Here is a 72089-nt window from a genome sequence, read left to right as displayed (position 1 = left end):
TTTGCATGAATTGATTCGTTGGTTGAACAATCTATCACAATTTTCCTGAGAATTAAGTACGTACGAAATTCAAAATTAATGTATTTTTTTTACATAGTATATAAATAGCATTATAAAAAATATATATATATATATCAAGAAATTCTACATTCCTTTGTAATTCTCTGAGATAAAAAGCATCACAACCAAATACGAATCGTACATGTCTGTCTTGTAGATTAAGATACATGTTACCACTGAAATCTCTTATTTGTATGTTAACATTATATCTGTTTCAAAAATAAAATGTTATATGCAATACAGAAAAATATGTTGAAATTAAAGATACATGAAATTAATTACTTAACAACAGTGTCGACCACGTCATTACAATGCATACACACTGTTTTTGAAAAATGACCTTCACATAGTTGTCCACAATTTTTGCATAGCCCATAAAACATGTACGTTTCATTTTCTAAACCAAATGTCTTCCCCTTTGTTATCTTGCGAGTTTAAAATTTAGCTGGCGTTAAAATGTTTGTAGGCGGGCATGTTCCATAGTGATATTAGGTTAAAGGCTAAGATGGATACCATAAAAAAGTTAAAGGAGGTAATAAGTTATTGGGGAAAACGCAAGAAAGATCTCCTAATTGGAGTGAGCACGCAAGAAAGTTGAATGAGAATACTATGTTTTGGAGAACTTTTAATTGGAGTGGAATTCTTAAATTAGAGAACTCTTAAATTGGAGAACTCTTAATTGGAGTAAAAAGTGGGGGAAATGTTGAGAAAATGTGAGCATGATTATAGGATTTTTAAGAGCGGTTATAGGATTAGTTAAGAAATAAAACATTTCTTAAATTAGAGAACTCTTAACTGGAGTGGGAAACATGGGGGAAATGTGGAGCATTGCAAGTTACGGCAACGTGCCAGTGGCATCTAGTTCTAATTTTTTTTGGGTCAAAATCTAGTCCTAATTGGTTCTACTGTTTCTTGATCATGTTGTATGCTTCCGAATTCTACTTAGCGTTTAATAATTGATAATGGCTTATTCTATTGTTTCATGGTATTGGACAGGCAAAAACCACACCAGAAGTATGGTAAATTTACTATAAACTCCTAATATTATCTACCCTAATTTTTGTATACTTTTTAAAAAATTTAAACTTTTGTCAACAATAGGATGGTCACGCAAATTTAAAAAAAAAAGGACTGGTCACACGTCTCATTCTTTGCCCTAAAAAACTCAATTCAACAAATTTCTTAGAATAATGGTGAAAAAATCATAACAATGGAGGAACCTGGGTTTGTTTCTTTTTTTTTTTAGGATCTGAAACAACCATGTTCATTTTGAAAATATAAATAAATTGGCCATCTTACGTTCATTAAGAGAGAGACAATTTTTTGGTCACTGCACATGGATGTCCAGCCATCCTAAAGGGAAAAAAATCAATGGTTCTGTTCTTGCGATTTTTTTTAGGGTTTAATATAGTAAGCCCCTTAACTTTACATTTAGTTGCACTTTACCCCCTCAACTTTACAATTAGTTGCACATTTGTGAAGTAGATAGTGGGAAAGTTTTAAATTTTAAATTTGACTGGTGATAGAGTTGGTTATAACGTTACATTTAGTTACACTTTACCCCCTCAACTTTACATTTAGTTGCACATTTGTGATTTTTTTGAAACATGATTGTAATTTGCAAAGCTCATTTGTAGGGGTGGTTATAGGATTAGTTTAGTGATAAATATTTCTTAATTATTAAACTGTAAAATTGTATTAAAATAACATACAAATGAGCATTTGTCTTTAATTAAGGAGTAAAAAGAATTTAAAGTATAAATAACAAACTATAAACGATTTATGATGTAGATAGTGGGAAAGTTTTAAATTTTAAATTTGTCTGGTGATAGGGTTGGCTATAACCCACTACTTTTTATATATTAAAATAAATTCAAAAATCCAGAAAAAAGAATGAAAAGTTTGGAAGCCATTGAAAGGGTCACTCCTAAAAATCCATTCTGCAATACATATAGATATAGATTTAAAATTTAAATTTGTCTGATAAAATTAAAAAAAATAGTACAAACATCACAATTAAACTACTATTTTTAAAATATTGGATTCTCCGAACATGATTAAATAATTGAGATGAATGAAGTATATATATATATATATAAATATATAAATAATTAAAAATATAAAAAAAATAATTAAAAAACATATTCATAACGCAAGTTAAATAATATTTCAAATAATTTTATATTCAAACACAGCCATCTATTAATTATGATTGCTTTTATAAAGATAAGGAAAATAAAAAAGTAGGCCCGTGCATTCGTAAATCTTATCAAAGCAACTTTGGAGTAAACTGCCAAAGGTACAGGCAGCAGCACTACGTGATGTTCACATTTGTATTATATGATTTGAAGGAAGACAGCAACATGGCAGGAAGGGATTGGCAGGTTTGTCACGCCTTTCCAACGACTAGTCTTAGGCATCTGTTTAGGAAAGCTGACGAAAGAAGACTTTTATATTAAACATTTATAAATTTGTTGAAAATGATTGCAAGGACTTCTCTAGAAAGTCTGCTTAATATAGATAGATATATATATATATATATATATATATATATATATACAGCAACATGGCAGGAAAGGATGGGCAGGTTTGTCCAACCTTTCCAACGACTAGTCTTAGGCATCTGTTTAGGAAGGCTGACGAAAGAAGACTTTTATATTAAACATTTCTAAATTTGTTGAAAATGATTGCAAGGACGTCTCTAGAAAGACTGCTTAATCTATATACATATATAATAAAAGCGGGAGTTGGCAAATGAATAGTGCCATTTTGGTCAAGCAGCTATGCCGTTATTTTTGTGACTTTGAGGGGCGTTTTGATCTTTTGGAATTGGATGGCAATGGCTCTGCTGGAAATTGATCTTTGGTCAAGCGGTTATTCGATAATTATGGACAACTTTGTTGGCTTTTGTATTTGTCCTTCATGTGTGTGTTTGGTTTCTCCAAGTGAACCGCACAAAGCTCCTACTTTTCCTCCCAAGTCACACCTGTTCCCACTTGAAACTCCTAAACGGAGTTGCTTCGGTCTTTTATCTTCTCCAACTGAATTAAGCATACAGGGATTCTTTCTTTTAATCTTTTCTTTATTTTCTTTATTAGAAAATTTTTAGTGCCCTTATTTTTATTATTATAGTTTTCATTCTATTTATATGTGCGTGCTAAGCCATTTTTAGTGCCCTTATTTTTATTATTATAGTTTTCATTCTATTTATATGTGTGTGCTAATTTATGAGCTTATTTTCTCTTTATAAAAGATAATATCTAACAATATAAAAGGGAAGAATTGGGTTATGAATAGTGCCTTTTGGTCAAGCGATTATGCTGCAATTATTGTTGGATGTGGAGGCTATTTTTGTCAATTGGCTATTTTGGCTATTTCCCGTTGGTGGTTTACTTTGTGAGGCAGTAAATAAAAGTTCTGTGTGTGCCTCTTTTTCTATGCAATTTATTACTCGTTGCATTGGGTGGAGTAGTTGTCTACCATGTTGACAAGAAGCTTCTAATTGCATGATTCCCAAAAATTGAATCGAAAAAAAATAGAAGTCCAACATTGTCATCACAGGTAACGAAAATTGGCTAACGTGTCAAGATTTGGAATTAAAAATGGTTTTTAATCCTTCTACTATTTAAGACACACAATTATAAAAAAAAAATATTAGTCTATATATCCATATTAAATGTATGTAATTATTACAAATTTTTTGATGTCCTTATCTTTATTGTTATTTTTCCATTCTATAAACATAAAATTATTTCCGCCCTGTATGTGAGTTAGATTGTTAACTTACTTCCTTTTTAAAAGAATTAATTTCTTATTTTACTAACATATTCGTATTTAATATATATAATTATTATAAATTTTTTAACACATTCATTTTTCCCAATGACTCTAAACTGAAAAGCAATATGGTGTGCTATTTTTTTATTATTTTAGTCAAACATGTAACATTAATTAGATTGTTTCTTACATTAAAAAACTAAAGGACTCTAAATTTCAAAAAAATATAATATAATTATATATATAATACAAAAGGGAGAGTTGCCCTATGAATTGTATTTTTGGTCAAGTGGTTATTCTGCAATTATCTAACAATATATAAAAGGGAGAGTTGCCCTATGAGTAGTGTTTTTTTGTCAAGTGGTTATCCTGCAATTGTTATTGGATGTCGGGGCTGTTTTCATCAAATTGCCTGTTCTGTTTGTTTAAAGCAGGTATAGTTTTGGTGCATTTACGGGACATATTGATCGAATTGGTAATTGGTGGTGTAAAAAGTGAAACTTTTGAAAGTTGGTTTTTTTGTGGTCAATTATTTGATTTTAAAGTGTCCTGTAAATGCAAAATTACTTAGGAAAGAATTGATAAATTATTGCTAGCTTTAGTGACTTTAAAAATGGCCTTTATTACTGTAACATGAAATAAAATTGTTAAATGTTCTGTAAATGCACAATTATTGAGGAAACAATTAATAAATTATTCTTGGCTTGACATGAAATAAAATTGTTAAGTGTTTTGTAAATGCACAATTATTGAGGAAACAATTAATAAACCATTGCTGGCTTTAGTAACTTTAAAAAATGGGTTTTATTACTGTGACATGTGGTGATTAATTTTAATAATGCCAAGTTCTATGGTTTAAGTGCTTAATTGACTTGCTAGGTCCCCTCTTTTTTGTGTCAACAATAATCAATACTTTTTTAGGAATGATTCACTTTATAATTTTCTAATTATCTTAATTCAAATGCAAAATAACCTTATACAATTTTTTAATTTACGCTTATGCATTCTATATAAGCGCCCTCATGCATTCTATATATTATTGTTCTCATGTATTCTATATATTTCATAATTGTCAACCTTTAATAAAAACGATAATTCTCTAATGATCTGCATGAATTAGATAATAACATAGATATATACTAATAAACCCACACAATAAAAAATAGTTAACACGGGAAATATTAGTCCACCTGCGCAACGCGCAGGCCGTCTCACTAGTTTAATGTAATGATTATCTTTCATCAACGATTGCAAGTATTTTTCTACAAATTCTACTTAATTTAATGTAATGATTATCTTTCATACCGACAAAACAAAGAAAGATCCATGTGCTGAAATCTATTACAGGACCCATAACGTCAACACGTCAACGGTTACGAAGAGCCCAATCCTTTGTTTAATTGAATGTGTAATGATTAATTAATTCAATTTAGTTCTAGATATGTAATGATTATCTTTCATATTGATGAAAAAATGATTTGGAGAAAATTCTATTGCGAGACCCACAACTACGACGCGCAAACGATTATGAAGCGCCCAATCCTTTGTTTAATTTAAGGTAATGTAATATATATATATATATATAGTAATTATTATTAGGATTCAAACGCGGAATAAACAACTATTGAGATATCATATCGACAACAATTTAATTAGGAACAAGCCACAAGCATGAAAGATAAACGACACACAATATTTAACGTGGTTCGACTCCACCATTAAATCTACGTCCACGGAGAGAAATCAGTTCTTTATTATGAGAGGCAAATCCTATACAAAAATACATCTTGAACCCAAATCCAAACCTTGTATACCATCTCTCATCTCCCAAGAATCCTCTCTCACCCTATATATAAGGCTACATGTCACCTCTTATATGCCCTTGTGTGTCTCTTGTGTAGTATGTCAACCCATCTATTTATAGGAAACATTATTTGGCCAAAAATCCAAATAACAATAGGAAACCAATTCTAATTCTTAGACTTATACAGAATAGGAAATAACTTCTAATTTTAAACAAAATAGAATGTTCCTTGGCTACTACTTCAAGTAACTAAAATCAATTAAGAAACTAGTTACTTTCACATAAAACAAGAATCCTACCTAAAAAAATTAAGCCAATTTCCTAACAAATCTCCACCTTGGCGAAAATTTCTTTTAGCAACTATTTGCCTTCAACTACCAAATAATATGGTACCAAACTACACACTCGAATCAATACAGTCCTGATACCAAATTGATTCAATTGGCAAATGAACATGTGTAATTGCCCCGAGTCTAACCTCCTGTTGACTCGCGAGAAGGTGCCTCAATTCACCATCTCCCTTTGCAGGATTTTTTCTCACCACCACTTGCAATCCTGGATTCCCTTTTGTGAGACCCTAACCATTGAGGTAACCAAGTGGTAAAATCAACATATTTCTTCATATCCTCAAAACTGTCTCACCACGTATGGTTTCCAAAACTCCACCTAAAACGAAAAACTCGTAACTTTCAGAGTCTTCTGGCGCATGAAAATTTTATTTCCTTATTTCTTTGGGACACGTGCCATACTACCTCAAAAACATAACCAAAATCTAAAAACCACCGGGATGAAGTATTGACCATTGGAGATGTGAAAAAGTCTCCAACAATTCATGTCTGAAATCAACATTGGACTCCACCTTTTCCTTGACCCTTGAATCACCTGCCTAGATTCACCGTCAAATATCTTCATACTTTTCGACTTCCTATCCTTCACTATCAATGCTTTTTGCTAAGCCATTAAAACAAGGATACCACTCATTAAATTATTCAATTAGTAACAGCTACCAATCCACTTGATCTCAATAGTTAACTAGGATCCAACCACGAATTTTGCTCATTGACTAGTCTCGCAATCTGAAACTCTCATACCACTTGTTAGGATCCAAGCGCAGAATACACAACTATTGAAATATCAAGTCGACAACAATTTAATGAGGAACAAGCCACAAGCATGAAAGATAAATGACACACAATATTTAACGTGGTTCGGCTCCACCATTGAGCATATATCCACAGACAGAAATTCGTTCTTTATTATGAGAGAAAAATCCTATACAAGAATACATTTTGAATCCAAATCCAACCCTCGTATACCATCTCTCATCTCCCAAGAATCTTCTCTCACCCCATGTATAAGGCTACATGTCGCCTTTTATATGCCCTTGTGCGTCTCTTGTGTAGCATGCGGACCCATCTATTTATAGAGAATATTATTTGACCAAAAACTCAAATAACAATAGAAAACTAATTCCAATTCCTAGACTTATACAAAATAAGAAATAATTTCTAATTCTAAACAAAATAGAATATTCCTTGGCTATTACTTCAAGTAACTAAAACCAATTAGAAAACTAATTACTTTCACACAAAACAAGAATCCTACCTAAAAGAAATTAAACCAATTTCCTAACAATTATTTTAATTAGAATTATTTCTCACTCTTACGTTACATGCCTAATTGAAAAAAATTAATGAGTTATGGGTCATTTGAGTTTTATACAGATTAAATTCTAATTGGATTATATTATATATTTAAAAATTATCTCTAATTTTAAAATAACTTTAAAAAATAACTAATTCTATCTTAAAGATATTGTTTTAAAAACAACCAACCTTATCTTAATGATTTTACTTTCTATCAAATTATTACATTTAGAGCTATAGTAAAACCTCAAATGACAATTATTGAAATTTTACATATCTCAAATTATTTTCTAAATCACAATTATTGAAATCTTATATATCCCAAATTACTTCCTCTTACAACCGTACTGTTGATTAGTATTCAAATTGTTCCTCATTTATTCCCATAATTTTGAATTAACTTACTGTAAAAAAAAATTATCTATTACACCGATAGATTTACCAATATTATTGAAAACTAAATATTTATTGATCGAGAAAAATGAACTGCGAGATTTTTCTACTTAATTAAATATGAATATATAGTTCTAGATTTATGGTCATTATAACAATTTATATTGTCTAAAAGAATATTGGTTAAAAAAAGAATATCTACCAAATTTTTGATATGGTGCACATGATTTAATATATAATATCCTATTATAGTGAAAATATGTAAACACAATTTTAAAAATTAGTAAACAATTGAAAATTTAGAATACATTAATGTTTTTAAGTTAATATAGATGAACATATAAGATTGTTGTTAAATTTTGTATTTATATTATTTATATTTATATAAATTTGCAATAAATAAAAAAAATCATGCTAAGATACGGGCAAAATTCTAATGATCAATTTAATTTAATTTAGTTTTAGAAACTCTATTTAATTTAATGTAATGATTATTCTTCGTACCGATAAAAAATGATATTGGGGAAGAATCTATTGCGAGATCCACAACCACGACACGCAAACGGTTGTGAAGAGCCCAATCCTTTGTTTAATTTAATGTAACGTAATGATTAATTTAATTGAATTTAGTTCTAGAAAATCTTTAATTTAATATATTATCTTTCGTACCGACGGAAAAAAAGATTAGTCACGCTTATCCGTTCTTTTGCCGAGGGGATGAAACTTGAAAGTAGACGGAATCGAGGCCAGTGAATGTCCAATTTGACAAAAAGAAAGAAAGAATGTCTGTTATAGAATGAAGACTGATTTGATACAGGATTTGAGTTATTTATGATGTGAATAGTATGTTAAGAAAAATAAAAAAAATTAAAGAGTTCAAGAGAAAAAACAAGTAGGAAAAGAATTATTCTTATGAAATTTCAATTTTCTATTACTTTGATACAAGAAGATTTACCCTTATTTACAAGGGAATTCAAAGTACATCAAAAACATTTTCAAGACGGCAATAACATCTTCCTGTAAGTCGTCATAATTTTATTGATAGTCGTATCAATTTTATCAAAAGTCGTGATAATTTATCGAAAGTCATGTCATCTCTGTCACCTCAAAAGTTATGATATTCTGAAAAATGTGAAAAACTTATCACTATTTAGAAGTTGAGATAAAAGTGATATACATCCATAATTTTTAATTATTTCGTAGCAACGTCCAATTTGACAACTACATCTAACTAAAGGAGTAAAGCACCCATACCTGACTAAATTTTTGGACGTTTGTTGGGAAAAAAAAAAAAGAAAAATGACTAAATTTTTTGCATATCCCATAGAATTTTGACCACCAGTCAAAACAAACCATTTGATTGAACGCGAACCAACTATTCGTTGGATGATAGAGCAGAAATTTAACTCTAGACCGGATGGAATCATGTGACCATTTTGTCCGGAAGAGATGATTTTGGATGAATATAAAATTTGACTAAACAAATTGAAAATTTTAATAAGTCATCTATGTCTATATCTATGTTTATATGTATTGTAGAGAGGGTTTTTAGGATGGTTAAATTAGAATGTTTGTAACTCCTCATTCCTTTTTTTATATATAGAATTTTGAATTTTTTAAATTGTTATGTATATTTTCATTTTTTTGAATTAAAAAATAAGAAGTGGCCCACTTAATCACTTATATAGGAATTTGATTTGAAATATATTAATGTGAAGGTAAATAAAAAAGAAAAATCACCAACCCTACTAAAAGTAAAAAAGTAAATAATAATATTTTACCCTTCAACTTATTAATTCTAATTGAAAGGGAAAATTATATAGAAAATAAAAAAATAATATTCATTGGTCATGGACTTAAAATATCAAAAATGGTACCATTTGTGAATCCTAAATTATGAAATCACTGAATAAAAAACAAAATATTACTAGCCTAAAAAAACAAATTATGGATTTAAAGGGTTTGGGAGAATGGTGAAGGGAAAATAATAGGAAATTGGGTGGCAATGATAGAAAACTAGAGGCTAACTATAGGCGAGAGAAAGACAATAACAAAGAGTTAAAGAGTGATGGGAAAAATTTGGACGGAGAGAGGAGAGACAAGAAAAATCTAGAAGAAATGATGGGATTGTGGGCGTATGACAAGAAAGATGGCACTGTAATAAAAGGTCTGAAAATCATAGAAGACAATAGATAGTCAGTTAGCAAGTAAAAGAGAATGGAAATGGTGATAGTCTTTAATAATTTTGAAAATTTTAAAAACACATTTTATAAAGATAATTTTAAATCTATATTAAAGTTTATGAAAAACATTATTCTATAAGCACTCGACAATTTTAGGATTACATGATGGGAGAAATAATTTTCTAAAATTGAGGAAAATGGATTAGTTATACTTTATATTTTTAATGTTAAAAATTTTGATATACAAGTATAATATGATATATTGATAAATAAGTTTACAATTACTCTATCATGTAAATCATTAAAATTACATTATTTTATTCAAATTGTTATCATATATTGATAAAACAATAGGTTAACAAAATTTGGTTTCAACTTATTTAAGATATTAAAATTAAGAAAGTCCATTTTATATTTACGAAATAAACTTGTTTTAAACATGTTACGCATATACTTCTTTGAAATTTTTCCCCTTTTGCATATACTTTATCCTATACTATAATATCTAAGTATTGTTTTGAATTGAAATATAAATCAATGCATTTCATGGATAAGAATGCTAGTGAATAGTGTATTAAAATGTAGGAAAAGTGGTGCCTTCTCAAATGGCTAAATGAAGAATTTAATCAAGCGTTTCTCAACATTTGAAAGATTAATGATTTCACACCCTCAAGATAAGGAATTAGGGCTATTGTAAAATAAGGGGCTGCATGCAGTACATGCGGCCCTTAGTTTCCAAAATTTTTCTAAAAGATAACATTTCTAAAAAAGTTCAAAAATAATAATAATAATAATAAAGAAAGGTGTTTAGTAGCTGCAATAAAGAAAGATGTTTAGTAGCTGCATGTAAGCGGTGCCAATTTTTGTTGATTTTGCCAAAATCGACACCCCTAAATGAAGAAAAAATCCACCACCTCCCTTATTTTTCCGATTTTCTTTTAAAATATTTTTAACAATATTTTGAGAAATATTATCCTATACGAATATTGGGGATGCAGAGAGTATTTAGAATATTATCCAATTAGAATTACTATATCTCTAATTTATTTGCAAGTACTCGCTTCATGAAAAATTTTATGTTAGACATGACCAACTACTTGGTACGTAGGACAAATTAATAAAAGCTTCATTTGGACATACAAAGTTCCAACTCACATTTCAAATTTCACAGTCAGGTGTATATGGTAAAATAAAAAACCAATCAAGCAAATACAAAGCTTAACATTTTCCCCTATTTAAAAAGATACATAGGAAGCTAGATAATTATTTATAAATTCAAGGAAAGAATACGAGCAACAATTCATCATCAAGGTGGAGAACCATACGAACTTCAATCCACATGATTGATCACGAAGGAGTAGCCACGTTACCTTGAGGAAGGCAATACATTTCTACAATGATTGCAACTACAATAACCAAAAATTTTCGAAAACTTTTCTTAGACCTTGCACCCCCTAGATGTTTTTAAATTGTATTTTTGCACCTAAACAGTTTTGGCTTAATTTATCGAATGTTCTCTTCACCGTTTTGCCTTCTTATGCAGATGGAACCATAGAACTTTTATACTATGGAGTAAAAAAGAACAAAGAGTAAATGGCATTATTCTGTATCCAAACATACAAAATTGTGTTCAATTGTTCCGAAACTCACGATTCCCGTGAAAATTGCTTCTCTGACTTTAGCATTGCAAAGAACAAGTGGATGAACCAAGGGTATTTTTAGATGAATAAAAGTTAGTATTGTACGTCAGGATAACCAAATATACTGTAAGGACCCGAATTTTTACTTATTTTAATCTTATTCTAATGGCTTAATTAATTATTTATTCACCCGTTTTCTCCGAATAATTTATTCCAATCTTTTTAGATCCAATTACATGGAACTATGGCTTACATGTATTTTTAAAATGACTTGTTACAAAAATTTAATTTTTGGGAGCTCGTTTAGTGAAAATAGTGAATGCGCGTGTGGAGGGAGTAATCGATTCGAGGGTACAGTGAGCTTGGATATTGAAGACTTATACATTAGTTTTAAAATAGGTATTTTTATGTTTAAGTACTCAAGTATTAGTTAGTTATACCACCGTTATAAGAATTTTTTAGAAATTTCGCCGTATCACGCTCAAATCGAAAGTTCGCGTATATCGAACCGGAGCAGTTAATTGGAGATTTAAGAAATTATTTTAGACTATTAAGAGTGAATAATTATAATGTTTAAGAAAGTGCATTGGAGGTTTAGTGCACAAGTGAAACAAATTCGAGTGGATTCAGGCACGAAACGCGCGCGAACACACACTATTCTTAGTTGACTTTTGAAGTAAATTTGGGCCACAAACACTTAAGCTTCTCAAGGAAGCTTCACCATCAGCAAAACACTCCCTCTCTCTTTACTCTTGCTGGCCGAAACACCATAGGAGGAAGAGGACCAAAGCTCTTCATCATCTTGCTTCATCTCTTGCTCATTTTACTTCAAATTCCTACCACACCTTGCAAATAACTTGGAGATCATCTTGGGCTAAGAGAAGAGCTTTTTTCTCACGGCTTTCTTGAGTTTCTTGTGGCCGAAAATTTCTGGTTTAAGATCATCTAGGAGGTAATGATCATCTAACCCTTAAATCTTAGCTTTAGGAAGTTAAATTGCACTTGGAAGCTTATAGCTTTATGTAGGTACCTCTATATTGTTGGAAATCTTGTGAGTGGACTCTATGAAATCTTACAATGGACTTGATGAACTGATATGAAGATGTTGGGTGTTGTTTATGTTGATTTAGTGATTAAACTAGTGATTATAAGTTGAAAAGTGGAAAGAAAACTCAAAGGAAGTGAAATGGAAGAAGGGCCGGTTCTGCCCTATCTTTGCCGTGCCCTTTGGTGCGATATTTTGTGGTTAAATTGACTTAGTTTTGATTTAGATATGTTGTATAGGTTGTGTGGAAATTTTTCACCAAAAATGACTTGATTTGGTTGGGCAAAAGTTGAATTTTCGAAATGGTTTCAAATCTGGAAAACATGTCCCAAGCTGCTCTGGCAGCGAATTTCAAATGACTATAACTTTTTGCTCCGACGTCAAAATCGAGTGCTGTTTGTGGCATTAGAAACTAGACACTTCCAGGTTTTCAAGGGTATAAAATATATCCCCTGATTCCATGTGAGTGAACCGTACCAGCCTTTCAAAATCACCTGCCCTGTTTCTCTATTGTGTTAGAGTCTGTTAAGTGCTGCGAATTATTGCTTGAATATGAGCTAGTTATGGATAGAATTTTAAAATGATTCCTTCTGTTAAATTGTAGCCTTATGAATGTAGTTTCCTATGCCACCAACCATGCTTAATTTCAAGTTGAATTGAGTGAGTTGTGGCCGAAATATGAAACTGTCTCAGTGATGGAAAACCTTCTTTTTGGCTAGTTGAATGTCTTAATTTGAATTGGAACTTATTATTTCGAAATTCTTGGTGTTAACTACCTACCAAATGTATTTTGGATGTTTCTTACACCTTGTCTTCATAAATGAACCAGATTTAAGTCGATTCCATTGGGCCAAAAGTTAGAAAAGGAAAACTGAAGTACAAGGCAGATTTGCCTTGGAAATTCTTGAAACTTTAGTGGCTTTGTTAAAGGATCTTTCGTGCGAATTTTTGCATGAAATTTGACAAAGGGATAGAACTTATATGGTAGTGTAATCATACCAAATTTGGTGCCATTCTGAGTCCATTTCGATGCCCAACCAAAGTCTCAAAGTCAATGAGGAAATTTCAGTAACTTTGAGCTGCTATATCTTGGTGCTCAAAACTCCGATTCTTGTTCCGATTATTGTGTTTTAAACTTTGATTATAACTCTAATTGAGTTTCAAATTTTAGAGGCTAGTTCACATTTCGTGAATTTTTGCCGAATTTTTACAATTGGCTAAAAACCAACCTCGAAACTGTCTTGGTATTCCAAAACAGCAAATTAAAGCCGAGATTTGAATGTCTTCCATTTGGAATAATGAAAAAGTGCCTTCCAGGAACTTTTAATCGTTTGGAAGTAGTTTCCAACAGTGTGAAGTTTTCCAATTTTGGGCTTACAAAAAGTGAGATACGATTTTTCAAAGATTGCGTGTCAAATCTGAAATTTCCAAACTTAAAGGAAATTGAGTTTTTAGAACTCTCCATTTTTCTTCGACACCACTTGACCGTTTTACACTTGATTTCAAAGATGAAAATCAGGTTTTCTTGTATTACTAAAACCCCTCTTTTGAGTGTCGATTTACGAGTAATTAAAGCTCATTTTCATGATATCTTCTTAGATTGTACACTAGTACAATCTTCTTCGATAATTAGGGGTTTTAAGCGATAGTGTGTAATAGTTTATTATTAATTACTCAGGCACTCAAGAGGGCCTTCAAGAGGATCCCATGGTGGACGCCTGAACCCTCGAGTGGACATTGCTCACTTGTTTTTTTTTTTGATTGGTGAGTGTCAAGTGTATGTGAACATATTACGTGCTTAATTGTTATTAGTGATTGAATATTTTGAAAATGTTGAGTCGAGTGTATACTTTACCGTATTCGTTCTCATTTAAGTGAAGTGTACTTGAATTACGTGACATGAAATACTTGAAATGAATATTTATGTGAAGTGTACTTGAATTACTTGAAGGGAATTGCTTGAAGTGACTTGTTAAATGAATTAAGTGAAGTGTTTCATTTTTAGTGATTAATTATGCTATGGCTGCATAAGTCGATTGAAGCGATGTCTCATCGACCACTGAGCGATAGTAAGTACCACACCGATTCGGGTGGGAGGTACCTCTCGTGTCGTTTCAGAACCATAAACTATTCTAAGTCGATTGGAGCGATGTCTCATCGTACCACACCGATTCGGGTGAAAGGTACCTCTCGTGTCATCTCGGAACCATAAACCATTCTAAGTCGATTGGAACGATGTCTCATCGACCACTGAGCGATAGTAAGTACCACACCGATTCGGGTGAAAGGTACCTCTCGTGTCGTCTCAGAAACATAAATGGAATAAGTGAAGTGTTACGAATTTAATTACCTATCCGGGTGACGAAGTGTCGTCCCGAGGAGGTATTGGATTGAATTTTGACAAAACAAGTGGAAATGAGCTCCTAAGAGCTCTTGTATCCTACTCAAGTGTGTTTTATTATAAATTGTGAATTACTTGAATGTTATAGTTTTTATTATTATGTAAGTGCTATTGTTATTGAACTACGTGTTTTGCATGTTTTCTTGGTCTCACGAGCGTTCGCTCACCTCCGTCAGATTTGTTTTCCTTAACAGGAGTTGGAATGGAAAGAAATGTGAAGAAGCCGACTCGATGGACTTTTGATTGGAGTGTTTGAAAGTAATTGTTAGACAACTTTTAGAGATTGTATTTTTAAAAAATGATGTACTTTTGAGAATTGCATTGTGAAACTTGAAAGTTTATTTAAGGAAGTTACTTTGCTTCCTTTGACTGTTATTTCTTGGTTGTTTATCTTAAGTTTGAATTGAAATTGTATCGAATTCTGGCGAGAGTTGGGCAGGCGTTCCGCGGACACCCTTGGATTCGCCCTTGGGAGAAGTGGGGGCGTCACAGTTGGTATCAGAGGTTAGACTTCAGATCTTTGTAGAGTGTCCTTAGTTTAAAAGTTTAGGATGTCGGACTGTGGGATTTGATTGTGTATTGCGTGTAATGTGATCTTGGTGCTTGAGGTTGTAGCACCATTTTGCTCACAAAATGCTATAAGACTTTACTCTTTAAATTAGGCTGGAGGTGAGTCAAGATTAGGAAATTTAAATAGTCATTTGGTGAGTTTAAGGGTTAGGAACCTTACTTCCTCCATTATTTTGCTTACCGAATTTTCCGAAAGAAAAGTTGAACTATTTGAACAATTTTGGGCTCCACTTTGAACTTGAAAATGAGACATCTTTTGCATTCCATTTGGTTTGACTTATTACCATAACTTGTATAAGAACTTTCACCTTGAATCTAGTGAGGAGACTAAGAATTTAGAAAATAACTTAGGCTTTTGGATGAAATTTGGAGTTTATAATCATTTGAATGATGTGGCTTGGTATCCGGAATTCTTCTAGTTTTGTCCCTAACTAGACTTATGATTTTCTTTTGATCCTGCTTAATATAGTAGGGGTGGTGCTCGCTGTATGATTTTTTGTATTTTGCCTATATACACTCTTATATTTGTGACACTTAGTTGCTTATGACCTGTATTTGATATTATTAACCCGTTGTATGCGCATCGACATATGACATGACATTGACATTGACATTGACATATGACACTTTAATTAAAAGTGTTATTGTAATGTGTACATGTTTTTCAATTCACGCGCTTATACTTTTCACTTTTATTATGCGTTTAGAATCTTGTTAAATGGATCAGCGAGAACGTGGATGGGGGCGTGGGCGTGGATTTCGACAACCCCACACTTTCGAGAGAGGTGAGGGATCCTCGAGTGGACCAAACCAAAATCCTAGAAACGAAGAGAGTGACCAAGTGGTTACCGCCATTAACCGCATGATCGATATTCTCGAGCGCTTAATTGAGCGCCAGAGACCTGAACCAATCAACTAACCTAGGAACCAAGAGACGGGTACGGATAAAGCCCTAGAACGATTCTTGAACTTCGCTCCACCTAAGTTTAATGGAGGTCCTGATCCCGAGGTAGCGAAAAATTGGTTTGAAAGGATGGTTGACATTTTTGCTGCTCTAAATTATACCGAGGAAAGGCACGTGAATTTTGCTGATTTTCAATTTGAGGGGGTAGCACGCTTGTGGTGGAATGTCGTTAGTGCAAAATGGGAAAGAGAACAAATCCCTTGGACTTGGATAAAATTTAAGAGGGAGTTTAATGTTAAGTTTCTCCCGCCAATTATACAAGAAAAGAGGGAGGATAACTTTATTAAATTGAAACAAGGATTATTAAGTGTGGCCGAATATGAGGAGCGGTTCACCAAACTTTTCAAATTTGCCCCTAAACTTGTAGTCACCGAATAGAAAAGGATAAGGAACTTTATTCAAGGGTTAAATGTAGAAATCCAAGAATCTCTAACAGCATCCCAGATTACCACTTTTACAGATGCCTTGGATAAGGCACAGAGGGTAGAAAATGTTAAGTCTCAATTTAAGGTATTTCATGCTAGAAAGAGGGATAACTCAAGTGATACCTCTAAACAGTCCGAGATGTCTACCCAACCCCTTAAAATAGGAAATTGGGCTGGAGGAGTGAAAATGCCTGAAAAATTCGAAGAAACTCTATCAAACAAAACCCCACCAAAAGGAAATCTGAGTAGACGAGATCAACAAAAAGGAAAATTTCAAACTGGTCAAGCTGTGACTCCTCACGTAACTTATGGATACTGTGGTCAGATTAACCACACTAAGGCCGTGTGCTGGAAAAAGCAAGGAAAATATTTGAACTGTGGTAGTACCGAGCATAAGTTTTCGAATTACTTTAGAGATTATAAGGGAAAAGGAAATTCTCAACAACCTACTAAATCCACTGCAAATCAGTCGAGTGCCAGAAGGAGTGATTAATGCTGATGATTGTAAGAGGAATTCAATTAGTGGAAACTCTACGCATAGGGGTGAATCTGACTCCACTCGACAAATAGGGATCGTAGTCTTACCCTAGCATAGACTGGCACTTTTAGAGGTTGTAATTTTTTATATAGGGGATGACATCTTTTTGTTGTATATTGCGACTTAGCACATTTCAATCTTGTTGTTTTCCCTTTTCTTTTGAAACGATTTGATGAATTTAGTATAATTTAGTGTAACTATTATGATCTTTTATGGCATATGAAAATTTACCTTGCATTTAATTGATTTTACAATTTATATGTATATGAGTTCGAAGCTTCACTTAACAAACACAGAAAATTTCAGGTTTAACCCTAATATAGTTTCTGAAAGGGCCAAGATTTCTTGTTCAAATCAAGGGAAAACTACATGTATGATAGGTCCATGTTTCAAGTATAATATGGAGCAAGAACATGTTGATTATAACCTCTCTGTCTGATCTTACTTCAACCTTTCCTCCTCTTCTACAAATGTGAGATGAGCTCATTTAGAGATAAAGTCTCCTTTTGACAAATGCAACTTACCTTAAACTGATTAAATTGTGTATGAAGAGATATTAAAATCAAATACATTAGTAACTCTTCAGAGAGTATCAATTTAAGTGCATTTAATTTTGAAATAAGATCAGACACTCCATAATGTATTCTCTGATATTACCTTTACCACTATATTTTATTGAAATTAGACGTGTCAAGCGCGTACTAATTTCAGTTTTTTCATTCTTGACAAACCTTTTTTCAATGTCCTGAAGGAACTCTTTAGCAGTTACTGTCGTTTCTGACATTGTTTTTCTGAATGCTTTTGGAACGGTTTTTTTGATGATTATCAAACACAAGCGATTTGATCTCACCCACCTTTTCTTATCCCTCTTTTCATCAGAAGTACTCTGATCTGTAAGAGGTAGGAGAGAATCATTCCTTAACACAAGGTCGAGATCCATTATTTCAACTATTGTTAAGAGATTTTCTTTCCATAACTTGAAATTTGTGTCATTCAGCATAGAAATATTATTGATGTTGGTAGTAATATTCGTAAAATCATTTGCAACTGAACAGAAAACATAAAATATTTTTAAAAAACTCACATAAATCAAAATAATGATAAATTCAAATAATGGTAACCCTATCTCAAGATACCGATGTTTCATTAATATTTTATCTTTGGACAAAATATTAATTTTTAATTGATATCTTGGTGCAGTAATAAATACTGATAATAATAACATGTCAAACAATAAATTTTCTTTTGGACCAATTTATAATTCACATGTAAGAAATTCAAATATTCATAACGTATTTATTACCACAAGTGCACATGTAATTTTATTAAATATTGATCTTCTTTTGGACAGATCAATATTCATAAATAAAATTATAAGTACCTAACTAGTTATATTTTAGAACAAATTAATTTTCACAATAAAGGTCACTTTAGCGGCATATTGTTTCAATTAATTTATTCTAAAATATATATAATCATACCAATATTCAAATTTAAAATTACATAAATGAAACAAAAATTTTGACCAAAGTCAACTTTGGTCAACTCTGATCAAAACGTGGTCAAACATGATCAAACCAATCAAATTGGACCAAAAGTCCATATCCATAATTGAACCAAATTTATCATTTAAGTCCTAAATTTTCTTGAAGTCCATAAATGCTTTTTAAGACTTTATATTTAGTGGGCCTAATGTATGGACTTTATAGGGTTTAAATGTCTTATTAACTTTATTAGGATTCACTTAAATTAAAGAAACTCTAATTTCCTTAATCAGAACAAAAAACTTGTTGGTCGTGCAAACAAAACCAAAATTATTCATAGTTCTATATAAAAAAAACTCAAAATTTATGAATTTTCAAATCCAAATTATTTCCCAATAATCAACCATATTTTACACTAATACCACTTGTTATGATGGATGTTTATATTTAACTTTTGGTGAAAACCATCACCTATCAAATCCAAAATCTATATGGCGAATATTAAGAAATAAATTATCAGAAAAATTGCGGAAGTGTACCTTGATTCATATTGATAAACTGGTGCTTGAATTCCTAAAGATTTTGGGGTGGTCTTCTAGGTCAACACGTATTTACCAATCTTTGAGAGAGCCCTTTAATTTCTGATCTCTAGTATCTTTCCTGGCGATGGAATATCAGGAAAGAGCTATTTTGTCGGTACTAGAAAATATGGCAATAAGAATACTTGTGACCTGTGAACTATAACCCTGTTTATAAGTAACATTCTTGCTACCTTTTGAATTTCTATTTCAGCTCATTATAGAAATAAAAAATACCCTTAAGTCTCTACACATTAAATGCCCATATCTTGCTAGATACATTAAACCCAAATTATAGTTAATCACTTTAACTGGACTTAACCTTATTTGACAATTGTATTACATAATTATTTACATATAAATCCAACATTAGATTAAAGATTCAACATGCAAGACACACTGATAAAAGGGAGAATGGCCAGGGACCTTTAAGAGTATTATTAACTCTTCAAAAGGGGTATAGCTATTGGGCATTCTGTACCTTTTGGATGTACATTTGTAGGGACAAACTGATTTGGTAACATCCCCTGTAGCAAATCATACCCAAAGTGAAGTAAGATCTATCATGTCCAATAATGGAGCAGATAATTGAGAAATGGGCTTCTAAGAAAATTAGGGCTCATTGCATTACGTCACCTCTTGCATAGATAAAAAAATGCATGACTGGGAAAGCGCTCAAGGGTACAAGGTTTCCAGAGATTTTCGTCAGATCCTTCAACATTTTTGTATGTGCATTCCTAAGAATCATTGCATTACCTAATTAAAGTAAATTCCTCTAAATTAAAATCGCATTTTCATACTCTCAGCAGCAAATAGTTAAACGTGGATCAAATAGTATGGCATCCAAATCTGAAGAGGAACTATTTATGAGACGATGGATTCATTCCAGTCAACCTACTCTTTTAATAATAAAAAATTTATCAGTAATTTAAACCCTAGATAAAATTGAAAAATGGAAACCCATTAAAAATAATAAGAAAGCCACAAAATGAAGGAGGAAAAAGGAAAACAAAGAAGACCGTAACTTTAGGATCATTACCGATGATAATCATTGAGACAGCAAGAGTGTCGATGTGACATCACACTTGCACTGCCTATTGTTGTAGCGGGAATCATAACAGCACCCCGAAGCCATCGAAAACAAAGTTGCCGCCCTGTTTGAAGGCAATTTGAAAATTAAGCAAGATCATCAATTTAAGTGAGCGGTGTTGAGGAGATGGCCACAGGCTACAGCAGCCGTGGAGGATTTTCTTTTGTTTTTTCTTTGGATAATTTGAGAAACCTCCCCTAAATTTTCTGATAATTTCACTAGCCTTCCCTGAAATTTGTAAAATTACACAAACCTTTCTTAATTTTAAGGTTTTGATAACAAAATTAGTTCATTTAAAAAAAGTAACATTAAAAAAGTATTTTAAGGGGAGAGATGAAACTTTTATTCTATAAATACTCCTTATGTATGTATATAAGTTGCATTAGTAAAATAATAAAAATAATTAAAAGTTAGAAACAATCAATACACATATTTTACTACTAAAAAAGTTCACATTTAATAAATTAGACAACACAAATAAGCAACAAAACTATACTAATGATCACAAATAAAAGGAGGACTTTGGTAGAAAAGAAAAATACATGACAAAAGAAGGTTGTTTATGGTAATATTTTCTTTGAAACTCTTAAAGTTGTGACAATTGCAAAGTAATTTCACATAAATAAAGGAGAAAGGAGGGAAAAGTAAAGTAAATTTTGAAAATTTTTCTATTTAAAATCACAAGAATCATGGTAAATATCATTTAAAAAAAGATAACTAGTGTATTATAATTAAGAAATTAAGGGAGCCAAATCCTTATCCTTTATGGTGATCAAACTAGGAAAATGCACATGCAATTGCACATGTATAGTGTGTAATTGGGAATTTCGCCAATTTGGTCCCTAAACATTTTCACTTAAATCAATTTCTTCCTTCATTAAAAATTTTAACCAATTTAGTCCCTGAACTAGTTTTTTACTTTCAATGTAGGACTTTTTACTACATTTTACTCAATTCGCGTGGACCAAAGGGGTATAATTGTCACACTGGTTTAATCTCCTCCAATTATCCACCGAAAAGGATTAGACATCATTACAAAAAGGGGCGAGCATCTGGTTTGAAGACAGTAGGGCTCATCTTTAGTTGCCTAATTGTATCTGCAAAGGAGCACATGTAAGATGCATGAAGGGAAAAAGTATTTCAATGGAGCATCAAGTTCGTGCAGCTTCCAACACTCAAATCATAAGGATGAGGAAAGTGGAAATTTATCAGGGGTGAAGAGAGAGAAGGTAGGTCAGTACAATGGATCTGAGATCGTGTTTTGTGATTGTAATGAACCACGTCGAATAGCTACTTCGTGGACATTGTCAAATCCAGGAAGAAGATTCCATGGCTGCAAGAATTATGGGGTATTTTTTCTATTTTGTTAATATATTTCAGGGGAAATTAATTTTTTAAATTTGGCAATATAATCAGATATGGGTATTTAGTAGTAATTTGTGCTTTAGATTAACTTGCAATAATAGGTAATCTAATTGGGGTATTGATATTGATTATAGTCACCGAAGGCTTGCAAGTACTTTTTGTGGTATGATCCACCAATGCCGGAGATGACAAAAATACAATGGCAAAACTTTTGAAGGAACTAAGAAAAGCTGAACAAGAGAACCAGTTCATGAAGATTGACCTTGCAAGGTAGAAAGAAGAGAAGAAGATGATGAAGGTTGAAATTCGAAAGTTAAGAGATAAGAGCAAGTTGCTAGTTTTTGTTGCTGTTTGTTGTGGTTGCTTGTTAATTGTTGTGCTTGTTGGCAACGAGAAAAAATGACATGCTAAAAAAGACTTGGGGCTCCAAATGTTGGTTTAGATGAATTAGGGAAACGTATGTACTTGCTGTTAGCCTTTTGTTCACGAAGTTGTAAGGTGGATATGGTTGGCCTTAATTTTGTCTGACTATGATTTGGTTGTAAGGCTGTGTAAGCATTTGATGAAGCATTTGTCTAAGTAATATATGCAATGGATAGGCAAATTTTGTATATGGACATGTTGATAGGCCTTCCTGAATGAGATTAAAAATTAGATTTAGCCCATCGTAATCTGTTTTGTTGGAAGCTGTCTTCTATTGATGAAACGCAGAATTAGCAAATTTTGTTGGAACCTATAGTTGATCCGCAGTTTTATTTGCTTTCTCAAGTGTCCTTATCTGATGTAGGCTAGTGAGGGAATTGCAGAACCTCATTCCAAATCTGTTTGTTCCCACTCTAGATAAGGCTGATCAAACTAAATGGCTAGGTGGTTCTTGCAGAACATCTCATATCGGCAGTGGAGGTGCTTTAGTTGGCCAGCTGAGTTTGTGCTTTGTAATGCTACAAGGAATCTAGGAACACCTACTTTTTGAATATACTTCTGGGTTTGTATGGAGCAGAGTCCAAGCTATGTGCTCTATTTTTAGGGCATTGAGCTTAGCTGGATTTGCCAGTACTGGAAAACCAATTCCTTTGTTGATTGATTCAGAAGATTGGTTCTGGCTATAACTGTATATCAGGCTTGGAAAGCCAGATATGAAGTCATTTACAATCATCTCTCTGCAACTGCTAAAGTAATCCTTGCTGCTATTGTGGGTGCTGTCAGGCTTATTGATATATTCTTGGAAGGAAATTCCACTCACTAAAGCTAATTGGGATATCATCATGGAATAGTGTTTCGCTCATAATTGTTTTGATAGGTGTATCATGTTGCTGATTATGTTTTCATTGTTCATAATACGGAATATATAGATATGTTTAGTGAGCTATTGATGTAACTGAGTTGACTGCTCCATGTATAAGCTTTACAACCTGATTAATAAAACTTGCAAAATTAATAAAAACTACTATTTTGCTCCCATTCTCAAAAATTTTTTGCAGTGATCTCTCAGGATCTTCAATTCTCCTTGTACACCGAAAGCAGAGGAAGACACAAGCGTGTCAGCCAAACAAGAATTTCTAGGTTATCCCTTCAATTAATTACTTGAGCAAAATGCATCAAAATTATCATTACTCTAAGAAATTTTACATCAAATGGGTTGAAAAGTCTTAAGATCTTTGAGAATTCAAGTACAAAATCCATGGAGTATGGAGTCTTTAAAAGTTTAGATTTCTGTTAATCATGTGCCAGGTATGTACACAACATTTTGAAAAAGCTTAGATAGAGTTAGTTATACCAAACAAGGAAGGCAGACGAAAGGAAAGCTACATAAACACGAGAGAGTCATGACTCCATCTCTCGTACCTGTGCTACTAAACTCTGAAATGTCTATACCATCCAGAGTTAGGTAAGGATAGACATGCTAATTCTGCAATTTTAATCTCATTCTGGATGGTAAGGATAGCCATTCAGGTAGCTAATGGTGTCTTAAAAAATTCGGCAAGATTTCACCTTAAAATTTGACACTCTCTAAACACAACCAACCCATGTAACACCTGATGATTATGCAACCAACAAAAGATATTAGGAATTTCATATAACCAGTGAATGCCAATTGTCCAAAAGAGATCAATGCAGAAGCTCATGTCTAGGCAATGAGATACATGGCAAGGTAACATCGGCAGACTTTTACAAAACAAAACAATCACAGGAATATTTTCTAGGCTCTTTCCCCCACAAGATCAGTACGCTATAATTACAATTGTAAAATCTATATTAGGGAGACTTCATGCCCTAAACATGTGTAACAAAAAATTAAGCAGTCAGGGGGGGTTCACATCTGTTAATCATCCCTCCAGTATTGCTATGTCAGCTTCATCATCATCTTCATCTAACACCCTATGTGCCTGCATAAATCACATATATGCATTAGGGAATAAAGTAGACAATGAATTTCCAATTTTGCTTAACAATTATACACACAAACGGACCGTTTGTTTTCTCCTGGCCCCTTTCCATTTTGAAGGAGAAAATGGACCATAAACTGACATAGCAGCCCGTCTTTTTCTCCAAGATCGAGCCTGAAAGGAATCACAAGTTTGCCTATTATGTCCAGTTTTCTTGCAAACTGAACACTTCATCACCTTTTCCGGCAAATCAGTAGAAATAGCTTGGGGAGTCGAAAGCTGGAACTCTATCACTTCAGCATCTTCAGTACCAGCTTCTGTAATTCCACCTGGGACTAGAAAAGTTTACAATTAATTGAGCAAAAGAACATACAACCATTAAAAGAACTGTAGTCAGAAAAATTTAGAAAAACATAGAAACACAGCAAACCATTATTTGATGAAGATACAGTAGCAGTTTTTTGTTGGTCTCTTCCACTTTCCCCATCATTGAAAGCCTGATATACATCTGTTAAAGAAAAAAGTATCAATTTATGTTAGTTTTGAATTAATCATAAAAAAAAATAAATTCAGCAAGCAATCTTCAGTATCAGCTATGGTAGTTGATCCATGGTCTTCATTCACTTCAGGCCTCTCAGTTGTCTTACTTAGTTGTGGACAAGTCCTCTTGTTATGGCTTTTCTCCTTGCAGAAGCTGCATTTTTTGGAGTTAGACGATGGTGGCCTACCACAGGATGAACCGGGCAGCTCATTTACAGGAATGATCAATGGGCATTTTCTAACAGTATGACCTTCTAAATGGCAGTTTGAACACTTTATTTTCACAAGTCCTCTTCTAGGCAGTTTTGTTACACCTACGGAATTGGCCCTTGGCTCATCAAGCTCTCTTCTCCGTGCTTTTCTTGGCCTACCAGGGAGCTTTAACTTCGTTGGAGGTAGCACTGGCTCTTTTTTGGATTGGACCCAAGCATTCGGACCACTCATTGGAGCTATGGCTGGTTCATATGCTTTCAAGTAATTCTCTCTTGAGTAATACTGATGAACCATCGATTCCGGAGTTACACCAGTCAAGGAAATACAACATATGGCATGGCAACAAGGCCAGCCAGTCAGGTCCCATCTTCGGCACGTGCATGTTTGTTTTTTGAGATCAACCACATACTTTCCGCCATACGCATGTGTCACTTCAAACTGGTCCTCCTTGGACCATCTTGCAATGTTTGAAGCAGCTTCTGTTTTTGCCTTCTCAAGTTTTTTCTGAATTTTGAGACATATCTTGTCATTTCTCTTCTTCATACATTCTCTCTTGGTTCTCAGCCTTTCCATTAGATAAATTCTGAGTATCTCAAGCATTCCCAAAATTGGTTTTTCCCTAGCCTCCATAATGACTGAATTAAAACTCTCGCACAAATTGATGAGCAGAATATCGCACTTTGGTGTGATCTGAAAGTGCGATCTTGACCAATGACAAGGTGATGTGTTTTCAATTAGCCATTTCCATGCTTTTTCATCATATTCCTTCAAACTCTCCATCTGATTTTCAAACCATGTCATGTAGGACACCCGAGCACAAGTCCAAAATCTCTCCTTCAATGCCAAGCCCGGGTGCAACTTCTTGAAGTTGTTGTGGAGGTGCCTGACACAGTGTCTATGCTCAATTTCTGGAAGCACTTCATGAATTGCAGTCCCTAAACCCTGTTATAAGATTACATATAAAATTAATTATTAAATTTCAGTAGGAATGAAAATTAATTAATTCAGCAAGAGAGTACCTTTTGTCTATCACTAATAAGTGTCCACTTTCTTTGGTCATAAATTTCCAAGTCGTACTTCAAAAATTCGACGAACCACTTCCAAGACATCTTGTTTTCAGCCTCTACTACTGTATAAGTAATGGGATACAGGCAATCATTTGGATCAATCCCAACAGCTGTCAATAGCACTCCGGGGTGTGGACCTCGTAAATGGCAGCCATCCACTCCAATGACGGGCCTACATGCAGACTTATATCCTATTTTTAGTGCCCCAAAGCAGACATACAGCCTTTGGAATCTCTCTCTCCCAATGTCTTCATCTAACTCTATCTCCATGTACACAGTGGAACCCGGATTACATTTTAGCAGCTCGTCACAATAATCCCAAAGCCTTTGATGCTATTCTTTATAGCTCCCATGGATTATGATCTTTGCTTTCATGAATGTCTTGTAGACTTCTGCTATAGTGATGTTAACATTAAGTTCCGAATGCACATTCTCCCTAAATTCCTCAACAGTGATTCTCTTATTCAACCTTAAAAATTCTACATATTTTTTAGCCAGAAAACCTGATAGCTCTCTTGTGGTAGAATGTCCGGCTACAAGTGTGCTCAGGTCCCATAGTCTTCATCACAAGAGAGTCATCACCGGCCTCAACCTTAAAGGCAAACAACATCCATTGACAATTTTCTGCCTTGCATTTAACTCTCATCCGTGTAGCATCTTGTTTTACCCATTTGATATCCTTGCCCCACTTGACTGCGTAGTTATCCACAGCTAACTTGAACAATTGTTTATTATCAAAAACTTGTCCAACATGAAATTTAGGATCTTCCATATCCACATCAGGCTTAAACCTCACAAGACTCGGGTTCTTAGCCTTTTTCTTCTTTTTGCTATCTTCATCCGAGAAGGACTGACAACTCTTCAACTCATCTGAGGCAAGCGAATCAGATTCCTCCTGGACTGGAATCTGATCTCCTTCATCTAAGTGCAAGTCCTTCAAAGAATGATCTTTAGCTCTTTCTTTTTTCTTCTCAGCTGTAGGCGTAGACATTTTTTGTTTCTTACACTCCTTGCCCCTACTTTTTGCTCCACCATCAAGTTGTATCTTTCCAATTCGACAACCTAACTCTTGCTCAGGTGTAACAACGCAACTCTGAAATATAACATCTTCTTCATCATGGCTAAAATCATAATCGCTATCATGGAAGCTTTCTGCTCTGGATGAATCCGAATGGACAGCATCATTATCACCATCATCATTACCATCATTTCCTCCATGTTCAGCAGGCTCTATTTTTTCATTTTTTGACTTCACATGCTCCATCATTTGTTCAACTTGGACTAGTATTTCTTCAAAGTCAGCTACATCAATATCATCAAAGGTGAGCCCCACATATAAATTATCATCTTTTACTTGAATCTCCTCAACAGTTGCTGCACCTAAATCAGTGTTGCTATTAACATCTCATATATGAAATTCATAGACACCATACACATCAACTTCTCCATATTTTTTACCAATGCAAGCCACGTCTATTGCATCATCCTCACTATCTATTTGCCGAAGCTTTAGGACCTTTTTTCATAGGGGATTCCATACATCATCTTTGAATCCTCCCGACAGGCCACAAAAATGCAAAAGTCATGCAGAATTGACTTACTAACTCTCTCTGGAATAACTTCTTTAAATGTTTCCACGCTACCCCCTACGTATGCTTGTTTTGGCTCTTTAACATAGACGCCACCATAATGTACTTTCAAAGTAAAATAGTCCACATCTTGACCTGTTTTTTATTAAAAAAAAAAATAGAAATCTTTTATTATTTCTCAGATGCAGAACCTTGGCCCCAGTTATGTCTGACTTTTCATCAATATGAAAGCAACGCATAGTATACTTTAAAGGCACAGGGACCACATCACAGTTCACAAACAAACAAATTTACTTTAATCGAGACCAAATTTCACCACCTAAATCAAAAGCATACATATTCAATTTCAAAATTACCAACATTTCAACATCACAAATCTCAGGAAAACAAAGTAAAATTTTGAAAGTACCATACCCAAACTAAATGCTTTATCTTACCCATGTGGAATCTATAAGCACTTTAACAAAAAATTTTAACATCCCCTAACCTGTTCATGCCTCGCCACTGAAGTACAATACTGCAAAATTAAACCCCCCCTCCCTCAAGTCCTTCCATTATACATTATATCACCATTCCAACATACTAGTGGGTAGTGGCACTCAACTCAAGCACCTCATGCATACGGTTGATGAAGGTTAGGTTTGAAGTTAGCCGACTTACCTGATCTTGTTGATGACTCCACTTGATCGTTGCAATCCTTGACAGAATCGCCATCGTCCATTGCCTGAGCTCGTGGCGTAGAGATTTCGATTCTGCCCTCCATCGTCTGTTCACCCAGGCCTGATGACTCCACTTGATCGTTGCCATCCTTTACAGAATCACCATCGTCCATTGCCTGGCGTAGACATTTCGATTCTGGCCTCCAGCCTCTGTTCACCGCTCGCCCTAGTTGTTCTCCCAATTTTCCCCATTTGAGTTCTATTTCCGACGATAATCGCATGGGCGGGATAATGATGTCTAATCCGTTTCGGTGGATAATTGCAGGAGATTAAGCCAGTGTAACAATTATACCTCTTTGGTCCATGCGAATTGAGTAAAATGTAGTAAAAAGTCCTACATTGAAAATAAAAAACTAGTTCAGGGACTAAATTGGTTAAAATTTTTAATGAAGGACGAAATTGATTTAAGTGAAAATGTTTAGGGATTTTCTTTTGTTTTTTCTTTGGGATAATTTGAGAAACCTCCCCTAAGTTTTCTGATAATTTCACTAGCCTTCCCTGAAATTTGTAAAATTACACAAACCTTTCTTAATTTTAAGGTTTTGATAACAAAATTAGTTCATTTAAAAAAAGTAACATTAAAAAAGTATTTTAAGGGGAGAGATGAACCTTTTATTCTATAAATACTCCTTATGTATGTATATAAGTTGCATTAGTAAAATAATAAAAATAATTAAAAGTTAGAAACAATCAATACACATATTTTACTACTAAAAAAGTTCACATTTAATAAATTAGACAACACAAATAAGCAATAAAACTATACTAATGATCACAAATAAAAGGAGGACTTTGGTAGAAAAGAAAAATACAGGACAAAAGAAGGTTGTTTATGATAATATTTTCTTTGAAACTCTTAAAGTTGTGACAATTGTAAAGTAATTTCACATAAATAAAGGAGAAAGGAGGGAAAAAAAGTAAATTTTGAAAATTTTTCTATTTAAAATCACAAGAATCATGGTAAATATCATTTTAAAAAAGATAACTAGTGTATTATAATTAAGAAATTAAGGGAGCCAAATCCTTATCCTTTATGGTGATCAAACTAGGAAAATGCACATGCATTGCACATGTATAGTGTGTAATTTATCATAAATTGCTTTTCCAATTAGGTAAATCACTTAATGATTGATTTAATTTCTTCTCTTTTCTTTAGTTATCTCCTATCTTAGTCGATCTTGGATCTGTTCATGTCCTTTTTTTAGGTTTATTTATAGTATAGTTTAGTAGTAGATAAAATGAGTTATTTTTAAAGCAATAAAAACCCATTGCATTTGATGAGAATGTGATAAAGGTGATGAACTGATAAACAGTTCACCATCCACACGAGAAAGAAAGAGTTTGAACCCTTTTTTTTTTTTTTTGTAAATGATTCAAACTATTATTCGGGAGATGGGACTTCTTTCCACCTTATTTGTTTCCACATCTTATTTTTCCTTCTTTCATTTAGTTGATATTGACAATTACTCAATAATGCATATTCAAATACTCAAAAAATCTAATAAAATTGAAGGTACCATGCACACAATGGGCTTGTTTAGATATGGATTATTTGTAAAAAATTTTAATTGCATTATAAATATGTTTTTAAGCACATTTTTATCTCTTGAACTATCTTTTTTCTTACATATATTACATCACAAAAAGTATTATATATAGCATTAAAATATATGACAATATACAGGGTAGAGATTTTGTAATAATAGAACTCTTATTTGAATAAATAAATATTTTACTTTGACTCTATAGATGCACGCCCTCTACTTTTAAACTGAACACACTTTGAGATTTGCTTCTAGCATGCAACAGCAAAAGGATAATTTTGTTTATTTTTCATTCTTGTGACACGTAATGTGAAGAACGTCTCATGCAAAATTGTTTTATTCTATTCTTGTATGTTTAGGTACCTTGACAAAATTATTTTATTCGTGCATGTAAGTCTATTCTTTGTAGCGAATATTCTCTCACCAATTTTTGTGGCTTCACCTGTCTGTTAGTAAAGAAGAGAGAGAAGGGCCAAATCAGAAGTCCATTCTTTCACTATTTCAACCAGGAGCGTCAAATTTGGCTTCCAAAAAGCATAGACGTATTCCCTTTGACTAAAATGAATAAGATATTCAGGTTCCTGATTCTCTCTCTCTCTCTCGCTTATTTTTTCTGCTAATCTTCTCGAACTATGACAATATAATTTGATAAGAATACTTTTCAGAGGAAGAAAATATCTAGTTGCAGGTCTCCTCTGCAAGACTGTAGTCAAACTCCTCTTTCACTCCGACAACGACGTCGGGGCACGGCTGTTTGTTTATAATTCAACAGGCATTACCCTCCGATGACATTCAACGAATTAAATATTTTTTGTCAATATATATATATATATATATATATATATATATATATAAATTATTAAAATCCAACAGGCATTATCCTCCCACAATTTCACTGAGTTGCCCCTGAACGTTAAAAAATTACACATACCTCCCTTTTCATTTAAAATAACAATTTTATCCTTAAATATTTTAATAAATTTTTTTTATTTGGTATGCTTATACTTAGAATGAGTTTTAAAATTATTTTTTCATTCTTTCTATAGAACTACCACTATTGCATCTGGGTTTCTATTATAATCAAATGTCGAACTAATGATTTTTTTGACGAGTTAATTTTATATGTAATCCAATGTTTTTGCTGATCTTTGTTTTTTTTTTTTTAGTATTAAAATTAACAATAAATAAAAAAGAAATGGCCCAAAAGAACTACTAAATTATGATAATCCCACTACTCCAAAAATTTATAAATTCTAAATGAATTATTTCAACATTTTCTTTTTTATCTTATAAATCTAAATTCATAATAAAATACTGTAAAAGATATCATATCATAGTAATAAAATTATTATTATAGTCGTTTATCAAACAGTAGATATAGACATGAAAAATTTGGCATTTTTTCCTTATAATTATACTATATAATCTTATAATTGTATATGAAAATAAATTAAGACTCATTTCACAAGGGCATTTTTTGGGTATTCATTTAAAAAATTGTCCAAATTAATATTATTTTAAGATTTCGTTACTAAAACTATCAAATTAAAAAAGATAAGTGTAATTTTTCAAACCTTAGGAGAGTTCAGTGAAATTGTTAGAAACGTCAGAAGAGGTTTTCAAAATTATCCCAAAGAACAATTTGGCAAACTAAAAAATTGGGTTAATTCCACATACCTCCCGTAATTATGAAGGTAATTACTCAATTAGGCTACAAGTGAGGATACAATGTCATGTTCCGGACGAGCTTTGAGGGTCGCTAAGACACTGTATTCTTAGTTGTCATAGACACCCACACCACCTAAATCCAATCATACTAACTCCATATGGTAGTGATTTTAAAATAAATAAAAAATTTAGTTTCCTCTATACGTAGATTATTATTGAATTAGTTTTGTTGGTTATGTAGGTATCAACATTTTTTGAGGGAACAGGTACAAATTTACTAGAGAACTTTTAAAATTTACTAGAGCACTGTAAGCAAAGCTACCGGACGTATGAAGTATGAGACCATGCACGAGCAGTGCAATTGCAAGTCAGTAAAAGGATTATTTCCTTATAGCACCCTCTAACTTGTATGGAATCTTGATTTTGCATTTTAAGTTTCAATTTTGAACAAATTGCACCAAACCCTCAAATCTTGCATTCATCCTGTTTGAGTAACACCTCAAGCAAAATTACCTTACTCGATTCCCCTTCAATGTATATATGGAATTACATAGATGAACGAACCAAAATATACTCCAAAAGCAATGCATTTGTCAGGGACAAAATAAATAGGAAAATAATGCAGTAACATATGTTAAAGGAAAGCCGCTTGTGGAGAAAGTATAGATTGGATTGATTTTGAAATATTGTAATTCGTTCATCAGAAATTCACCTAAACATATTCAATGCTTCGAGCTAAGAAGCAACTATATTTATGTGCAAAAGATAAGAGAGTAACTAATTTTGCCATTGTCATCGAAAGAAACGAAACAATTAAAATAAAAACAAAAGCTTAAATAAGAGATATTGAGCTTTCCAAAAACAAATTACTCCATAGATAATTAAAATTGATAAAAGAACAAGAGGATTGATTGCACTAGTTGTGAGACAAAATCATGTACAGATCATGGTGTTTTCTTTCCGAGTTAATGATTGGATTGGAATGGGATAGATTCAACAATTTAGAAGACGGTAATCTGTCCAAATTTAAAATTTAGCCAGAAGGAACAAAAAAAACACATTAAGGTTTTGAGTATAAATATCCCTGATCTTGTTTGGAATATGTGGTTGAAGATCACGGGAACTTCCAAAAAAAAAATTAATAAAAAGATCTGGAGTCCAAGGATCAACATATAAGAACGAGACTTAACCAAGATTCAACTGGCTAGCTCGAACAACATCATGGCATAGAGCTTTCTTTAATGCTTTCGATTCCAATTAACTCCGGCTTCATCCCCTTTTTCCCCCAATCTCTGGCTTGTTTGATGGACTGAGCATTTGAAGGTTTCAATAGAGGAGGAAAATAATGTGAAAAGCAAGTAAAAATGAAGTCTGAGCGTCCAATATCGCAGGTAAAAGGTTAGAAGAATCAGTACTCCAAGATGTTATGGAGCTTGATACATGTATACAACATGTTGCCAAAAGTCACTGCAAGTCACTGCAGTGAGATTTAAAAAAATCGTTATTACCATAAATAGTGGCAGAGCTTTCCTAATATCACAAGGTATCTTCCTCGCACGTGGCTTCAATCTGTAGCCGGCGTTGTACAAGATAGACTTTTTCGTGGGCCTCTGTAGCCGCCGTGACCAAGCGCTATTTAAGCAGCTCCAACTTCCAAGATTCCTTCATAGCAAACAACATCAATTGTAGCTAATCTCCTCCTCCTTTCCCTACATTTCCATTACACGAACCAGCGACCATGTTGTTTGCTTGTGCTATTATTGCTCTCATTATTGTGCTTTTCAGCCACTGGGTATACAGGTGGAGAAACCCCAAGTGCAACGGGGTATTACCGCCAGGCTCGATGGGATTACCAATTATAGGAGAAACAATTGAGTATTTCACCCCTTATGCATCGGATGATGTTCCACCATTCGTACAAAAAAGAGCGGCTAGGTATGTCTAACCCCTTTTTTTTTTTTTCGTCTCCTATTTTTCTTTTTACCCTTCTCATTTTTAACTATCCGATACAGAATTCGAATCTTAAACTAGATTGTGGAGATAATTCTAATACCCTTTCCTAATCATTAGGCCAACCTCAATACTCCACTGGTTATCTAACCACTTCTATCACATATATATATTTTAATAATATGACAGCAGTAATAGTTAAGAATATTTTATCTTAACTAGCTTTCCTTTGTTTCCTTTTTTTTCTCTTTGGGAAATTTCAGGTACGGACCAATTTTTCGCACGAGTATAGTTGGGCAGCCAGTCGTTGTATCAACTGATGCTGACTTCAACTTCCGCGTCTTCCAGCAAGAAGGTAATGCTTTCCAAATTTGGTATACTGAGAGTCTCTTCCAGATAATTGGGAAACAAAGTGTACTTGCCCATCATGGAGGCTTCCACAAGTACCTCAAGAGCTTAACGTTCAAGCTTGTTAGCCCCGAAGCCTTAAGAGAGAAGCTAATATATGAAATGGATGCCAGCACTCAAGAATCTCTAAGTTCTTGGAGTAAACTTGGAAAATTAGATGCTAAAGATGGAACATCAGAGGTAAATTAATCAGCATCCTACTATTTGATTATATTAATCAGGATGAATTCGGACTGTACGTACAGAGCATTGCATGAAAAGTAGTAATGAACAATCTCATTTTCTCCAGTTGGTATTTAAATATGCTGCCAAGAAGATGCTTGGCTATGAAGAAAGCAAGGATCAGCAAAAATTGAGAGACAGTTATAAGGCATTCATGGATGGCTTGATCTCATTTCCTCTCAACATCCCTGGAACACCGTTCCATGCTTGCTTACAAGTAATCAATTGTTATTGTTGTTGTTCGTCATTTGGAATTCTTTTTATATTGAAAGATCGATGTTCACTATACCTACAAGAAAAAAACATATTCATTATAAATATATGACTAAGTAAAATATATATGCTTTCATAAGTGCCGTATCAGATTGAACGAACTATATGGTTTTCATTTTCCAGGGACGTAAGAAAGCAATGAAGGTCATCCACGACATCTTTGAGAAGAAGCGCTCGGGCAATGACACTTCGAAAGACTTCGTGGACCATTTACTTGAGCAAATAGAGAAAGAAGACACTATTTTGAATGAAGAAATTGCGAGGGACCTGGTATTTTTGTTTCTATTTGCTGCCCATGAAACGACTTCAACAGCTTTGACTGTGGCCTTGAGGTATCTAGATGGCCATCCACGTGTTATGGCTGAACTAAAGGTCCGTGACTTTCCGAAACAATTTCTCCCGTTGTCATCTGTATTTACCCTTTAATTCTCCAATTCTTGTGCAAGTTCAATATTTAAATGATTAATATTCTATATATACTGATAGTATACATTGTTATGATTAGATGTTTACACTAACAGAATATGTAAGATTATTTCATACTTAAATAGTCAATCGTTTTTGTAGAGAGAGCATGAAAATATTCTTCAAATGCGAGAAACAGAAGGTTCTGCTATTTCTTGGAAAGAGTACAAGTCTATGACTTTCACACACATGGTACGTTCCAATTAACCAGACATTTCATCGTATCTATCATTTGAATCATATGGTGAGCTAGACCATTTACATCTTATGTTTTGTTGTCTACTGTAGGTTATAAATGAAACACTTAGGCTTGCAAATATTACTCCTGGGATTTTGCGCAAAGTTGTCAAGGAAGTTGAAGTAAAAGGTATACTTCAATATGTCATTTGGCATCTTCTTGAAAATCATTTGTCACACTTTCTTTATTTTGGACCGGTGATACCTTTCTCCTGCAGAAAAAAGGAAAAAGAAAAAAGAAAGAAAAATTCTCTTTGGTAACTACTTGGGTTGGGCATTTTTTCATGGGAGTAAAAATATAGAAAATAAATGATTTGTTTCCTTGGTTCCTCTTTTCCTCCATTATAACTTCCAGTTTTGACTAATAAGTGCGAATGATTTGCAGGGTATACAATTCCTGCTGGCTGGACGGTAATGGTTTGTCCATCAACTGTTCATTTGGATCCTAATGTATATGAAAACCCCCATGAATTTAACCCATGGCGATGGGAGGTAATTTGATCATCGACATATTTGAGTAATATATGCACACAAGAAAGATAAACTTACAAACCAAAAGATAAACAAAATCAAGTAAAAATGATTCAGGGTTTTTCTGCTGTTTTTTCAATCAAAAGGGCAAAGAATTACACATGGGATCAAAAAATTTCATGGCATTTGCTGGTGGTACGAGGCTTTGCGTTGGTGCTGACTATGCCAAGGTGCAGATGTCAATTTTTCTGCATTACTTGGTCACAAAATACACGTAAGGATCTCCAAATCACAATTCCCACCATCTCCGCTTAAATACATATAGAAGAAGCTAATTCCTACATATTATAAATTGATGTCCACTTAACTTCTTCGATTTTTTGATATGCATGATTGCAAGAAGGAAGTGATAACTGATCAAAAAGCTTGTCTAATTTGAATTTTCAGCTGGAGAGTTACCAACGGAGCAGAGAGAATCCGGACACCTACTGGTATTTGTTACCCCAAGGGATTGCACATGGAGATTTCAGAGAACAAATAGATTTTAAGCCGGGCGCGTACGAATAAAGCCTGTACTTTCAGAAGCGTATTTATGATGCAGTAATTTACTATCATATTGTAATTTTACCTTCCAGCTGAGTTTCACTACATTGTAATATTGTAAGTGTCCTAATAAACATCATTTTAATAGTTGCAGTTTGAGTCTCGACTAATTGTTTTTCTTCACTAAATCAATACAATGATCTTATGTACGAGGACAAATCAAGCCAAGAAACAATATATATATATATATATATATATATATATATGTACATACACGGTAAGTATTACTCCTTCCTTCCATCTTATAAAGTTTGTTGCACTTCAAGAATTGCAATTTTTATTAATAGTGAATAGAATTTGAAACTTCACGTGTAGTGTCTATCTCATAAAGAATTGTGGGGCCATAACATTTGTTCAACCCTGGGTTTTGTTGAAAATCTTAGATAACTGTTGAAACTTTTGTTGAAAATCAATATTTGTTGTGATCTTCATTATTTAATAACTGTTACGTATTACAAAAGTTATTGTTTAGTTTCCTTGATAATAGTATGTGAACTCATAAAAAGATTCATGCATTGAACTTTTACGGAGTGTTTCAGGAGTAAATGAGTAAATGGAGAAATTAAATAGAAATATATCATCTAATTTATATAAATCACAAATAATTTGGAACAATCCAACAAAGAAAGCATGGCGATATCAATGGGACGGAGTGGATTTTTCTTCTCTCTTTCCCCACAAATTCCAAACCAATCTGGTGTACGGGATTCCGGCAAGTTGATATGAACAAATAAAAGAATAAAAAAATTCTCTTGGGCCACACCTCATAATCTGATTTTGATGGACACGACGCTGGGGATAGTCATAATTTACCGCACTAAAATTTTGCCGCTTTAGTTGTTCTAATCAAGGCTGACAAATTACGAAAACAACATTTCTTTTAAGTATCGTTTCGTCATTAAGACAATCAATCATGTGATATAATATGGCATCGCTTTTGTAATATAATTTATACTCCTTCCGTTCAATCATTTTAAAATATTTCCAAATATTTATCATATTTTAATCTTTCTTTTTAATATAAGTTTTCTTTCTAATCACGTACATGTTACTATTCAAACTAGTGTGAACACCCGTGCTATGCACGGTGCTGATATTATTGAAAAAAATGAATATGAAAGGGTGAATAAAAAAAGGTTAAAAATTTGTGCCAATACAATTAAAATATAATATCTGTCTAACAATAATTTGAAATATGATAGAATGTGCATCATTCAAGTACTGTCTTTTTTCAGAAGATGGATTCTGAAAAAATAATAAAAATTTATATTAGAAAATGAATAAAAATGAATGTTGTTAAAATGAAATACTTACAAATATTATGCATTCGATTTGATAATCTTGCATGAAAATGCGAACACTCTTCACACCAATCAACTTTTAGTACAAAAGCGAAAATTGGTGATTTAATTAATTCTGTTGAATTTTGTGAAATGCGTACTACAAATGAAAATGCACGATCTTTGCATGAATTGATTCGTTGGTTGAACAATCTATCACCATTTTCCTGAGAATTAAGTACGTACGAAATTCAAAATTAATGTATTTTTTTACATAGTATATAAATAGCATTATAAAAAATAAATATATATATCAAGAAATTCTACCTTCCTTTGTAATTCTCTGAGATAAGAAGCATCACAACCAAATACGAATCGTACATGTCTGTCTTGTAGATTAAGATACATGTTACCACTGAAATCTCTTATTTGTATGTTAACATTATATCTGTTTCAAAAATAAAATGTTATATACAATACAGAAAAATATGTTGAAATTAAAGATACATGAAATTAATTACCTAACAACAGTGTCGACCACGTCATTACAATGCATACACACTGTTTTCGAAAAATGACCTTCACATAGTTGTCCACAATTTTTGCATAGCCCATAAAACATGTACGTTTCGTTTTCTAAACAAATGTCTTCTCCTTTGTTATCTTGCGAGTTTAAAATTTAGCTGACGTTGAAATGTTTGTAGGCAAGCATGTTCCATAGTGATATTAGGTTAAAGGCTAAGATGGATACCATAAAAAAGTTGAATGAGGTAATAAGTTCTTGGGGAAAACGCAAGAAAGATCTCCTAATTGGAGTGAGCACGCAAGAAATTTGAATGAGGATACTATGTTTTGGAGAACTTTTAATTGGAGTGGAATTCTTAAATTGAAGGACTCTTAATTGGAGTAAAAAAGTGGGGGAAATGTTGAGAAAACGTGAGCATAATTATAGGATTTTTAGGAGCGGTTATAGGATTAGTTAAGAGATAAACATTTCTTAAATTGGAGAACTCTTAATTGGAGTGGGAAACATGGGGGAAATGTGGAGCATTGCAAGTTACGGCAACGTGCCAGTGGCATTTAGTCCTAATTTTTTTTTGGGTCAAAATCTAGTCCTAATTGGTTCTGCTGTTTCTTGATCATGTTGTATGCTTCCGAATTCTACTTAGCGTTTAATAATTGATAATGGCTTATTCTATTATTTCATGGTATTGGACAGGCAAAAACCACACCAGAAGTATGGTAAATTTACTATAAACTCCTAATATTATCTCCCCTAATTTTTGTATACTTTTTAAAAAATTTAAACTTTTGTCAACAATAGGCTGGTCACGCAAATTAAAAAAAAAGGACTGGTCACACGTCTCATTCTTTGCCCTAAAAAACTCAATTCAACAAATTTCTTAGAATAATGGTGAAAAAATCATAACAATGGAGGAACCTGGGTTTGTTTCTTTTTTTTTTTTAGGATCTGAAACAACCATGTTAATTTTGAAAATATAAATAAATTGGCCATCTTACGTTCATTAAGAGAGGAAAAAATTTTTGGTCACTGCACATGGATGTCCAGCCATCCTAAAGGGAAAAAAAATCAATGGTTCCGTTCTTGCGATTTTTTTTAGGGTTTAATATAGTAAGCCCCTTAACTTTACATTTAGTTGCACTTTACCCCCTCAACTTTACAATTAGTTACACATTTGTGAAGTAGATAGTGGAAAAGTTTTAAATTTTAAATTTGACTGGTGATAGAGTTGGTTATAACGTTACATTTAGTTGCACTTTACTCCCTCAACTTTACATTTACTTGCACATTTGTGATTTTTTTGAAACATGATTGTAATTTGCAAAGCTCATTTGTAAGGGTGGTTATAGGATTAGTTTAGTGATAAATATTTCTTAATTATAAAAATGTAAAATTGTATTAAAATAATATACAAATGAGTATTTGTCTTTAATTAAGGAGTAAAAAGGATTTAAAGTATAAATAACAAACTATAAACGATTTATGAAGTAGATAGTGGAAAAGTTTTAAATTTTAAATTTGTCTGGTGATAGGGTTGGCTATAACCCACTACTTTTTATATATTAAAATAAATAAAAAAAATCTAGGAAAAAGAATGGAAAGTTTGGAAGCCATTGAAAGGATCTCTCCGAAAAACCCATTCTGCAATACATATAGATATAGATTTAAATTTTAAATTTGTCTGATAAAATTAAAAAAAGAATAGTACAAACATCACAATTAAACTACTATTTTTAAAATATTGGATTCTCCGAACATGATTAAATAATTGAGATGAATGAAGTATATATATATATAAATATATAAATAATTAAAATATAAAAAAATAATTAAAAAAATATTCATAGCGCAAGTCAAATAATATTTCAAAATTATTTTATATTCAAACACAGCTATCTATTAATTATGACTGCTTTTATAAAGATAAGGAAAATAAAAAAGTAGGCCCGTGCATTCGTAAATCTTATCAAAGCAACTTTGGAGTAAACTGCCAAAGGTACACGCAGCACCACTATGTGATGTTCACATTTGTACTATATGATTTGAAGGAAGACAGCAACATGGCAGGAAGGGATTGGCAGGTTTGTCACACCTTTCCAACGACTAGTCTTAGGCATCTGTTTAGGAAAGCTGACGAAAGAAGACTTTTGTATTAAACAATTCTAAATTTGTTGAAAATGATTGCAAGGACTTCTCCAGAAAGTCTGCTTAATCTAGATATATATATATGACGAAAGAAGACTTTTGTATTAAACAATTCTAAATTTGTTGAAAATGATTGCAAGGACTTCTCCAGAAATTCTGGTTAATCTAGATATATATATATATATATATATATATAATATAATCTAACTATAATAATATAATATCTAACTATATAAAAGCGGGAGTTGGACAATGAACAGTCCATTTTGGTCGAGCGGTTATAACGTAATTTCTAGTAACTTTGAGGGCATTTGGTTTTCAGTAACTTCAGGTACTTACAGCACTGCAAATTTGTTGTTATTTGTACTAAAGAATCGGGGAATAATCAAATGCCACATCACCCAGAGAGTAAGGATGCGGTATAGCATACAATGTTGATTCGGCTTTCACCTTGGGCCTGAAAGGTCATGTCTTGAACACTGACAACCAAATACCGCTGAAGTACAGTTCCAAAAACAAAAGCCCAGTTAGTCACAAAAAATTAAGCAAAAAACTCGACAAAACCAAACAACAAAAATGGAGCCCATTTTCTTTGTAGACTCCAAAACCGCTCAACAAAACTACTCTAATGGAACAATAAAAACAACATTTACATATGTAACTCAAGACGCTGATGAAGTCCCAAAATATATTGGTAAGATCAAAATATATTGGTAAGAGCAAATGGTAAGATCAATATTTTCAACAAAATATATTGCAAATCAAAATCCACTTTAATTTTTTCTTACTTTTGCTACTAATTTTCAGGTCATACCAGCCAAATTTTTGCCGCATATAGGACACCATATGCGAAGAACAGCAATACTAAAAAATGGAAACAAAATTTGGTTTATTAAATTACACGAAAGTCCCGCAAATTCTGGCTAGAAAGAATTTCTATGTGATCACCAACCACAAGAAAACTTCATGATCCAATTTTTTCACATAGGTGTAATGGCCTTTCGAGTGCAGATATTTGCTCCAAATCGTTGCTCAACTTTCTATGAATGGAACATTTTACCAGCCCAAGACTATGGCCAAATCGAATACGGTATGGTACAAAATTATTACTCTCTAATTAAACACAATTTATCAACCTAAATTGTTATCCAAGAAAACTGCAGGAACATTCTGCCCAACAGAAGGACTACTAACGAAAAGTTTCAATTCTATGTGGCAATACGGCCATCCGATATAGAATACTTGGTAATTTTCATACTACACAAAATATTTAGCATATCAGTGTATCAATATTCTTACAAAAATTTCACATCTTTTTATGACAGGAATTACATCCAGATGATGCCTTCCATATTCTACCAAATAAAGATAGCATAATTGTGCTCTATTGTCAACAAAAGACTTGGGACATAAAAGTTCAGGACAATTATTTAACAAATGGATGGAAAAAGTTGACAAAATTTCATGTAATTAAAGTAGACCATACTGTCGTATTTACTCACTTAGGATTGAACAAATATACACTTCAGATATTTGACGATGAACTTGTTCAAGTGTATCCAATATAATCTAAATAAAATACAATTAAAATGTTCACAAACTCAACGCAATTGTTTAACATTGCTACTCTAATAAACATAGTCCAATAAAATCCAATGAATAACATTGTTCACAAACTCAACGCAATTATTTAACATTGCTACTCTAATGAAATCAATTCCAGATGCACTTTTGTTCCACTATCATATAACTATCAACCCAACTATGCATGTAATATCTTATGGACTGACTTCCATCCATGTAACTGCACTTCCATCACTTTGTAACAATCTTTTTGTTCTATTTTCATGTAACTATCAATCCAACTATATGCATATAACTATCTTGTGGACTGACTTCCATGCATGTAACAACACTTCCTTCGCTTTGTAACTTCAGCTATACTTTTTCCCACCTTTGTAATCACTTAACCCACGCCACATAATTTATACTAATCATATCATATAAAATATCAACACTATATTATTTGAACTAATTCAAACCAAGCATATACCACCTATATAATTCTCTACATTATAACAACTACACAATAACTAAAAATTGTGCAACTTAACACGGAAAATATTAACTCTCCTGCGCAACGCGCAGGGCGTCTCACTAGTAACTATATAAAAGCGGGAGTTGGAGAATGAGCAGTGCCATTTTGGTCGAGCGGTTATCACGTAATTTTGGGCAACTTTGAGGGCAATTGTCAAGCGATTATTTGGTAATTATGGGCAACTTTGATGGCTTTTGTATTTGTTGGCAGCTTTGTTGGCTTTTCTAATGATTTTTTTGTACGCTGTTGGCTTTGCAATTACTGCTTCTGTATCGAAGCTTTTTGTTCGGCGAGTAAATTCCTTAGAAATGCTGAATTCTTGATGGATTGGTTAATAATGGAAAATAGTAAAGTAAGTAAAATGATTTCCAGAAAGATAGTTCTTATATTTTGGATTATCGATTTGCCAAGGAAAATATGTAGCAATGCAAAAATCAATTATATTTTGGATTATCGATTTGCCAAGGAAAATATGTAGCAATGCAGAAATCAATCTTGAATTCACTTTATTTGTTTTCATTTTTCAAATTTCACAATTCAGTAGAGCATAATTTGTCTCCCAATCTTTAACCAAAATTGTCTTCACAATTTCACTGCCATCTTCAAACCCACTTGTTTTTTATGCTCATAAAAGCATTTAAAAGAAAAAAGGGGTCGCCCAATATCTAAATATATAAAAGGGGGAGTTGGATAATGAATAGTTTCATTTTGGTCAAGCGGTTATACTGTAATTCTTGAGCCAGAGGAAAAAAATAACAAGTCCAACATTGTCATCATATAAGTAAGCAAAATCGGTTAAAATGCCATAGGTTTCAACTAAAAATGGTTTCTAATTCTATAGTTTTTTTCAATGTACAATTAGAAGGATATATATTAGTCTATATATACATATTTAGTCTATATAATTATTGGAAAATTTTTAATTCCCTTATTTTTATTATTATACTTTTCATTCTATAAATATATATTCTATAAACATGAGCTTACTTTTGTCTTTTATGTGTGCTAGATTATGGGTCTATTTCCTTTTTAAAAGAATAATTAGTTTGTTAGTTTACTAATATATCCATGTTTAGTGTATATATAATTATTATAAAATTTTTAACATATTTGTTTTTTCTAATGGCTCTAAATTGCTGTAAATTGAAAAGCGATGTTGTGTGCTAATCTTTTTGTATTATTTATTTAAACATGTAACATTAATTAGATTATTTCTTACATTTGAAAATTAAAGTACTCTAAATTTGAAAAATAATGTAATAATACATGTCTTTTACTGTGGATTAATGTTCTAATATTAATGGAAAAAGAAATAGGCCTATATTTATTGAACTTAGTGAATAATACTAACAATATAAAAGGAAAAGTTGCCTTATGCATAGTATTTTTTTTGTCAAGCGGTTATCTTGCAATTGTTAATGGATGTCAGGGCCATTTTCATCAATTGTCTGTTTGTTTCTTAACAGCTGCTATAGTTTTGGTGCATTTATCAGACATGTTGATTGAATTCATAATTGGTGGTGTAAAAAGTGAAAACCTATGAAAGTTGATTTTTTTGTGGTTAATTATTTGCTTTTGAAATGTTCTGGAAATGCAAAATTACCTAGGAAATAATTGATAAATTGTTGTTGGCTTTAGTGACTTTAAAAATGACTTTTATTACTATGCCATGAAATAAAATTGATAAATGTTCTGTAAATGCACAATTATTGAGGAAACAATTAATAAATTATTGTTGGCTTGACATGGAATAAAATTGTTAAGTGCTCTGTAAATGCACAATTATTGAGGAAACAACTAATAAACTATTGTTGGCATTAGTAACTTAAAAAAATGGGTTTTATTACTGTGGCATGTGGTGATTAATTTTTAGAAATGTCAAGTTCTATGGTTCAAATGCTTAATTGACTTTGGGGATCCCCTATTTTTTGTGTCAACAATGATTAATACTCTTTGGAAATGACTCACTTTACAAATTTCTAATTATCCTGATCCAAATGCAAAATAACCTTATACAATTTTCTAATTTATCCTTATGCATTCTATATAAGCACCCTCATGCATTCTATATATTTCACAACAGTTAACTTTTAACAAAAATTATAATTTCCTAATGATTCGCATGAATTAAATAATAATAGAGATATATACTAATAAACTCATACAACAAAAAATAATTAACACGAAAATTGATTATTTTGGGCATCTTTTGTCATGTGGCTGGCTCTGGCTTTAGGAAGATTCGGTTAAGCGTCAGAATTGCCGATGCTATTTCACGGATTCTCTTTTGCTGGAAAAAGACAATTATTAAGTCTGGCTCTTGGCATTATATTTCAATAAAAAGGTCTGGCTCTGGCTGAGGCTTGTTAGCTGTATTATTGTGCTATGTGGGCTACAGGGGCTAGGACTCACAAAAGAGAGCTGTACTTGTACGCTCTCTATTGTAAGTACTGCTGCAAGCCTTGTTTTAGAGCTCTGCCATATGCCCTTTTATCTTCTCCAATATCAACCCACCCCGGGCTGCCTCACCAAGAAAACCAGGAAAAAAGAAAAAAAAAAGAGGAAAATCACTCTCAGGCTCTCCATTTTGATAATATAAAAGGGAGAATTGGATAATGAATAGCTCCATTTTGGTCAAGCGATTATGCTGTAATTCTTGAGCCAGAGGAAAAAAATAACAATTCCAACATTGTCATCATATAATTAAGCAAAATCGGTTAAGATGCCATAGGTTTCAACTAAAAATGGTTTCTAATTCTATAGCTTTTTCAAACGTACAATTAGAAGGATATAATTAGTCTATATATACATATTTAGTCTATATAATTATTGGAAAAATTTTAATTCCCTTTTTTTTATTATTATACTTTTCATTCTATATATATATATATATATTCTATAAACATGAGCTTACTTTTGTCTTCTATGTGTGCTACATTATGAGTCTATTTCCTTTTTAAAAGAATAATTAGTTTGTTATTTTACTAATATATCCATGTTTAGTGTATATATAATTATTATAAAATTTTTTAACATATTTGTTTTCTCTAATGGCTCTAAATTGCTATAAATTGAAAAGCGATATTGTGTGCTAATCTTTTTATATTATTTATTTAAACATGTAACATTAATTAGACTATTTCTTACATTTGAAAATTAAAGTACTCTAAATTTGAAAAATAATGTAATAATACATGTCTTTTACTGTGGATTAATGATATAATATTAATGGAAAAAGAAATAGGCCTATATTTATTGAACTTAGTGAGTAATAGAGATATACATATCTAACAATATAAAGGAAAAGTTGCCCTATGCATAGTGGTTTTTTTTGTCAAGCGGTTATCCTGCAATTGTTATTGGATGTTAGGGCTATTTTCATCAATTATTTGTTTGTTTTTTAACAGCTGCTATAGTTTTGGTGTATTTATCGGACATGTTGACTGAATTCATAATTGGTGGTATAAAAAGTGAAACCTATGAAAGTTGATTTTTTGTGGTTAATTATTTGCTTTTGAAGTGTTCTGGAAATGCAAAATTACCAAGGAAATAATTGATAAATTGTTGTTGGCTTTAGTGACTTTAAAAATGACTTTTATTACTGTGACATGAAATAAAATTGATAAATGTTCTGTAAATGCACAATTATCGAGGAAACAATTAATAAATTATTATTGGGTTGACATAGAATAAAATTGTTAAGTGTTCTATAAATGCACAATTATTGAGGAAACAATTAATAAACTATTGTTGGCTTTAGTAACTTTAAAAAATGGGTTTTATTACTCTGACATGTGGTGCTTAATTTTTAGCAATGCCAAGTTCTATGGTTCAAGTGTTTAATTGATTTTCAGGATCCCTTATTTTTTGTGTCAATAATGATTAATACTCTTTGGGAATGATTCACTTTACAATTTTCTAATTATCCTGATTCAAATGCAAAATAACCTTATACAATTTTCTAATTTATCCTTATGCATTCTATATATTATTGTTCTCATGCATTCTATATATTTCATAATAGTTAACTTTTAACAAAAATTATAATTCCCTAATGATCCGTATGAATTAAATAATAACAGAGATATATACTAATAAACTCATACAACAGAAAACAATTAACACGGGAAATATTAGTCCTCCTGCACAACGTGTAGGCCGTCTCACTAGTATATAATAAAAGCGGGAGTTGGCAAATGAATAGTGCCATTTTGGTCAAGCGGTTATGCCGTTATTTTTGTGACTTTGAGGGGCGTTTTGGTCTTTTGGAATTGGATGGCAATGGCTCCGCTGGAAATTGATCTTTGGTCAAGCGGTTATTCGATAATTATGGACAACTTTGTTGGCTTTTGTATTTGTCCTTCAGGTGTGTGTTTGGTTTCTCCAAGTGAGCCAAAGCTCCTACTTTTCCTTCTAAGTCACACCTGTTCCTACTTGAAACTCCTAAACGGAGTTGCTTCGGTCTTTTATCTTCTTCAACTGGATTAAGCATACACGGATTCTTTCTTTTAATCTTTTCTTTATTAGAAAATTTTTAGTGCCCTTATTTTTATTATTATAGTTTTCATTCTATTTATATGTGTGTGCTAATTTATGAGCTTATTTTCTCTTTATAAAAGATAATATCTAATAATATAAAAGGGGAGAGTTGGGTTATGAATAGTGCTTTTTGGTCAAGCGATTATGCTACAATTATTGTTGGATGTGGAGGCTATTTTTGTCAATTGGCTATTTTGGTTATTTCTCGTTGGTGGTTTACTTTGTGAGGCGGTAAATAAAAGCTCTGTGTGTGCCTCTCTTTCTATGCAATTTATTACTCATTGCATTGGGTGGAGTAGTTGTCTACCATGTTGACAAGAAACTTCTAATTGCAAGATTCCCAAAAATTGAACCGAAAAAAAATAGAAGTCCAACATTGTCATCATAGGTAACGAAAATTGGCTAACGTGTCAAGATTTGGAATTAAAATGGTTTATAATCCTTCTACTATTTAAGACGCACAATTATAAAAAAAAATATTAGTCTATATATCCATATTAAATGCATATAATTATTACAAATTTTTCGATGCCCTTATCTTTATTGTTATTTTTCCATTCTATAAACACAAAATTATTTCCGCCCTGTATGTGAGTTAGATTGTTAACTTACTTCCTTTTTAAAAGAATTAATTTCTTATTTTACTAACATATTCGTATTTAATATATATAATTATTATAAATTTTTTTAACACATTCATTTTTCCTAATAACTTTAAACTGAAAAGCAATATGGTGTGCTATTTTTTTCATTATTTTAGTCAAACATGTAACATTAATTAGATTGTTTCTTACATTAAAAAACTAAAGTACTCTAAATTTCAAAAAAAAAAAATAATATAATTATATATATAATACAAAAGGGAGAGTTGCCCTATGAATGGTATTTTTGGTCAAGTGGTTATCCTACAATTATCTAACAATATAAAAGGGAGAGTTGCCCTATGAGTAGTGTTTTTTTTGTCAAATGGCTATCCTGCAATTGTTATTGGATGTCGGGGCTGTTTTCATCAAATTGCCTGTTCTGTTTGTTTAAAGCATGTATAGTTTTGGTGCATTTACGGGACACATTGATCGAATTGGTAATTGGTGGTATAAAAAGTGAAACTTTTGAAAGTTGGTTTTTTGTGGTTAATTATTTGCTTTTAAAGTGTCCTGTAAATGCAAAATTACCTAGGAAAAAATTGATAAATTATTGCTAGCTTTAATGACTTTAAAAATGGCCTTTATTACTGTAAACATGAAATAAAATTGTTAAATGTTCTGTAAATGCACAATTATTGAGGAAACAATTAATAAATTATTGTTGGCTTGACATGAAATAAAATTGTTAAGTGTTTTGTAAATGCACAATTATTGAGGAAACAATTAATAAACCATTGTTGGCTTTAGTAACTTTAAAAAATGGGTTTTACTACTGTGACATGTGGTGATTAATTTTAACAATGCCAAATTCTATGGTTTAAGTGCTTAATTGACTTGCCAAGTCCCCTCTTTTTTGTGTCAACAATGATTAATACTTTTTTTGGAATGATTCACTTTATAATTTTCTAATTATCTTAATTCAAATGCAAAATAACCTTATACAATTTTTTAATTTACACTTATGCATTCTATATAAGCGCCCTCATGTATTCTATATATTATTGTTCTCATGTATTCTATATATTTCATAATTATCAACCTTTAATAAAAACAATAATTCTCTAATGATCTGCATGAATTAGATAATAACATAGATATATACTAATAAACCCACACAATAAAAAATAGTTAACACGGGAAATATTAGCCCACTTGAGCAATGCGCAGGCCGTCTCACTAGTTTAATGTAATGATTATCTTTCATCAACGATTGCAAGGATTTTTCTACAAATTCTACTTAATTTAATGTAATGATTATCTTTCATACCAACAAAACAAAGAAAGATCCATGTGCAGAAATCTATTACGGGACCTATAACGTCAACACGTCAATGGTTACGAAGAGCCCAATCCTTTGTTTAATTTAATGTGTAATGATTAATTAATTCAATTTAGTTCTAGATATGTGATGATAATCTTTCGTATTGATGAAAAAATGATTTTGGAGAAAATTCTATTGCGAGACCCACAACTACGACGCGCAAACGATTATAAAGCGCCCAATCCTTTGTTTAATTTAAGGTAATGTAATCTATATATATATATATATATATACATAATTATTAGGATTCAAGCGTGGAATAAATAACTATTGAGATATCAAGTCGACAACAATTTAATGAGAAACAAGCCACAAGCATGAAAGATAAACGACACACAATATTTAACGTGATTCGACTCCACTATTGAGACTACGTCCACGGAGAGAAACCAGTTCTTTATTATGAGAAGAAAACCCTATACAAAAATATATTTTGAACCCAAATCCAACCCTTGTATACCATCTCTTATCTCCCAAGAATTCTCTCTCACCCCATATATAAGGCTACATGTCACCTCTTATATGCCCTTGTGTGTCTCTTGTGTAGTATGTCAACCCATCTATTTATAGGGAACATTATTTGGCCAAAAACCCAAATAACAATAGGAAACCAATTCTAATTCTTAGACTTATATAGAATAGGAAATAACTTCTAATTCTAAACAAAATAGAATATTCCTTGGCTACTACTTCAAATAACTAAAATCAATTAAAAAACTAGTTACTTTTACACAAAACAAGAATCCTACCTAAAAAAAATTAAGCCAATTTCCTAAAAAATCTCCACCTTGGCGAAAATTTCTTTTAATAACCATTTGCTTTCAACTACCAAATAATATGGTACCAAACTACACATGTGACGATCCCACCTTCCCCTAAGGCGAACCAGAGGGTTCGGCGGGCCGCCTGCCCGACTCTCGCCGGGACTCAGTCGTTCACTAAAGTCCTCAAATGAATTACAAGAATAAACCTCAAATATACATCACATGGTCCACAAATATACATCCAAGTCTCCAATAATTACATGTCACAAATGCAGCGGAAACTAATTCCCAACTATACATCAAATGATTTCAAATCCAAAACTGTACAAGATATAGGCCATCCATTCACGTGAATAAGCACAACAAGTCCTGCCTTCGCCTTGAGCCCTGTGGAGGGGAATAAAATATTTTTGGGGTGAGTTAGAAACTCAGCGAGTAACCAGAAAATCAGTAATCAAATCGGTTTAACAATATTTCTTTTCAATGATGTCATAAATCAAATGATAAGTCCAGAAACAACTACAACATTTGCAAAACAATAAATATGGAGTATCAATAATTCAAGAAACATGTACAATGGAAAGCGATAGTAACATTCATGAAAAGGATACGTTCATTTTTTTATAAATAATCTCTCGTTCATCTTTTTATTCGTTCATCTTTTTTTTTTCCCGGACGTTGGCCGGTCTCCACCCATCCGGACGTAGCCGGACTCTACCCATCCGGACGTAGCCGGACTACAAGGTAATACTCGAGTATACCAAATTCACTCAGGGTCACCATATCGCCCGACCGAGTCCGCTTCTGGCTCGAGTCGATCGGTAACGAAGGGCAGGGCCCAATTCAGCCAAACGGCTTACATTCATGCGCAACTAGCATTTCAATAATTAAATCCTTGAAAATTTCACAGTTATTTAGGTCGAGTGCGATAAAGTACACACTCGCCTAGAAAGCTCGTTTTGGAAATCATTCAAAGCACTTAACACGTTATCAATCAATAATACAAGTCATGAAGTCAAGAAAATATAGTAAATAAGGAACACTCACATGCAAGCACGCATGATATGCAAGAAAACAGTTCAAAAGTAACTTTGGAAACAGTTTAAAGGTGAATAATGCAAGAAAACGGTACAAAAGTAACTTTGGAAACAGCTCAAAAGTAAATAATGCAGGAAACGGTTCATAAATAACTTCAGAAATAGTTTGAGGTCACTCACCTCAATGGCTCAGAAATCATCCATCATGTATCATTGCCTTGCTCAAACCCAAGTTTTAGATCACAAACTCAATGCAAACAAATCCTTTAAAAGATCGGACAGCACTTCCCCTAAATTTGCTTACTTTTCCAGCCGTCATGGCTTCATGATTTCCTCATTCCAACCCAAAGGTACACACACAACAACAAGTTCATCCAATAGTCATTCAGCAAACTCCAAGTAGTACTAGTACAAGTCAAACTAGGGAAAAGTTTGGAAATGAAAGTTAAGCTCAAAACCAGAAAAATATTTTTGACGTCATTTTGCGATAATGGTACCAAAGGCACTACGATTGTCGGATGAAGGTACAAGATACACCGTTTCGAAACTAAGTGATAGAGCTACAATATTGAAGAAGGTCTCTCAACCCAGTTTCGAGTGTAACCAGGTCAAAAATGCAAGATACTACACCAGAATCACAAAAACAGCTTCACAGAACGCATTCTAGCGGAAACATCATAACTCAGGCTCTCCAAGTCCAAATCCAGAAATTCCAAAACCAACTGAAAGCTAAGAAACAGGGCTAAATTTCATCAGAAGGCCTCAACATCCAATTCAGAAGAAATTCCAGCCAAAACAACCAATTACAGTCGCAAATCCCAATTTCGGGTAAACCAGAACAGCAATAGTAATTTCGACTTTTCTCATTCCACACTACTCCGATTGACCTGAAATTTTGTAAACACCTTTAAAATGCCATTCCCTACAACTTTCATGTTTTAAGAAAAGGCCAATTCGGCCTCTATCTAGGACCTAAAAAATTCGGACAGAATGTTCATCACAAAACCCTCACTTTTCAATTTTTGGTCCAAAACAGAAATTGGTTGCAATGAATCACTTTTTCCACCTCCTAGAGTCATTAAACATCATTTACAATCATTATACATGACCCCATAATCATATCCATATGAAATCAGAAAAATCCCCAATAATTATAAAATTTCACCAATTCAACCAAAATCAAGATATAATCCATAAAACCATCTCTTTAGCCATCACAAGTTACTAATTCTCCATTATTGGAAACAAACAATGAATCTTTACACACCATACCTTGATACCTCACAAAAGATAGTAGCTTAGTGGTTCCTTCTCCAAAATAACTCCACCAAGAGCTTGGAATCTCCTTAGTAACCAACTTTTATGGAGTGATTTGCAATTCCATCGGTTAAAACTCAAGATTGAAGTAAAAAATTGGAGTGAAAGATGAAGGTATTTCTCTCTCTCTTGCTCTCCAAGTTTCAGCCATGAGAAGGAAGAAATGGCTTGATTTTTGATCAAATTTTGGTTTTAGTAAAGTTAAGGTAAGATGGTCAAAAGTCCAAGAGGGAATAGGATAGTGACACTTGTCACCTTTAGGTGTAAAACTTATCTTTTTATCTCTCCAATACAAATATCTTAACACTTTGTAAAATAATATCACTTAATACAAAATTCCAACAAGTTGTCAAAAATATAATGCATTTACCGTACTTGCGGGTCCCACGTTCAAAATACACTCTTAATTTCTCAAAAACTAACCGATACTAGAAAAATCATTTTAAAACTATTTTTGCTCATAAACTTTATCTGGGGAATTTTTCTAATCAAGAAAATGTAGAAAAGGCGGGCGTTAAAAAAATAAACCCTAGAAAATTAGAAAATTTCCGGGTTCTCAAACTCATTTTTTCGGGGCGTCACAACACACTCGAATCAATACAGTCCTGATACCAAATCGATTCAATTGGCAAATGAACATGTGTAGTTGCCTCGAGTCTAACCTTCTGTTGACTCGCGAGAAGGTGCCTCAATTCACCATTTCCCTTTGCAGGATTTCTTCTCACCACCACTTGCAATCTTGGATTCCCTTCTGTGAGCTCTAACCCTAACCATTGAGGTAACCAAGTGGTAAAATCAACATACTTCTTCCCATCCTCAGAACTATCTGGCCACGTGTGGTTTCTAAGATTCCACCTAAAACGAAAAACTTGTAACTGTCAGAGTCTTCTGGCGTATAGAAATTATATCTCCTTATTTCTTTGGGACATGTGCCATACTACCCCAAAAACATAACCGAAATCTAAAAGCCACCGGGATGAAGTATTAACCGTTGGAGATGTGAAAAAGTCTCTAATGATTCACGTCCAAAATCAACATTGGACTCCATCTTTTCCTTGACCCTTGAATCACCTGCCTAAATTCACCGTCAAGTATCTTCATACTTTTCGACTTCCTATCATTCACTATCAATGCTTTTTGCTAAGCCATTGAAATAAGGATATCACTCATTCAATTGTTCAATTAGTAACTGCTACCAATCCACTTGATCTCAATAGTTAACTAGGATCCAACCACGAATTTTGCTCATTGCCCAGTCTCGCAATCTGAAACTCTGATATAACTTATTAGGATCCAAACGCAGAATACACAACTATTGAGATATCAAGTTGACAACAATTTAATGAGGAACAAGCCACAAGTATGAAAGATAACCGACACACAATATTTAACGTAGTTCGGCTCCACCATTGAGCCTACGTCCACGGAGAGAAATCAGTTCTTTATTATGAGAAGAAAACCCTATACAAAAATACATTTTGAACCCAAATCCAACCCTTGTATACCATCTCTTATCTCTCAAGAATTCTCTCTCACCCCATATATAAGGCTGCATGTCACCTCTTATATGCCCTTGTGTGTCTCTTGTGTAGTATGTCAACCCATCTATTTATATAGAACATTATTTGGCCAAAAACTCAAATAACAATAGGAAATCAATTCTAATTTCTAGACTTATACAGAATAAGAAATAACTTCTAATCCTAAATAAAATAGAATATTCCTTGGCTACTACTTCAAGTAACTAAAACCAATTAGGAAACTAGTTACTTTCACACAAAACAAGAATCCTACCTAAAAGAAATTAAACCAATTTTCTAACAATTATTTTAATTAGAATTATTTCTCACTCTTACATTACATGCCTAATTGAAAAAAATTAATGAGTTATGGGTCATTTGAGTTTTATACATATTAAATTCTAATTGGATTATATTATATATTTAAATATTATCTCTAATTTTAAAATAACTTTAAAAAATAACTAATTTTATCGAAAGATATTGTTTTAAAAACAACCAACCTTATCTTAATGATTTTACTTTCTATCAAATTATTACATTTAGAGCTATAGTAAAACCTCAAATCACAATTATTGAAATTTTACATATCTCAAATTATTTTCTTAATCACAATTATTGAAATCTTACGTATCCCAAATTACTTCCTTTTACAACCGTATTGTTGATTAGTATTCAAATTGTTCCTCATTTATTCCCATAATTTTGAATTAACTTACTGTAAAAAAAAGAATGAACTATTACATCGATAGATTTACCAATATTGTTGAAAACTAAATATTTATTGATCGAGAAATATGAATTGCGAGATTTTTCTACTTAATTAAATATGAATATATAGTTCTAGATTTATGGTCATTATAAAAATTTATATTGTCTAAAAGGATATTGGTTAAAAAAAGAATATCTACCAAATTTTTGATATGGGGTACATGATTTAATATTTAATATCCTATTATAGTGAAAATATGTAAACACAATTTTAAAAATTAGTAAACAATTGAAAATTTAGAATACATTAATGTTTTAAAGTTAATATAGATGAACATATAAGATTGTTGTTAATTTTTGTATTTATATTATTTATATTTATATAATTTTGCAATAAATAAAAAAAATTATGCTAAGATACGGGCAAAATTCTAATGATCAATTTAATTTAATTTAGTTTTGAAACTCTATTTAATTTAATGTAATGATTATCCTTCGTGCCGATAAAAAATGATGTCGGGGAAGAATCTATTGCGAGATCCACAACCACGACACGCAAACGGTTGTGAAGAGCCCAATCCTTTGTTTAATTTAATGTAACGTAATGATTAATTTAATTGAATTTAGTTCTATAAAATCTATTTAATTTAATATATTATCTTTCGTACCGACAAAAAAAAAGATTTTGGAGAAAAGTTTGTTGCGGGACCCACAACTAGACATGCAAATGGTCGCGAAGAGCCCAACCCTTCAGCGGCTGCCACGCTCTATTAGGACAGCTCCTACCATTTGTCGATCCTTTGTCGCTGACGTGGTTTTCAGATTAGTCACGCTTATCCGTTCTTTGGCCGAGGGGATGAAACTTGAAAGTAGACGGAATCGAGGCCAGTGAATGTCCAACTTGACAAAAAGAAAGAAAGAATGTCTGTTATAGAATAAAGACTAATTTGACATAGGATTTGAGTTATTTATGATGTGAATAGTATGTTAAGAAAACAAAAAAAAAATTAAAGAGTTCAAGAAAAAAAAAGTAAGAAAAGAATTATTCTTATGAAATTTCAATTTTCTATTACTTTGATACAAGAAGATTTACCCTTATTTACAAGGGAATTCAAAGTACATCAAAAACATTTTCAACACGGCAATAACATCTTCTTGTGAGTCGTCATAATTTTGTTGATAGACATATCAATTTTATCAAAAGTCGTGATAATTTTATCGAAAGTCGTATCATCGTTGTCACCTCATAAGTTATGATATTCTGAAAAATATGAAAAACTTATCACTATTTAGAAGTTGAGATAAATGTGATATACATCCATAATTTTTAATTATTGCGTAGCAATGTCCAATTTGACAACTACATCTAACTAAAGGAGTAAAACACCCATACCTAACTAAATTTTTGGTCGTTTCTTGGAAAAAAAAAAAAGAAAAATGACTAAATTTTTGGCATATCCCATAGAATTTTGACCGCCAGTCAAAACAAACCATTGATTGAACGCGAACCAACTATTCGTTGGATGATAGCGCAGAAATTTAACTCAAGACCGGACGGAATCATGTGACCATTTTGTCCGGAAGAGATGATTTTGGATGAATATAAAATTTGACTAAACAAATTGAAAATTTTAATAAGTCATCTATGTCTATATCTATGTTTATATGTATTGTAGAGAGGGTTTTTAGGATGGTTAAATTAGAATGTTTGTAACTCCTCATTCCTTTTTTTATATATAGAATTTTGAATTTTTTAAATTGTTATATATATTTTCATTTTTTTGAATTTAAAAATAAGAAGTGGCCCACTTAATCACTTATATAGGAATTTGATTTGAAATCTATTAATGTGAAGGTAAATAAAAAAGAAAAATCACCAACCCTACTAAAAGTAAAAACATAAATAATAATATTTTACCCTTCAACTTATTAATTCTAACTGAAAGGGAAAATTATGTAGAAAATAAAAAAATAATATTCATTGGTCATGGACTTAAAATATCAATAATGGTACCATTTGTGAATCCTAAATTATGAAATCACTGAATAAAAAACAAAATTCTACTAGCCTAAAAAAAATTATGGATTTAAAGGGTTTGGGAGAATGGTGAAGGAAAAATAATAGGAAATTGGGTGGCAATGATAGAAAACTAGAGGCTAACTATAGGCGAGAGAAAGACAATAACAAAGAGTTAAAGAGTGATGGGAAAATTTTGGACGGAGAGAGGAGAGACAAGAAAAATCTATAAGAAATGATGGGATTGTGGAAGTATGACAGGAAAGATGGCACTGTAATAAAAGGTCTGAAAGTCATAAAAAACAATAGATAGTCAGTTAGCAGGTAAAAGAGAATGGAAAGGGTGATAGTCTTCAATAATTTTGAAAATTTTAAAAACACATTTTATAAAGATAATTTTAAATCTATATTAAAGTTTATGAAAAACATTATTCTATAAGCACTCAACAATTTTAGGATTACAAGATGGGAGAAATAATTTTCTAAAATTGAGGAAAATGAATTATTTATAATTTATATTTTTAATGTTAAAATTTTTGATATACAAGTATAATATGATATATTGATAAATAAGTTTACAATTACTCTATCATGTAAATCGTTAAAATTAAACTATTTTATTCAAATTGTTATCATATATTGATAAAACAATAGGTTAACAAAATTTGGTTTCAACTTATTTAAGATATTAAAATTAAGAAAGTCCATTTTGTATTTAAGAAAATAAACTTGTTTTAAACATGTTAAGCATATACTTCTTTGAAATTTTCCCCTTTTGCATATACTTTATTCCATACTATAATATCTAAGTATTGTTTTGAATTGCAATATAAATCAGTGCATTTCACGGATCAGAATGCTAGTGAATAGTGTATTAAAATGGCTAAATGAAGAATTTAATCAAGGGTTTGTCGACATTTGAAAGATTAATGATTTCACACCCTCAAGATAAGGAATTAGGGCTATTGTAAAATAGGGGGCTGCATGCAGTACATGTGGCCCTTAGTTTCCAAAATTTTTCTAAAAGATAACATTTCTAAAAAAGTTCAAAAAAGAAAGATGTTTAGTAGCTGCAATAAAGAAAGATGTTTAGTAGCTGCATGTAAGCGGTGCCGATTTTTGTTGATTTTGCCAAAATCGGCAGCCCTAAATGAAGAAAAAAATCCACCACCTCCCTTATTTTTCCGATTTTCTTTTAAAATATTTTTAACAATATTTTGAGAATATTATCCTATTCGAATATTGGGGATGCATAGAGTATTTAGAATATTATCCGATTAGAATTACTACATCTCTAATTTATTTGCAAGTACTCGCTTCATGAAAATTTTATGTTAGACATGACCAACTACTTGGTACGTAGGACAAATTAATAAAAGCTTCATTTGGACATACAAAGTTCCAACTCACATTTCAAATTTCACAGTCAGGTGTATATGGTAAAATAAAAAACCAATCAAGCAAATACAAAGCTTAACATTTTCCCCTATTTAAAAAGATAAATAGGAAGCTAGATAATTATTTATAAATTCAAGGAAAGAATACGAGCAACAATTCATCATCAAGGTGGAGATGCATACGAACTTCAGTCCACATGATTGATCACGGAGGAGTAGCCACGTTACCTTGAGGAAGGCAATACATTTCTACGAAGATTGCAACTAAAATAACCAAAAATTTCGAAAACTTTTCTTAGACTTTGCACCCCCTAGATGTTTTTAAATTGTATTTTTGCACCTAAACAGTTTTGGCTTAATTTATCGAATGTTCTCTTCACCGTTTTGCCTTCTTATGCAGACGGAACCATAGAACTTTTATACTATGCGGTAAAAAAGAACAAAGAGTAAATGGCATTATTCTGTATCCAAACATACAAAATTGTGTTCAATTGTTCCGAAACTCACGATTCCTATGAAAATTGCTTCTCTGACTTTAGCATTGCAAAGAACAAGTGGACGAACCAAGGGTATTTTTAGATGGATAAAAGTTAGTATTATACGTCAGGATAACCAAATATACTGTGAAGACCCGAATTTTTACTTATTTTAATCTTATTCTAATGGCTTAATTAATTATTTATTCACCCGTTTTCTCTGAATAATTTATTCCAACCTTTTTAGACCCAATTACATGGAACTATGGCTTACATGTATTTTTAAAATGACTTGTTACAAAAATTTAATTTGTGGGAGCTCGTTTAGTGAAAATAGTGAATGCGCGTGTGGAGGTAATAATCGATTCGAGAGTACAGTGAGTTTGGAGATTGAAAACTTATACATTAGTCTTAAAATAGGTATTTTTATGTTTAAATACTCAAGTATTAGTTAGTTATACCACCGTTATAAGAATTTTTTAGAAATTTCACCGTAAAGCGCGCAAATCGAAAGTTCACGTATATCGAGCTTGAGCGGTTAATTGGAGATTTAAGAAATTATTCTAAACTATTAAAAGTGAATAATTATAATATTTAAGAAAGTGCATTGGAGGTTTAGTGCACAAGTGAAACAAACCCGAGTGAAATCGGGCACGAAACGCGTCCGAACGCGCACTATTCTTAGTTAACTTTTGAAGTAAATTTGGGCCACAAACACTTAAGCTTCTCAAGGAAGCTTCACCATCAGCAAAACACTCCTTCTCTCTTTACTTTTGCTGGCCGAAACACCATAGGAGGAAGAGGACCAAAGCTCTTCATCATCTTGCTGCATCTCTTGCTCATTTCACTTCAAATTCCTACCCCACCTTGCAAATAACTTGGAGATCATCTTGGGCTAGGAGAAGAGCCTCTTTCTCATGGTTTTCTTGAGCTTCTTGTGGCCGAAAATTTCTGGTTTAAGATCATCTAGGAGGTAATGATCATCTAACCCTTAAATCTTAGCTTTAGGAAGTTAAATTGCACTTGGAAACTTATAGCTTCATGTGGGTACCTCTATATTATTGGAAATCTTGTGAGTGGATTCTATGAAATCTTACAATGGACTTGATGAACTGATATGATGATGTTGGGTGTTGTTTATGTTGATTTAGTGATTAAACTAGTGATTATAAGTTGAAAAGTGGAAAGAAAACTCAAAGGAAGTGAAATGGAAGAAGGGTCGTTTCTGCCCTGTCTTTGCCGTCCCCCTTGGTGCGATTTTTTGTGGTTAAATTGACTTAGTTTTGATGTAGATATGTTGTATAAGTTGTGTGGAAATTTTTCACCAAAAATCACTTGATTTGATTGGCCAAAAGTTAAATTTTTGAATTGGTTTCAAAGCTGGAAACGTGTCCCGAGCTGCTCTGGCAGCGAATTTCAAATGACTATAACTCTTTGCTCCGAAGTTGAAATCGAGTGCTGTTTGTGGCACTAGAAACTAAACACTTCCAGTTTCTTAAGGGTATAAAATACATCCCCTGATTCCAGTTGAGTGAACTGTACCAGCCTTTCAAATTCACTTGCCCTGTTTCTCTGCTGTGTTAGAGAGTCTGTTAAGTGCTGCGAATTATTGCTTGAATATGAGCTAGTTATGGATAGAATTTTAAAATGATTCCTTCTGTTAAATTGTAGCCTTATGAATATAGTTTCCAATGCTACCAACCACGCTCAATTTCAAGTTGAATTTAGTGAGTTGTGGCCAAATTGCAAAACTGTCTCAGTGATAGAAAACTCTCTTTTTGGCTAGTTGAATGCCTTAATTTGAATTGGGACTTATTATTTCGAAATTTTTGGTGTTAACCACCTACCAAATGTATTTTGGATGTTTCTTACACCTTGTATTCATAAATGAACTAGATTTAAGTCGATTCCATTGGGCCAAAAGTTAGAAAAGGAAAACTAAAGTACAAGGCAGATTTGCCTTGGAAATTCTTGGAACTTTAGTGGCTTTGTTAACTGACCTTCCACGTGAATTTTTGCATGAAATTTGACAGAGGAATAGACCTTATATGCTAGTGTAATCATACGAAATTTGGTGCCATTCCGAGTTCATTTCGATGCCCAACCAAAGTATCAAAGTCAATAAGGAAATTTCAACAACTTTGAGCTGCTATATTTTGGTGCTCAAAACTCCGATTCTTGTTCCGTTTATTGTATTTTAAATTTTGATTGTAACTCTAATCGAGTTTCAAATTTTAGAGGCTAGTTCACATTCCGTGAATTTTGCCGAATTTTCAAATTTGGCCAAAAACCAACCTCGAAACTATCTTGGTATTCCAAAACAGCAACTTGAAGCCGAGATTTGAATGTCTTCCATTTGGAATCATGGAAAAATGCCTTCTAGAAACTTTTAATAACTTTGGAAGTAGTTTCCAATGGTGTGAAAGTTTCCAATTTTGGGCTTACAGAAAGTGAGATACGATTTTTTAAAGATTGCGTGTCAAATCTGAAATTTCCAAACATAAAGGAAATTGAGTTTTTAAAACTCTCCATTTTTCTTCAACACCACTTGACCGTTTTATACTTGATTTCAAAAATGAAAATCAGATTTTTTTGTATTACTAAAACCCCTCTTTTGAGCCTCGATTTACGAGTAATAAAAACTCATTTTCGTGATATCTTCTTGGTGTACAATCTTTATCGATAATTAGGGGTTTTAAACGATAGTGTGTAATAGTTTATTATTAATTGCTCAGGTAATCAAGAGCACCTTCGAGAGGATCCCACAATGGACGCCTGAACCCTCGAGTAGACATTGCTCACTTGTTTCTTTTTTTGATTGGTGAGTGTCAAGTGTATGTGAACGTGTTATGTGCTTAATCGTTATTAGTGATTGAATATTTTGAAAATGCTGAGTCAAGTGTGTACTTTACCGTACTCGTTCTCATTTAAGTGAAATGTATTTGAATTACTTGAAGGGAATTGCTTGAAGTGACTTGTTAAGTGAATTAAGTGAAGTATTTCAGTGATTAATTATGCTATGATTGCATAAGTTGATTGGAGCGATGTCTCATCGACCACTGAGCGATAGTAAGTACCACATCGATTCAGGTGGGAGGTACCTCTCGTGTCGTCTCAGAACCATAAACTATTCTAAGTATATTGGAGCGATGTCTCATCGTATCACACCGATTCGGGTGGAAGGTACCTCTCGTGTCATCTCGAAACCATAAACCATTTTAAGTCGATTGGAGCGATGTCTCATTGACCACTGAGCGATAGTAAGTACCACACCGATTCGGGTGAAAGGTACCTCTCGTGTCGTCTCAGAAACATAAATGGAGTTAGTGAAGTGCTACGAATTTAATTACCTACCCGAATGACGAAGTGTCGTCACGAGGAGGTATTTGATTGAATTTTGGCAAAGCAAGTGAAAATGAGCTCCTGAGAGCTCTTGTATCCTACTCAAGTGTGTTTTATTATAAATTATGAATTAGTTAAATGTTATAGTTTTCATTATTGTGTAAGTGTTATTGTTATTGAACTACGTATTTTGTATTTTTTTTGGCCTCACGAGCATTCGCTCACTCCCGTTAAATTTGTTTTCCTTAACAGGAGTTGGAATGGAAAGAAATATGAAGAAGCCGACTCGATGGACTTTTGATTGGGGTGTTTGAATGCAATTGTTAGACAACTTTTAGAGGTTGTATTTTGAAAAAATGATGTACTTTGAGAACTGCGTTGTGAAAGTTTATTTAAGGAAGTGACTTTGCTTACTTCGACTGTTATTTCTTGGTTGTTTATCTTAAATTTGAATTGAAATTATATCGAGTTCTGGCGAGAGTTGAGCAGGCGTTCCGCGGATACCCTTGGGTTCGCCATTGGAAGAAGTGGGGGCGTCACAGTTGGTATCAGAGCTTGGGTTTCAGATCTTTATAGATTGTCCTAGGTTTAAAAGTTTATGATTGATAAGGTGCGATTTTATCATTTATTTTATTATTAATTTCCCCTATTACATGACCCGATGTGGATTAATTATTAGATTCTACTCACTTTTCATAATTTGCATTTATTTTAAGGAGTAGATCGAAATTATCACAATCAAGACCAATATGACAGTCATCAGGAAGGAATTCAAATGGAAGGTCTTCAAGGGTATTTTTGAAGCAAAAGAGATGCAAGCCCTTTTTGGGATAAATTGAGCCGAAATCTTCTTTTCTTCTATGGGCCGCCGCACATCTGAGGGAAGCAGGTGATAAAAACAAAAAAAATAGCAGAGGAAAGGGGGCCATCTGGCTTTCTTCTTAGTCTTCCATTTTCTTAGATTAGCTGAGAGCTTTGATTTTTCTTTCCTTGGAGTTTTTCAGTAGCTTCTTTTCCTCCTTGTGTGTCAGACGTAGGGAAATCTATGAATTACTTTTTGTAGCTTTACTATCTATCCAATATTTGGACGAGTTGAATTTTCCAAATCTCAAAGAACGATGACCGCTACTTTCTCTTCAATTTTGCGTGGGTTTTTTGCATCAAACATGAACTAATTTCACCATTCTAGTCAAGGAGCAATGGAGGCTCTGGTTCGCCTAAAAATTGTGAGATCGATTTAATTTTATCTTTTTCTTTTATTTATTGGTATTCGCATATTCCCTGGTTACAGTGCATATGAGTGTTTAATTAATTGATTGTTTTGGATCCGAATAATTAGTTAATTTGATAATATATTGTCAATTGGAACGTTAAATTCGTAATTGTTTAATTGTCTCAAAATAGTGATAACTGGCATGATTGGGTTTGTGTCAGGGAAATACGCGGGCTAATCTAAAATAACCCTGATAGTGTGTTATTTGGTTAGAGTAGGGCTCCTCTAATACGTAAGACAATTGGAAAATTAAATCTTACGAGTGTACTTAAGATTATGTCTCAATTAGAGTAGTGATTAACATGCGTACCTTAATTACTGACACAGTAAGGAGGGGTTGACTGTCATCGCTTGTTTGGCAGTTATAACCTATTTATTGATAAATAATTGGAATTGCCTTTGTTTCGATGATCAATTGGGTGAACCATTGTTGAAGTTATTCCTTGGCTAGATCCTTAATTATCACTCATCTAATTTTAATAACTTGTTATTTAATTTCTAGTTGGCTATTTTATTTTTATTATTTTACTTTTAGTTGAATTACTTAAATTGTCACCCCTGATATAAAAACACCCCCTTGTCACTGTGAATTCGAAGAGAAGCAATCATTCCCAGTTCTTGTGGATTCGACCCTGCTCACCGCTATCTATAGAAATTACTTTTAGTTTGAGCAGATTTTATTATTGCATAGGCCGACAATCTGTCAATGTTGCCGGACTGTGGGATTTGATTATGTATTGTGTGTAATGTGATCTTGGTGCTTGAGGTTGTAGCACCATTTTACTCACAAAATACTATAAAACTTTACTCTTTAAATTAGGCTGGAGGTGAATCAAAATTAGGATATTTAAATAGCCATTTGGTGAGTTTAAGGGTTAGGAACCTTGCTTCCCCCATTATTTTGCTTGCCGAACTTTCCGAAAGAAAAGTGAACCATTTGAACAATTTTGGGCTCTACTTTGAACTTGAAAATGAGACATCTTTTGCATTCCATTTGATTTGACTTATTACCATAACTTGTATAAGAACTTTCACCTTGAATCTAGTAAGGAGGCTAAGAATTTAGAAAGTAGTTTAGACTTTTGGATGAAATTTGGAGTTTATAATCATTTGAATGATGTGACTTGGTATCCGAGATTCTTCTAGTTTTGTCCCTAACTAGACTTATGATTTTCTTTTGATCCTGCCTAGTATAGTAGGGGTGGTACTCGCCGTGAGACCTTTTGCATTTTACCTATATACACTCTTATATTTGTGGTATTTAGTTGCGTATGACCTGTATTTGACATTAGTAACCCGTTGTATGCACATTGACATATGACATGACTTCTAACTTATGTAAATAGTTATGCTTTAATTTAAAGTGTTCTTGCAATGTGTACATATTTTTCAATTCATGCGCTTATACTTTTCACTTTTATTATACGTTTAAAATCTTGCTAAATGGATCAGCGAGGACGTGGACGGGGGCATGGGCGTGGGTTTCGGCAACCCCGCACTCCCGAGAGAGGTGAGTGATCCGCGAATGGATCAAACCAAAATTCTAGAAACGAAAAGGGTGATCAAGTGGTTACGACCATTAACTGCATGACCGATATTCTCGAGCGCTTAGTTGAGCGCCAGGGACCTGAACCAGTCAACCAACCTAGGAACCAAGAGAGGGATGAGGATAGAGCCCTAGAACGATTCTTGAATTTCGCTCCACCTAAGTTTCATGGAGGCCCTGATCCCAAGGTAGCGAAAAATTGGTTTGAAAGGATGGTTAACATTTTTGCTGCTCTAGATTATACCGAGAAAAGGCAAGTAAATTTTGCCATTTTTTAATTTGAGGGGGTAGCACGCTCGTGATGGAATGTCGTTAGTGCAAAGTGGGAAAGAAAACAAATCTCTTGGACTTAGGTAAGCTTTGAGAGGGGGTTTAATGTCAAGTTCTTCCCGCCAATTATACAAGAAAAGATGGAGGATGACTTTATTAAATTGAAACAAGGATTATTAAGTGTGGCCGAATATGAGGAGCGGTTCACCAAACTTTTCAAATTTACCCCTGAACTTGTAGTCACCGAACGGAAAAGGATAAGGAGTTTTATTCAAGGGTTAAATGTAGAAATCCAAGAATCCCTATCAGCATCCCACATTACCACTTTTACGAATGCCTTGGATAAGGCATAGAGGGTAGAAAATGTTAAGTCTCAATCTAAGGCATTTCATACTAGAAAGAGGGGTAATCCAAGTGATACCCCTAAACAGTCCGAGAGGTCTACCCAACTCCTTAAAATAGGAAATGGGGCTGGAGGAGTGAAGATGCCTGAAAAACCCAGAGAAACTCCATTAAGCAAAACCTCGCCAAAAGGAAATCAGAGTAGACGAGATCAAGAAAAAGGAAAATTTCAAACTGGTCAATCCGTGACTCCTCACGTAACTTGTGGATACTGTGGCCAAATTAACTATACTAAGGCCAAGTGCTGGAGTAAGCAAAGAAAATATCTGAACTGCGGTAATACCGAGTATAAGTTTTTGAATTGCCCTAGAGCTTCTAAGGGAAAAGAAAATTCTCAACAACCAGCTAAATCTACTGCAAATCAGTCGAGTGTCAGAAGGAGTGATTAATGCTGATGATTGTAGGAGGAATTCAGGTAGTGGAAACTCTACGTGTCAGGGTGAATCTGACTCCACTCGACAAATAGGGATCGTAGTCTTACCCTAGCATAGATTGACACTTTTAGAGGTTGTAATCTTTTATATAGAGGATGACATCCTTTTGTTGTATATTGCGACTTAGCACATTTTGATCTTGTTATTTTCCCTTTTCTTTTGAAGCGATTTGATGAACTTAGTATAACTTAATGTAACTATTATGATCTTTTATGGCATACGAAAATTTACCTTGCATTTAACTGATTTTACGGTTTATATGTATATGAGTTCGAAGCTTCACTTAACAAACACAGAAAATTTCAGGTTTAACCCTAATATGGTTTCTAAAAGGGCCAAGATTTCTTAATCAAATCAAGGGAAAACTACATGTATGATAGGTCCATGTTTCAAGTATAATATGGAGCAAGAATATGTTAATTATAGCCTCTCTGTTTAATCTTGTTTCAACCTTTCCTCCTCTTCTACAAGTGTGAGATGAGCTTATTTAGAGACAAAGTCTCTTTTTGACAGTTGCAACTTACCTTAAACTGATTAAATTGTGTAGGAAGAGATATTAAAATCAAATACATTAGTAACTCTTCAGAGAGTATCAATTTAAGTGTATTTAATTTTGAAGTAAGATCAGACACTCCATAATGTATTCTCTGATATTACCTTTATCACTATATTTTATTGAAACTAGACGTGTCAAGAGCGTACTAATTTCAGTCTTTTCATTATTGACAACTCTTTTTTCAATGTCCTAAAGGAACTCTTTAGCAGTTACTGTCGTTTCTGACATTGTTTTTCTGAATGCTTTTGGAACGGTCTTTTTGATGATCATCAGACACAAGCGATTTGATCTCACCCACCTTTTCTTATCCCTCTTTTCATCAGAAGTACTTTGATCTGTAAGAGGTGGGAGAGAATCATTCCTTAACACATGGTCGAGATCCATTATTTCTACTTATAAGAGATTTTCTTTCCATAACTTGAAATTTGTGTCATTTAGCATAGGAATATTATTGATGTTGGTAGTAATATTCGTTAAATCATTTGCAACTGAACAGAAAACATAAAATATTTTTAAAAAGCTCACATAAATCAAAATAATGATAAATTCAAATAATGGTAACCCTATCTCAAGATACCGATGTTTCATTAATATTTTATCTTTGGACAAAATATTAATTTCTAATTGATATCTTGGTGCAGTAATAAATATTGATAATAATAACATGTCAAACAATAAATTTTCCTTTGAACCAATTTATAATTCATATGTAAAAAATCCAAATAATCATAACGTATTTATTACCACAAGTGCATATGTAATTTTATTAAATATTGATCTTCTTTTGGACAGATCAATATTCATAAATAAAATTATAAGTACCTAACTAGTTATATTTTAGAACAAATTAATTTTCACAATAAAGGTCACTTTGGCGGCATATTGTTTCAATTAATTTATTCTAAAATATATATAATCATACCAATATTTAAATTTAAAATTACATAAATTAAACAAAAATTTTGATCAAAGTCAACTTTGGTCAACTCTGATCAAAACGTGGTCAAACATGATCAAACCAGTCAAATTGGACCAAAAGTCCATATCCATAATTGAACCAAATTTATCATTTAAGTCCTAAATTTTCTTGAAGTCCATAAATGCTTTTTAAGACTTTATATTTAGTGGGCCTAATATATGGACTTCATAGGGTTTAAATGTCTTATTAACTTTATTAGGGTTCACTTAAATTAAAGAAACTCTAATTTCCTTAATATTATTTCTCAAACAAGAAAACAAGTCACGAAAGCTATATAATCAAATTGCTTAAAAAGGAACCAAGTAAACAAGACAATCCACAGGTCCCAAAGTAAATATAAATGGTGCCTTTAACATATAAATCATGTGGGTCCTACGATGACTTGTGCAATAGCATGATAACCGTAACATCTCCTATGCAAACAATTATGAATATGAAAGCCTTACGAAGACTTGTCCATCATGGTGGTGGAACCCACGAATTCATTCATTTTTTAATTGCATATGAATCAATGGGGCTTGTGACTGGACCAGTTTCAATACTTGACAACCATGCATTCTTTATGAGACAGGTCACTAAGTCAAGCAAAAAACACCGCATGAATTGGACGACGACTTTTATTAAAGATCTGAATTCATAACACTAGATTCACATAACAAAAAAAACCACAGAACAAAAAATTGTTAACGTGAAGCGATATTAACTTGGGCAAAACCACGGAACAAAAAACTTGTTGGTCGTGCAAACAAAGCCAAAATTAATCATAGTTCTATATAAAAAAAAGCTCAAAATTTATGAATTTTTAAATCCAAATTATTTCCCAATAATCAATCATATTTAACTCTGATACCACTTGTTATGATGGATGTTTATATTTAACTTTTGGTGAAAACCATCACCTATCAAATCCAAAATCTATATGGCGAATATTAAGAAATAAATTAACAGAAAAATTGCGGAAGTGTACCTTGATTCATGTTGATAAACTGGTGCTTGAATCCTTAAAGATTTTGGAGTGGTCTTCCAGGTCAACACGTATTTACCAATCTTTGAGAGAGTCCTTTAATTTCTGATCTCTGGTATCTTTTCTGAGGATGGAATATCAGGAAAGAGCTATTTTATCGGCACTAGAAAATATGGCAATAAGAATACTTGTGACCTGTGAACTATAACCCTGTTTATAAATAACATTCTTGCTACCTTTTGAATTTCTATTTCAGCTCATTATAGAAATAAAAAATACCCTTAAGTCTCTACACATTAAATGCCCATATCTTGCTAGATACATTAAACCCAAATTATAGTTGATCACTTTAATTAGACTTAGTCTTATTTGACAATTGTATTACATAATTATTTATATATAAGTCCAATATTAGATTAAAGATTCAGCATGCAAGACACACTGATAAGAGTGAGAATTGCCAGGGACCTTCAAGAGTATTATCGACTCTTCAAAAGGGGTATAGCAATTGGGCATTCTGCACCTTTTGGATATACATTTGTAGGGACAAACTGATTTGGTAACATCCCCTGTAGCAAATCATACCCAAAATGAAGTTAGATCTATCATGTCCAATAACAGAGAAACGGGCTTCTAAGAAAATTAGAGCTCATTGCATTACATCACCTCTTACATAGATAAAAAAAATGCATGACTGGGAAGGCGCTCAAGGGTACAAGGTTTCCCGAGATTTTCGTCAGATCCTTCAACATTTTTGTATGTACCAATAGCGCATTCCTAAGAATCATTGCATTACCTAATTAAAGTAAATTCCTCTAAATTAAAATCGCATTTTCACACTCTCAGCAGCAAATAGTTAAACGTGGATCAAATAGTATGGCATCCAAATCTGAAGAGGAACTATTTATGAGACGATGGATTCATTCCAGTCAACCTACTCTTTTAATAATAAAAAATTTATCAGTAATTTAGACCCTAATGTGACACGTAATGTGAAGAACGTCTCATGCAAAATTGTTTTATTCTATTCTTGTATGTTTAGGTACCTTGACAAAATTATTTTATTCGTGCACGTAAGTCTATTCTTTGTTGCGAATATTTTCTCACCAATTTTTGTGGCTTCACCTGTCTATTTCTTAGATTTTCCTCAACCACTTGATCAGCATATACTTTATGCAAACTCTTTTGGACTGATTATTTATTTAATACCACAAATGGTCATCCATTTCAAAAAATGAAGCACTATCATCCAGGCATGGTGATATGTTTCTTTTCGTCATTCTTTCTCGCTTGACTTTTCCTGAATTTTTCCTTGTAGTTTTAGTTTCGAATTTTTGCTTCAAAGGAAAAAATATGAGCAACAATTAAGAACATATTACAGTAATCAAAAGATCTAACTAAGGGTCTGTTTGATAAGATAAAAAAGTGCTGAATCTGAATTTTTTCAGACATTCAGATGTTTTGAGTGTTTGATAAATGAAAATCCATTTGCTGAATTTGTTAAGTAGTGTTGAACTTGTGTGTATTTTTTTCAGCACAAGAATCCTAACTGAATGCTTAATTCTAATAAGAATTAATAGAATTACTTCAATTTCCTTATCTTATCTTCCAAATCTACCATTGTTTGTTAATTATATTTAAAATTCTTATCTAATTAAACAATCTAATATTCTCTATCTAATGATCTTCTATTTCTTTTTTTTTTCCCTTTTGAATGATTTTCACATCTTCGATCTCCATACTCCTCATATAATATATTTCATCTTTTATATTAATTTGATTTTAAAATATATATTATCATTTTCATACGTAACATTTTTAGCTAATTAAATCATAGGTTCTATTTCTTTTTTGGATGAAAAAATATAAGGGTAAATTTGTCAAATTTAACTTATCAAGCATTTAGTTATAAATGTTTATCAAACAGTATAAATAGGTTTAACATTAAAATTCAGACATTCATATATATTTCTTTTCAGTGCTTAAAATTCAGCAAATTAATTGTTTCAGATTCAGTTTTACCAAACGGAACCTAAGTGAACTAAAAAGCGGCAAATTGTAATGACTAAATTACCCAAAAATTGATAAACAAATTAAAAAAGACTTTTGTTAGTAAAGAAGAGAGAGAAGGGCCAAATCAGAAGTCCATTCTTTCACTATTTCAACCAGGAGCGTCAAATTTGGCTTCCAAAAAGCATAGACGTATTGCCTTTGACTAAAATGAATAAGATATTCAGGTTCCTGATTCTCTCTCCCTCTCTCGCTTTTTTTTTTTTCTGCTAATCTTCTCGAACTATGACAATATAATTTGATAAGCGTCCAGCTAATCCAGATTCAGCTTTGAGGGTCGCTAAGACATATCTATAACACGTAATTATTACCAAAAATAGTGGCAGAGAGCTTTCCCTCCAGCTAATCCACATTCAAATATATCCTCACTTGCAGCTTAATTGATTAATTACTTTGTAATTAAACCTCTGCAACTTTTTGTTCCTAACTTTAATGTCAATTCAACTTTTTGTTACTACTACAAGTCTACAAGTCAATAAGAAACAACAACACGAGTCAGCGACAGAAGAATTTTAAGAATGATTTATTATACACAAAAAAATACTTTTCAGAGGAAGAAAATATCTAGTTGCAGGTCTCCTCTGCAAGACTGTAGTCAAACTCCTCTTTCACTCCGACAACGACGTCGGGGCACGGCTGTTTGTTTAAAATCCGATAGGCATTACCCTCCGATTCTGACATTCAACGAATTAAATATTTTTTGTCAAAATTAAAAAAAATATATAAATTATTAAAAAGATATATATAAATTATTAAAATCCAACAGGCATTGTCCTCCCACAATTTCACTGAATTCTCCTGAACTTTAAAAAATTACACATACCTCCCTTTTCATTTAAAATGATAATTTTATCCTTAAATATTTTAATAAAATTCTTTTATTTGGTATGCTTATACTTAGAATGAGTTTTAAAATTATTTTTTCATTCTTTCTATAGAACTACCACTATTGCATCTGGGTTTCTATTATAATCAAATGTCGAACTAATGATTTTTTTGACGAGTTAATTTTATATGTAATCCAATGTTTTTGCTGATCTTTGTTTTTTTTCTTTTAGTATTAAAATTAACAATAAATAAAAAAGAAATGGCCCAAAAGAACTACTAAATTATGATAATCCCACTACTCCAAAAATTTATAAATTCTAAATGAATTATTTCAACATTTTCTTTTTTATCTTATAAATCTAAATTCATAATAAAATACTGTAAAAGATATCATATCATAGTAATAAAATTATTATTATAGTCGTTTATCAAACAGTAGATATAGACATGAAAATTTTGGCAATTTTTCCTTATAATTATACTATATAATCTTATAATTGTATATGAAAATAAATTAAGACTCATTTCACAAGGGCATTTTTTGGGTATTCATTTAAAAAATTGTCCAAATTAATATTATTTTAAGATTTCGTTACTAAAACTATCAAATTAAAAAAGATAAGTGTAATTTTTCAAACCTTATGAGAGTTCAGTGAAATTGTTAGAAACGTCAAAAGAGGTTTTCGAAATTATCCCAAAGTACAATTTGGCGAACTAAAAAATTGGGTTAATTCCACATACCTCCCGTAAGGTCGTAGAACAAAAAGTTGTAGACAAGATTTATTTATGAAGGTAATTACTCAATTAGGCTACAAGTGAGGATACAACGTCATGTTCCGGACGAGCTTTGAGGGTCGCTAAGACACTGTATCCTCACTTGTAAAAAGTATACAACATGTTGCCAAAAGTCACTGCAGTGAGATTTAAAAAATCACTACCCTGGAGAGAACCCTGCTACTAAGAGTGTAATAACCCCCAAATTCCTCCAAAAGCAGTTTGTCTTTTATCAACAATTGCAAATTGACTTTTGTTGAATTTGATAAACCTAATCCCAGAAGAACCCTCAAAAGCCGGCAACCCCATCGGGGTTGGGGGTTGGGTTAGTTGGGTAGATAAGTCCCTAGGAGACCCTCAAGAGTTGCCGGCTTTTGAGGATTCTTCTGGAATTAGGTTTATCAAATTCAACAAAAGTCAATTTGCAATTGTTGATAAAAGAGATTTAAAAAAATCGTTATTACCAAAAATAGTGGCAGAGCTTTCCTAATATCACAAGGTATCTTCCTCGCACGTGGCTTCAATCTGTAGCCGGCGTTGTAC

At 32.6% G+C, this 72089-nt stretch overlaps 1 protein-coding gene across 1 annotated transcript; it reads left to right on the top strand.

Moving 5' to 3' along the window:
• The first annotated feature begins 33373 nt into the window (after positions 1-33373).
• Positions 33374-36412, top strand: LOC113727258 (cytochrome P450 87A3-like). The gene is made up of 9 exons (XM_027251296.2): positions 33374-33625; positions 33904-34228; positions 34338-34487; positions 34667-34915; positions 35111-35200; positions 35297-35375; positions 35631-35737; positions 35863-35990; positions 36164-36412. Exons 1-9 carry the CDS (start codon positions 33429-33431, stop codon positions 36255-36257), a joined length of 1419 nt encoding a protein of 472 aa, XP_027107097.1. The 5' UTR covers positions 33374-33428; the 3' UTR covers positions 36258-36412.
• The last annotated feature ends 35677 nt before the right edge of the window (positions 36413-72089 follow it).

Source organism: Coffea arabica, chromosome 2c, assembly GCF_036785885.1.
Source record: "Coffea arabica cultivar ET-39 chromosome 2c, Coffea Arabica ET-39 HiFi, whole genome shotgun sequence".
Taxonomy (NCBI): Eukaryota; Viridiplantae; Streptophyta; class Magnoliopsida; order Gentianales; family Rubiaceae; genus Coffea; species Coffea arabica.
This window is presented reverse-complemented; position numbering and strand designations above follow the sequence as displayed.

Excerpts from the sequence above, each read along its gene's own strand:
- LOC113727258 (XM_027251296.2), top strand. The coding sequence starts at position 33,429 with ATGTTGTTTGCTTGTGCTATTATTGCTCTCATTATTGTGCTTTTCAGC. Across the intron at positions 34,229-34,337 it reads CTAAAGATGGAACATCAGAG|TTGGTATTTAAATATGCTGC; the intron begins GTAAATTAATCA and ends CATTTTCTCCAG. Across the intron at positions 35,201-35,296 it reads CTATGACTTTCACACACATG|GTTATAAATGAAACACTTAG; the intron begins GTACGTTCCAAT and ends TGTCTACTGTAG.